Source organism: Lacerta agilis, chromosome 2 (assembly GCF_009819535.1).
Source record: "Lacerta agilis isolate rLacAgi1 chromosome 2, rLacAgi1.pri, whole genome shotgun sequence".
Classification (NCBI taxonomy): Eukaryota; Metazoa; Chordata; class Lepidosauria; order Squamata; family Lacertidae; genus Lacerta; species Lacerta agilis.
In genome coordinates, this window is record NC_046313.1 from 6,601,946 (window position 1) to 6,673,153 (window position 71,208).

A 71,208-nucleotide genomic window follows, 5' to 3' on the forward strand; every position below is an offset into this window, starting at 1 on the left:
TGAGAAGAAAGCTTGCAAGCAAAGCAAGTTTTTTTAATTTCACACCATTTCATATATGATAAGTGTTTGCTCTGGAGCAGAGGCTGCACTAAAAGGAACTTTTTCTGGCTGCTAGGCAAACCAAACCCATGCTGTTTCATTTAATTTTTTTGCACCCCATGCAGCTCTTGGGCCATATATAAGAGAGGAGCTCCTGATTTCATATCAAAGGGATTCTCTGCACCTCGTCCACTGCTCTTCCTTCGTCCCGTTGCTTCACTTATAGTACCAGCTTGCTTAACTTTTCAAAAAGCTACCATGAACATATGTGGTGGCCCTCGATATCTTGGTGGACGAAGGGGCTTCTCCTCTGTTTCTGTCACTGGTGGCCTGGGTGGTGGTCGAGGCAGCTGTGCTTCTATGTGCCAGCCAGTTGCAAGGACGCAGGGAGCTGGTGGCTACTCCAGCATGAGCCTCAATAACTTTGGTGGTGGAGGTCGAAGGATTGCTTGTGGTCAGGGCTATGGAGGACAAATCTATGGTGGTATTGGTGGTATGGGCATGGGTGGTCAAGGCATGGGCATGGGTGGTCAAGGCATGGTTATGGGTGGTCAGGGGATAGGTATGGGTGGTCAAGGCATGGGCATGGGTGGTCAAGGCATAGGTATGGGTGGTCAAGGCATGGGAATGGGTGGTCAAGGCATGGGCATGGGTGGCCAAGGCATGGGCATGGGTGGCCAAGGCATGGGCATGGGTGGCCAAGGGTGTCAGGGTGGCTTTGCAGGTTATGGTAGGATGGGAGGTTTGGGTGGTGGCGTGCCATGCAGAGGCGAAGGGATCCGAGGTGTCTCAATGGACGAACGCCTCTTGAAGCCACTTTCGGTTGGAGTTGATCCAGAGGAGCAGAAAGCACGGACACATGAGAAAGAGGAGATGAAGACCTTGAACAACCAGTTTGCCTGCTTCATCGATAAGGTAAGAGCTTGGCCATCCAATGGGTTTCCTCTCCAAGGCAATTTTTAAATGTAGAGAAAAGAGCCAGCGTGGTGTAGTGGTTAAGAGCGGTGGACTCGTAATCTGGTGAACCAGGTTCGCTTCCCCACTCCTACACATGCAGCTGCTGGGTGACCTTGGGCTAGTCACACTTCTCTGAAGTCTCTCACCCCACTCACCTCACAGAGTGTTTGTTGTGGGGGAGGAAGGGAAAGGAGATTGCTAGCCGCTTTGAGACTCCTTAGGGTGGTGATAAAGCGGGATATCAAATCCAAATTTCTCCTCCTCCTCCTCCTCCTCCTCCTCCTCCTCCTCCTCCTCTTCTCCTTCATGAGGACCTCAACCTCCTTTATTTGTAGTTCATTCCGCCTTTGCTCCTTTCCCTTTTCTCCTCTTTTGGGTTTCTGCCATGATGCTCCCTAGTCCTAGGAGTACCCTCCAATCACACCTGTTTTTTTATCATTTCCTACTCACCGGTTAAACTCCCACCATGAAACCTGTTTCTTAAAAGCCTTTCCTGAAACGTAACTATGCATTTAGCGCATATATAAACCACTTTAGGGTTAAAAGGACCCACTGCGTTTTTTCAGGAAACTTTACAACAGACTTGTTATAAAGATTATGCTCCTATTGCAGAAGTGGGGTTGGGGAGGGAGGCTAAGAGATGGTACCTTGTTCAGGGCTGCAAGCACATCATACATTTAAAGGGCATTCTCCCCACCCCTGGGGAGTCTCATGGGGTCTGTAGTTTATTCAGGGTGCTGGGAATTGTAACAATGTGATGGGTAAACTACAAATCCCAGGATTATTGGCGGTTTTTTGGGGGGGTCTTTAAATGCATGGTGTGTACAAAGCCTAAAAGACAACATTTGAGCCATGAGCTTCTTGGTTCAAAGTTCTCCTAACTCCCTAAAGGAGCCCTAACCAATGCTTTCCATTTGCTCTGTTTTCCTGACATGCTACTTTGTAGGTCAAATCCAACACAGATTTGGTTCCCTCCCTCCTGCGTTGTTTTGTCCATCTTACATCAGTTGTAAAAACCTCTTGTTCTTCGGGGAGCTTCTCATTCCAGTTTCAACTCATGGAGTAGTGAAAAGAAATGGCATTCTTTTTCCAGGAGAATGTATTTGGCCTCCTTTTGGACAAACTGGATAGCCTATATTTTCCTGTAAAAATGTTGCAAGTACAGTATCATAGAGGAAAGGCAACTGGTTATTATTATTTTTAAACACACACACACACAAATTGCCTTGGGCGAGACTGGAAGGTGGAGTGAAAATGCAAACGTAAGTTGCAAGACTTGTTTGGGAAAAAATATTACTTGCAACAAAATTCATTTCAGTTCTGTACTCACACGGTTACTAAGACTTCTGGGTAGTGGAAGAAACTTTGGATTGCATACAGTTAAAATGATATCCTGAATCACTGCAACCCAGTTTGTTGCAGGGTAGTTTAAGAGAACTTATATTCCATCCAGGAAATAAATGCGTAGTATTTAATAATGCAGACTGGTTGCATTAGATTCATGAGACTATTTCCAGCACAGAAGAATAAGAAATGGGAGATTATAAAGCTACTAGTTTCTCCTTCATCCTTCAGATTATTATTTTTTAGCTAACAACTCCCACCTCTTTTCTTTTTCTTGTCTGCTGGAAATTTCTCATACATTTAGTACAATCCATCTGCAAGGCATTAAATGATACATTCTTATTTTCTGCATGGAAAATAAGTTCCCTGAAAAACTAAACATTTGAATTCCAATTAATTTGTTGCTTGCGGATGAAAGGGTCCTTCATTCCAACAAGCACCAGGGAGCTTTGTATCAGGGGAATCAGCTTATGCTTTGTTTCTGAACTGTTGTATCTAACACCATGAGAACCTCTGGAAATGGTGGGAGTATCTTATCTTTGGTGCCCACCCCAACTGAATTAAGAGCATCAAAGAACCTTCTAGCACAGAGGTGTCATTGGACTCCAACTCCCATCAACCCCAGACAGCATGTTCAAAGAAGACCTTCCAAGTGTCCCTATATTCCAGGACATCCCTGATTTAGAGATGCCGTCCCGGTTTCTGATTTGATCCTGGAATGTCCCAATTTTCCTTAGGATGCCCCTATTTGCATTGGAGGAATGTTGGAGGGTATGGTAGGATGTTTCTATTTTCACTGGAGAAATGTTGAAGGTACGGAGTTATCCAACACCCGAGCTATCTGAAGGCAATCCTGTGTAGCGAAGTTTTTATTTAATGTTTAATGTTTTTATATACCGGTATGTTGGAAGCTGCTCAGAGTGGCTGGGGCAACCCAGAACGATATGTGGGGTATAAATAGTAAATTTATCTTTATGGAATGGGACGTCCCTATGGATAAATGGATAAATGTTGAAGGGTATGTCAAAGGTCAGGGAAGATGGGAGCTTTAGCCCACCAATATCTGGAGGGCCACAGGTTCCCCATGCCCGATTTCAACTTCTAACTTGAAAGACTCATTCATAGCTCAGTCAGTACAGCATTAGATTCTTTATCTCGGCATCTTGGGTTTGAGCCCCACATTGGACAAAAGATTCCTGCATTGCAGGGGGTTGGACTAGATGACCCCTGTGGTCCCTTCCAATTGTGCAATTCTTTCAATCTATGATTCTTTGATTCCCAGTAGGGAGTGGGTGACTATCTTGCTCAACACATAAGTTAACTGGCAAGAAAGGTTTGTTTGTACTTAGTTTTGAGGTCTATGACTAAACAGCACTGAAGTATTATTAAAAAAGGGTTTGTTTGGTTTTTATATATAAATAACATACCCATAAGATTTTAGGCCTTGCAATTTGATATGCATTGGGGTGAGATTTCATTTTGGATTGTTGCTGAAAAAGCATGAGCAAGAAAGTGTGGTCTTACCTCTGAGTTGTGCTCTGTAGGCCTTGTTGGGAGACCTGCCAGAGTGGGAAGTATAACTTGATGGTATGTTCCTTTCAGGTCCGATCCCTGGAGCAGCAGAATAAGGTGCTTGCCACCAAGTGGGAGCTTCTGCACCAATGTGTCCAACCTGCAAGGAAGAACCTTGAAGGCTACTATGAGAATTTCCTGGCCACACTTAAGAAGCAGCTAGAATGCCTCTTGAGTGAGAGACAGAAACTGCAACATGAACAGAAGAACATGCAGGAACTGGTAGAGGAATACAGGTCAAAGTAAGGAAACTCATTCACTAGATCAGTGGTTTGAGAACCACTGCACTAGATGAAAGTTTTGCAGCCTGCCTAACTCCCCACCCAGGACTAGAGGGGCCATTTTTAATTCATTTTTTTGGGGGGGGGGGGGGAGTTTCTATTCCAATTTCCCCTTTTATACATTGGGAGAAAGCCAACTAAGTCACACTCAGAGTAGCCCCACTGAAATCAATGGACTTAATTTATTTCATCTGCTTTATGCATGATTAAGATTTGCTATCAAACAAAAAAGTGTATAAATTGAGAAGATTGAATTTTTTTTTAAAAAAAACTCAGCTGGTTTCTGTTCACTACCATTGTTCTATCCTCTGTGCTGCTCAATTAGTGCTATTTTGTTCTTTGGAGAACTCCCCCCCCCCATTCGATCCCATGATCCCATCATTCTTTCATGGGACTAGGTAGCCAATCAGATTTGACTACACAATGACATCAGTGTGGATAAATGAAGCCAATTCAGAGTGAGGCCAATATATCTTTATATCTGTCATGTGGGTGATTCTAGGCAACTGGATGACTGAGTGGTAAACACTTTCATGCAATCTCTGGAAAATCAGCCAATGGGGGAATCTTCCAGAACTGCCCAAGTTGTTTAAGAAAATCACTCCCAGTTTTGTTTTTGCCTTAGTGCAGAAGTCAGCAACCTAAGGCCCATGGGCCGGAAGTGGCCTGCAGAAGTCGTTTGACTAGCCCACGAGCCGCCCCCGAACCAAGCCACCCGCCCGCTCACTGCGCTAAAACGGCGTAGCTTGGCACGGGGACTCGCTTCCGGGGCACTGAAAATTGCGTCTGCGCAGACGCCAATGCAAAAAATTGTATCTGCAATTGCACACACAATCCAGCCAACAGAGGGATCTCCTTGGGACCAATCTGGCCCAGGCAAGATAAGCCTTGCTGACTCCTTCCTTGGTGTAAACACTCCTTTCTTTGGCCCCACTGATGGTTCTTGCAAAGCAGGTTTTCTGTTAAATTCCTCCAACAGTAAGAGCAAACCCTATGTGTTTCCCCCTTCTCTCTCAAAACAGGTATGAAGAGGAAGTCAATAGGCGCACATCAGCAGAAAATGAATTTGTGGTGCTCAAAAAGGTAAGAAGTTGTGGCCTGGAAAATACTAATTACACACATACAGTCCAACTACCATGGAGCACCTGGAACTGTGCACATGATACTTTGCCCACAAAGGCTACCCTATATGCACCTCAGTTAAAGCAAATACTCTATACACACAAGCAGGAAATGATGCCTGGAGATGTTTCTGCTTTCTGGAATCATGAAAATGCAAATTCCAAGATAGAAAGAACAGAATTATTTTTAGCTTTATTAAATTCAATACTACCAGCCCTTCCTTCCTTCCTTCCTTCCTTCCTTCCTTCCTTCCTTCCTTCCTTCCTTTCATGTTTTCTTGTGTGTTCTCCTTCTCTCTCCAGGATGTTGACAGCGTATTCCTCACTAAGGAAGAGCTGGAATCCAAAGTTGATGTGTTGGCCCAAGAGTTGGAAGTCCTGAGATGCGTCTTTGCAGAGGTACAATTTAATGTGAACCATGTGGGAAGCTTGTCCCTAAAGAAATAGGAAATTATTACTTAGACATCTTATACAAAATAGGATTTAGGTATGCTTGGTCATCCCCCATAACTGCTACATAGGCTCACTGAAGGTGCCTGAGGCAAGCCACCATGTCAGACTCAGTTCAGTTTCCCCAACTGTAAAATGGGAGTCACAAAGTCCCACGCCATTATTCACCTCTGTGGAATCTCCTGTTTGGAGCTTTGTATGGAACAACAGAAAGGAAAAGGAAACTTGTTTATGTGAAGAGCTATATACTGTATGTATCGGAGCTTGAACCACTTTGCAGATAAGACGGCAGAAATGAAAACAAAAACAGGAAAAGGGGCATATTTATTTGGATCCAGGTTATTCCCACCATACTCAATGGGAATGTCTCCATTTGCCTAAATGTTTACATTTTAATATGGGTTAGAAGTTATTCCCTACAAATGTATATTTAAAGGCAGCTTGACAGCATCTGTTGTTATTGCGATCCAGCACATTTTTACAGGATTTGTTTTAATAAGAGCAATTTGAAAAGCCCATTAAGTAGTCCATCTCATTTGTTTGACCAAATTAGGAGCATGATGTTTAAAAGGGACAGGTTAGCTGTGTACAATCTTACAGTGAGACCGTATCATGTTCTGCAGGAGTTGGCTCAGTTCGACCACCAGATCGGTGACACCTCGGTGGTTCTGAAAATGGACAACACACGAGACTTGGACATGGACCTCATCCTTAAAAACGTAGAAGCCTGGTATCAGAATATTGCTCATACCAGCAAACAAGAAGCTGAAGCCTTTTACCACAACAAGGTGAGTCAGAATTAATCCCCATTTAGGGATCTCTGCAGATGATCAGTATTTAGCGCAACAAGAATACAGCTGCCCCTTTATTCATACTATAATGTACGGTCACAGTGACATTTCAGCCCAAGGAACCATTATGATGTTGGCGTGCAGCTTGGAATGTGGCTACACAAGTGCTTGACTTGAACTTCAGAACTCAGGCAGCAAAGCAGAGGCCCTTCTTTCATGTACCAGACTGCAGATTGTTCAGCAGCAATGATCTCTCCACCCTGCAGCAAACCTATTGACTCTGAAGCATATGTTGATTTTTTAAAAATAATTGATTATGGAGTTGATGGTGACTGAAACTATTGTGGAAGATTGTTTAGAGATCTATGTCAGGGGTCCCCAAACTAAGGCCCAGGGGCCGGATGCGGCTCAATTGCCTTCTAAATCTGGCCCGCGGACAGTCCAGGAATCAGCGTGATTTTACATGAGTAGAATGTGCCCTTTTATTTAAAATGCATCTCTGGCTTATTTGTGGGGCATGCCTGGTGTTTTTACATGAGTAGAATGTGTGCTTTTATTTAAAATGCATCTCTGGGTTATTTGTGGGGCATAGGAATTCGTTCATATTTTTTCCCCCAAAATATAGTCCAGCCCCCCACAAGGTCTGAGGGACGGTGGACAGGCCCCCTGCTGAAAAAGTTTGCTGACCCCTGATCTATGATGCACAATGTAGCACTGTGGAGCTCTAGATAGTGGTCCTTTGATCTGGGTCAAAACTAGAGGCATTTTGGCCACACACACACACACACACACACACACACATGCAAGTTGTAACATAATACAGCCTGGAACTAAAGTTTGATCCTAATAAAGCCCTTAAAGTTCAGTGCATCTTATTCCCTTAAAAATGGACTTTGGACTGTGCCTCAACTTTGGCTAAGTTATGTCATTATCATTTAAGAGTTATACTGCAAACATCATTATAGTAGACATCGTTCATAAATTCCTAATAACGGGCTGTGCCAATAGAATCCAGCATTTCAAATTCAAGACTTGCCGGCATGTACACAAAGTGCACAATTCAGATTTATTCGAGTGCTAACACCTGCACTCATATTTATCCCCTGGATTAAAGATAAAAGATGTGGGTGGTATCCAACAAAGTACTCTCTCTAGCACAAGGACCTTTGGCTGTGCAATGGAACTTCCCTCCATCTCCTCTCCCTGTGCCCCACTCCACACCACACTAAATCCGCTCTGGAGGTTCCCCCAGGCCTCCAGATCAGATTTTGGGAGAGTGCGAGGGCATGCAGGGAGAGAGACAGGAAGTTCAGTTGTACAAGCAGAAATTCTTGCACTGGTGGAAGTAATTGACTGGATACTCCATTGTGTATATATAAATAAAAATGTGCATGTTTCAGTAAGTGCACAGTTATCTGCCTTTTTTTCAGCAAATGCATTATAGGAGATAAAGCACAGGTTTCTTACCTTGACACTGCTATTCAAGTGGTAACGGTGGCGCCGATTCCCAGGAGTAACTGTGTTTTCCTTGCACTAGATTGCAGAAATGCAGAACCATCGGGGCAAATTCAACGAAGAGCTTAAATGCAACCAGCATGAGATCACAGAGCTGAACAGAGTGATCCAGAGGCTGCACAGCGATACTGACAATGCAAAGAAGCAGGTAGAGCAAGTCTTGTTTTAGCCGCTTGCCTCGGCAGATGAACTTGTCTTCCTGTAACGGCAACGGTGCTGATCACAAGCTACCCAAAGACAAAGGCCTAACATAATAGTTCCCCACAGGACTGGTGCTAGGCTTTCTTGCGCCCTAGGCGAGATCACCTTCTGGTGCCCCCCACCACCACCCCCAAAGCCTGCTTTAGCGGGAGGTGGGGGTGGTGGAGAGGCAAGCAGCAGTTTCTCCACTGTAGTGGAGAAGCTGCTGCTTGCCCGTCCTGCCCCCGCCCCCGCCAAAGCCTGCTTTAGCGGGAGCCAGGGGCTGGTGTAGGGGGCAAGCAGCACCTATCCGCTACAGCGAAGCTGCTGCTAGTCCGTCCCGCCCCCCTGCCCAAGCCTGGCCAGCGCCCTCTCCATTTTGGCACCCTAGGCAATTGCCTAGTTCGCCTTAATGGACGCGCCGGCCCTGGTTCCCCAACTGTGAGAATGGTTGGAGGGTATGTTGCAAGAAAGAACACAGATATAGCAACATTCTACCCTTCCTTCCTTCCTTCCAGTTGCCTCTGCTGGGAATGATTTTGCTGTGCCTCTGTATTGGATACAATAAGGTCATTTGATTACTACTGATGCAGAGGAGCAGCAGATTGACCAGCTCTCCAAAAAAAAGTTGTGTGGTGTGAGGCTGCATAGCAATAGTGGAGCATTTGCCTTGCTTGCAGCAGCTCCTAGGTTCAATCCCCTGCATATCCAGGCAGGGCTGAAAAATGTTCCTGCCTGCATTGCCACTGACCATCACAGTAGACCATACTGAGCTAGATGGAGCAATTGTCTGACTTGGTATAAGGCATGCCCAATGGACTCTTCTGATGGCTTTGATCTTTTGGTCATGTGGCTTCAGATACCGCCAATGACTAAATGCTTGTCACATCCATAGTCTCAAGGATAGCAGTTGCAGGAATATGCATGCATTCAACTTTTGCAGCAAAATCTCTGGTGTCATGTAAATAAGATTGTAATTGAATAACAGAAGGATTCAAAAAGGAATCTAAGAATTTTGAAAGGGGTTCCAAAATTGAGCCGGAACCTGATACTATTGGCCTACCAGGTGGTGGGGAACCTATTTTGTGAATTTTAGGCATTTACCTAAAATTCACAAAATAGGTTTCCCACCACCTGGTATTCAATTACAATCTTATTTACATGACACCAGAGATTTTATTGCAAAAGTTGAAGGCATGCATATTCCTGCAACTACTAAATGCTAGCACATGGCAACTATCAAAGATGGTTACATCTGAAATGCCCATTGCAAATGAACTACTAAATATTTAAACCCTGTCACATGTTAGCCATTCAGAAACTGTAAATTTTCAATGGCTGAAATCAAATCTCAAAGTTAAATCTCCAAGATATATAGTCGTACCTTGGATCTCGAACGGCTTAGTTGCCGAACGTTTTGGCTCCCAAACGATCAGAAACCGGAAGTGGGTGTTCCGGTTTTCGAACTTTTTTTTGGAAGCTGAACGTCCAGCAGGGCTTATGTAGCTTCTGGTTGGCGTCAGGAGCTTCCCGCAGCCAATCAGAAGCTGCGCTTTGGTTTCCAAACGTTTTGGAAGTCGAACAGACTTCCGGAACGGATTCCGTTCGACTTCTAATGTACGACTGTAAATCACATATCATTGGGTGTCATCATTACAGATTGTCTAATAATATGATATAGGAGTGTTCAGGGGATATTTGAAGAATATTTGCTGAGGAGAATTCAGAAAGCCATCTCAACCATATCCATGACTAACCATTGAAAAGGATGATGATAGGAGCGCTTGGGAATAATCACATGATAGCCATGTTCAAATATATAAAAGGATGTCATATAGAGGAGGGAGAAAGGTTGTTTTCTGCTGCTCCAGAGAAGCAGACACGGGGCAATGGATTCAAACTACAAGAAAGAAGATTCCACCTAAACATTAGGAAGAACTTCCTGACAATAAGAACTGTTCGACAGTGGAATTTGCTGCCAAGGAGTGTGGTGGAGTCTCCTTCTTTGGAGGTCTTTAAGTGGAGGTTTGACAGCCATCTGTCAGGAATGCTTTGATGGTGTTTCCTGCTTGGCAGGGGGTTGGACTGGATGGCCCTTGTGGTCTCTTCCACCTCTAGGATTCTATGATTCTACATAGCCCTTTTCTATTCTTTGCACTGGCAAGGTCCCTAAAAGACAAGTTGCAGCAGCAGAGAGGAAAGCCAGTGCTTGCTTTTACTACCCCAGGGGTAGGGAAACAGTGGCCCTCTTGATGTTGTTGGACTTGATGTTGTTGGACCACCCCTGACCATTGGCTATGCTGGCTGAGCCTGGTGGGATTTGGAGTCCAACAATGAAGGGCCGCAGGTTCCCTATCCTTGTCCAAACTCATCAGCACTGCAAGAAGCCATGGGGATCCCATTTCCTTCTGCTTTTAGCTTTATCTTGAGTATCTTCCCGACAAGCCATTTGTTTTTATTCTTTTTCCCCATTCCCAGGTTGCAAGCCTGCAGTCAGCTATCTGTGATGCTGAGCAGCGTGGTGACATTGCCCTAAAAGATGCACGGAGCAAGCATGTTGAACTGCAGAACGCCTACCAGCAAGCCAAAGATAAATTAGCTTGCCTGCTTCGTGATTATCAAGAGCTGCTAAACACCAAGCTGGCTTTGGATATTGAGATTGCTACTTATAAAGCAATGTTGGAAGGAGAGGAGAGCAGGTGGGGCGCTGTTTTGAACATATACATATAATTGAATGGATATAGTTTTTTGGCGCTGTGGGTTAAACCACAGAGCCTAGGGCTTGCTGATCAGAAGGTTGGCAGTTCGAATCCCTGCCCTGGGGTGAGCTCCCGTTGCTCGGTCCCAGCTCCTGCCCACCTAGCAGTTCGAAAGCACGTCAAAGTGCAAGTAGATAAATCGGGACCGCTCCAGCGGGAAGGTAAACGGTGTTTCTGGTTCGCCAGAAGCGGCTTTGTCATGCGGGCCACATGACCCAGAAGCTGTCTGCGGACAAACGCCGGCTCCCTCGGCCTATAGAGCGAGATGAGTGCTGCAACCCCAGAGTCGCACACGACTGGACCTGATGGTTGGGGGTCCCTTTACCTTTACCTTACCATTTGCCCCAGGCAGCATGGACAATGATTATGGAGGGTGGTAAGTTGCAGACCCACAGCATATGGAGGACCATAGGTAGGGATGTGGGGAAAGCTCGATTCAGGTCACGTTCAAAGTTGAATCTGCCATTTTTCCACTTTCCAAAACATAGTGTGTACGGAATCACAGCCCACCCTGCAAAATTCGCACTTCGCTGGCTTGCGTGGTGCAGTTTTCCAGCCAAGTAATGTGTGCAAAAATGCACATATTGGTGTAAAGTGTGCATGAAAAGGCATATAGACTGGGGGGGGGGAGGGCTTTGTTAGACTCCCACCCACACCAAGACTCCCCCTACCCCGTATCTTCTTTTTTCATCTTCAAGATATGGCGACCGTACAAAAAATGCCATATGTAAGCCACCTTCAGTTGTAGAATAATGAATGAATTTTGTTTCTCTGTTCCTAACAGGATATGCACAGGGAACCCTGTCAGCGTTGGTGAGTATATTCAACATTCACCTCATTAAAAAAAATATTAATATCAACAGGTTACTGGGGGGATTGTTTGCTTGCTTGTTTGTTTGGATTTGTAAAACTACCAGCAAAATGACGGAACTTGTTTCTTGGTCTTCCTTCACAGCTATGGTGAGTGGCGGCTTCCCAGTTGGCGAATGTGGACCTGGAGTGGGAGCTGGAATGGCCTATGGAGCTGCTGTAGGAAGAGGCGTAGAACATGGAGTTGGTGCCTACGGCGGCGTTGGGGACGGGTTCAGCTCTGGAAGTGCAGGATGCGTCCACACAATGGGCTCCCGAACTGCAGCTGGCTCAGTAGGCAGAGCGGCCGGTGTCGGTTACGGGATTGGACACGGCGCTGGAGTAGGAGGTGCAGGAGGGTTCAGTTCCAGAAGCGGAGGCTACGCTTCGAGCATTACTACCGCTAAGCACGAGGTGACCTCTGGGGGTGGGAGGCACAGCTCAGGCATTTCTACAGAAGGAAGCTGTGGGGGTGGGCACCACGGTGGGATTCACCATGCAGTAGGGGGAGCCGGAGGCATAAGCTCCTCTGGGAGTGGCGGCTACGGGGTTGCAATGCAGAACTTGGCTGCTGGAGGGGCTTATGGCTCCGGGTCTGGTGGAGGCATGCTATCAGCTATATATGGCGGTTCTCGAGGGGACTGCACCACCGGTGTTAGAAATGTGCATGTGACATCCGTCAGTTCCTCATCCAGAAAATGCATCCACTGAAGCCCAGCTGTTGGGAAGGAATGAAGCCCACCTGCAGACAGCTGCACAAATCATTCAATTTGTGGCCAGTGGCAGCCATGTGCTAAAGTAACAGCCCTGCCCAACATACGATCTCTAGCAGAGAAGTTTCTGGTTTCTTGTGGATTGCTGTAGCTTGAGTTCAATGGCTCAGCAGCTATCTTTGGGAATTATTTTGGCTATGCAAGCAATCTCCCTCCATGGTTTCTCCTTTCCCCCCTTTCCCACCCCCTGGGTTTTCTTGCACAGGCTAAATTCGGACTCACTACATCTGGATCCAGAAATCCCCCTCCCTCCTTGTTCTAGCAAAGCATTTCAGAAGTGGGAGCAATACCTTCACTGTCCTATATGAGATTGCAAAGTAGCATTTCTCTTTCCAATTGTGTTGCACAGTAATGACATTTAGCTATATACTTATTTTACTCAGTTGGTTTTTGTTGACCCTGCTTTGCATATATGCTCTCATCATACCAGAACACTCCCTTTGATATAAATTACAGTATTGTTGCAACTAGACCTGCAACAGATGTGGGTGCTTAGAGGTCAAATTAATCCAAAATTGTTAGAAGCCAAATTTGAGGGTGGGGGGGGGAGGAGTGAGGTTGTGTGGTGTGTTTACCTGCAGTTAACTTGTGCATCAGTACTCTGGTTTTGGTGACAAAAATTGCGTTTCAGCCTTCCTAAAAGCTGTTTATGAAATTCAAAGAATACATCAGGAAATCTTCAGAATTATTCTGTGAAATTCTGTTTCAGCTCTACTTGCAATAAAAATCAGTAACGATTAAGCACTTTTATTTGTTTTACCCACAGTTCAATGCATGCATTGCTATTTCACTTAAAGACTGGTTCAAAACATCTTGCGCTGTCTGTATCTACACAGTTGTAACATCACTGCCTACACTTTGCTTCTTGTCAAGAACTCCAAACCCTCTTCTGCATTTTAAATAAACTGCATGCATGCACCTGGCTTCTGTCTTACATACCGTATATACTTGAGTATAAGCCGACCAAATATAACCTGAAGCACCTAATTTCCCTACAAAAACCTGCGAAAGCTTATTGACTCGAGTATAAGCCGGTTCACCTTTGCCGCTGTGGAGGACGAGGAGGAACGAGCAACCCAAAAGCAGCCCTTTGGGCTGCTCCTTCCTCTTCCTCCTTTGCTGCTGTGGAGCTCACCCCATCGCGGGGTTTCGAACCGCCATTCTTCTGATCGGCAAGCCCTAGGGCTCTGTGGTTTAACCCACAGTGCAATGTTCCCTTGTGTTATACAGAGAAGGCTGGGATCCTGTCCTGTTTAAGCAGGAGCCAGGGAAAGTGAGCACCTGTGGGGTTTTAATACTTCCTTAACTGATAGGCTTTCTGCCTTCTGGGGTCTAAAGTTTGCATTTATATGAGCAGTTCAGGAATGGAACAAGCTGTCTGGGGAGAGTAAAGAACCGCCGTTCTTGTACACTTCTTAAGGAATGGTTGACTGGGGTGAGCGGGCGGCGGCGGTGGCACGAGCGGAGAGAAAGGGCTTCTTTCTCACCGCCCCCACCGCCCACCTCACTTGAGTATAAGCTGAAGGCAGCTTTTTCAGCACAAAAAATGTACTGAAAAACTAGGCTTATACTCAAGTATATACATAAGTGTTTTCCACTCCCCCCTCTCTCTGAGAAAACAACAACATGTAACTAAACTTATATATGCTAATACAGGCCCTCTCTTGGGGCAGGTATGTTGCTGCAATGTGCTTTGCAACACATCATTGATGCAATAACCGTGGATCATTGGTGGAATTATTCTGCTTCAATTAGTCTGTTTTGCAATGCTTCACCAATCCGATCACATAACTGCTATTTACAGGAGCTAAACTGCAACAAAATGGAGACAAAAAATAAACTGGAACAGGATTTCAGCAGGAAGTACAGCGGTACCAGTGTGGTGCAGTAGACTTGTAATCTGGGGAACCGGGTTCATGTCTCCACTCCTCCACATGCAGCTGCTGGGTGACCTTGGGCTAGTCCAGTGTTTTTCAACCACTGTTCCGTGGCACACTAGTGTGCCGCGAGATGTTGCCTGGTGTGCCGTGGGAAAAATTTGTTTATTTGATTCCTATTCAAGAGAATTACTTTATATATAGTCAATATAGGCACAGAGTTAAATTTTTTAACATTTTCTAATGGTGGTGTGCCTCGTGATTTTTTTCATGAAACAAGTGTGCCTTTGCCCAAAAAAGGTTGAAAAACACTGGGCTAGTCACACTTCTCTGAAGTCTCTCAGCCCCACTCACCTCACAGAGTGTTTGTTGTGGGGGAGGAAGGGAAAGGAGAATGTTCGCCGCTTTGAGACTCCTTCGGGTAGTGAAAAGCGGGATATCAAATCCAAAAAAAACCTCTTCTACCTGGGGTTACAGATGCTTCAGGTTACAGACGCTTCAGATTACGGACTCTGCTAACCCAGAAATAGTACCTCGGTTTAAGAACTTTGCTTCAAGGTGAGAACAGAAATCACGCGGCGGCAGCACAGCAGCAGTGGAAGGCCCCATTAGCTAAAGTGGTACCTCAGGTTAAGAACAGTTTCGGGTTAAGAACGGACCTCCAGAACGAATTAAGTTCTTAACCTGAGGTACGACTATAATGGGATATGCACACATTAGAAATGGAGTAATATGGCCACTCCAGAACTTTTGGAGCAGCAAGTAATATCAAAAGTGGGGTCACCCATGACCCCCCCATAGCATCATGAGCTCAAATAATCAAAAATGAACAATAAAAAGGGTTTCTGGAGGGGTCCATGGTTGCTTGGATGAGGCCTGGTCTACAGATACAGAAGAATTAGCTTGTCTTGAGATGGTAAAATCCTACCCGATAGCTTAGTGGGGTGGAGGCAAAGATCCTAAATTCTGAAGCTGCTTTGGGAGAAATACTGGGATAAAAAATTGAACACATACAGAAAAAAGAATTGTCAGTGGGTTTGCTGTTTGTCTGTGAAATATTATTAAACTTCATAACAAAAACCCAATAGGTGTAAAGCAGAAAATAGGGACATCTCATAAAATGGCCCAAAAGAAAATCCACCGGCAGCCACTTTCTTGGAGCTATGCCCTGAGATGAGGTATTCTTAGAAGGAAATCCTTTGCTTGATCTCCCGGCTTGGGTACTTGTACTTATCCCATGAAATTACAGAAGCCATTGATCATGATTAATAGAAACAACAACAACGAAATAGGTGGATGAACTTTCTCCCCCCCCCCGCCCCCCGGAAATTGCTTCACGTGAAAAAAATGAAGCATTTTTTAAAGAAGTATTTCTTTGAAGCACCCAGAAATGGATCCCAAAAGACCAGGTGGACTGGGTGGACTGTTACAATGCTGAAATGCTCTATAACTTATGGCAGGCAGATTTCCTTGCCAAGCTTTTAGATATGCAGTTGTAGTAGAAGAAACATCAGATATGCCAGCTGCAATGTGGCTAGCGATTGCACCTTTCTAATGAAACCATTATTAAAAAAACCATAATTAAAAAGGCCAGAGCAAGACTGGACAACAGTTGAAGCTGGACAATACCCACCTTCTCAACCCAAGCCTGTAAACCTTGTTCAAATCCAATTTATTATTATCATCACTATCGTGCTACTGAAGTTGGCTGGGGCAACTTGCCACTAGAACACTACTGATAACCCACCAAGCCAAATACACAGCACTTTAGCCATATTAAATTGCTTGACAACCCCTCTAGTTTTGCTGTCCAGAATAGCAAAAACAGACTTATAAAGTCCATGGGGTCTTCCCCACATTGCTGTTTGGCTTACATAGCCACTTACATAGGCCTCCTCTAATGGTTTAGGGCCATCACTCAGTGGCTGAACACGTTATTTGCACCCCAAGGTTCCAAATCCATTCCTTGTCATTTCCGCCTAAAGGACTAGGTAGAGGAAGTTGGCACGCTTTAAGACAGGGGTGATCAACATGGCGCCCTCCATATGTTTTGAACTACCGGTACATCTTCCACCATACCTGACCATTAGTTGTGACTCCATTGACAAAAATGTTACATCCAATTGGATTAAATGGCAGTGGATCAAACACAGGAACCAATTTCAGGGGGATGGGGGTGCTTGGGCACCCGCAATAATATAATCGTGGGGGCTGGGCACCCACAAAGTCAATGAGAAAAGCCAGCAGGCGCTGCCTCTAAGAGAGAAGAAGAAGAAGAAGAGGAAGAGGAAGAAGAAGAAGAAGAGTTTGGATTGGATACCCCGCTTTTCACTACCCAAAGGAGTTTCAAAGCGGTTAACATTCTCCTTTCCCTTCCTCCCCCACAACAAACAGTCTGTGAGGTGAGTGGGGCTGAGAGACTTCAGAGAAGTGTGACTAGCCCAAGGTCACCCAGCAGCTGCATGTGGAGGAGCGGAGACGTGAACCCGGTTCACCAGATTACGAGTCTACCGCTCTTAACCACTACACCACACTGGCTCTCCAGCTCTGCCCTCCACAGCCATCCAGCAAGGCAGGGGCTTGGGCACAGTGGCAGAGTCTCTCTGCCTCTGAGACTGAGCCTCTCCTCAGAGAAAAGGGTGCCTCACTGCCTGAGGAAAAGAGGAGGAAGAGGAGCCATTGCCACTGGCCGCCATGACACGAACGTGCGATATCACACGCACATGCCTGTACATAGTGCATGTGATGTCACACACACTATGTGTAGTTTTGTGTGTGTGTGATGTTGCACATCCGTGTTGTGGTGGCTGGTGTCAGTAGCTCCTTTTCCTCCTCCTTTCCGCAGCGGTGGGCACCCACAATCCTGAGGGTCAGATGGCACCCCGGGGTCAAATAAAGCTGAATGACGATATCAAGAAGAACAGCATCCAAACCTGAAGCGCATTGCTGAAAGCAGGGGGTTCTTTTCAACACAAACCAAAACGAACAGCATGAGCAGTTTCGACTCATCCCTAATTATAGCAATGGAAACAGCTCCCTGATTCACATTCTGAAATGGGGTGGTAATAACCACAATAGCATCAAACGAGAAAATTAGTGGGTGGGAAGGCGGAAGCTCCACAACAAATTATGTCACTTGCCCGACCTTCTAGGCATGAGAGTAGTATAGGGGGACCAATCAAACTCTAGGGATGGGGCATAAGCATTTGACAGGAAATAGTGTTGTTGTTCAGTCGTTCAGTCGTGTCCGACTCTTCGTGACCACATGGACCAGAGCACGCCAGGCACCCCTATCCTCCACTGCCTCCCGCAGTTTGGCCAAACTCATGTTAGTAGCTTCAAGAACAGTGTCCAACCATCTTGTCCTCTGTCATCCCTTCTCTTTGTGCCCTCCATCTTTCCCAACATCAGGGTCTTTTCTAGGGAGTCTTCTCTTCTCATGAGGTGGCCAAAATACTGGAGCCTCAACTTCAGGATCTGTCCTTCCAGTGAGCACTCAGGGCTGGTTTCTTTAAGGATGGATAAATTTGATCCTCTTGCAGTCCATGGGACTCTCAAGAGTCTCCTCCTGCACCATAATTCAAAAGCATCAATTCTTCGGTGATCAGTCTCCTTTACACTCATGAGTGTAGCAGAAAGATATCCCAACTGGTGCAATTAGTGTGAACATAACCCTCTCATGTGAAGAGAGAAAGGTTCATTTCCACAGAGACAAATTTCATACCATCGTAGAGTAAAGTGGGGGGGGGGGAACCCAACATTTTATGTTGAAAGAAGGAAAAAACCTTCCACTTCATGTCATTTATATTCACATGCATACATGTGCAGATGCAGATATTTATGAAAAGGCAAACCTAAGTAAACAATTGTCCTGTGGAAATGTCACTATACAGACTGGCTTTAAGACCTTCATAGCACAGCTTACCACTAAGATGAGGTACTAATGAAGGTTTGTAAAAATCTGTGGTGAAACATCCCTGGGGCCCAGCAGCACTTGCTATCCTATTATAATTACAGCTTAGCTTTCCATAAGTCTTCAGAAACACCTGCCGATTTTAAATCAGTTTCCCCCCCACCTGGTGCCCTCCAGATGTTTTGGACTGCAACTCCCATCAGTCCCAACCATGGGAATTGTAAAATGTTGTGTTATGAGGAAAGTTATCACACTCCTTGTTCCTTATGAGGATCTTCCCTCACCCTTTCTTAACCTGACGGGGAAGGAGGCACCATTTTGGGGTCTGCCTCAGGTGCCAAAATGTATTGGGCTGTCCCTGTCTAATGCCATGTACCCTATACTTAACACTAACTATTTGTTGTATGTGTTTGGAAAGGGATGGGCCAAAGTGTCCTGGAAGCTGCAAGTTCAGAAGGAATCCTTTGCACTGCTTAGTGTCCAGAAAAGTGTGTGTATGTGTAACAGAGAATGGCAGACAAGGTTAAAAAGATGGAGACTAATATCCACAAGTGAAAATGCTTTCCTTCAATTGAAGGAAAAGAGTTTTATTTTTAAATTTATTTTCTAAGCTCTTTTTATTATGCTTTTTCTGTAAAGCTTTCTTGGATTTTAAGTCTTCTCTGTATACCTTGATCTGTAAAAGCAGTTCTTAATTGGCATATTGTTACTCATAAAGTTGGCGGGACAGGAGGCCCCTGAGCCTTGGCTGGAGAAATAGACAGGACGCTTCCTTATCGCAATGGCCTTGCTAGAGGTGGCGAGAGAACAATGCAGCTAGTTTAATGAGTCAAAAATAGGCTGAAAGGTTTTGATTTCCCAGAAAACACGTGATTTCTTGTAAAACATGTGAGCTAATTATGAATAAGTTTCGAATTCCTATAGTCATGTATAAAAGGACGTGCACACCGCTTCCTAGATGTGCAGTTGGCGAGTTTATTGCCCTGCACCTTTTGCCCCGCATATGCAGTCCAAAATAAACCTGTTGTATCCTGCATGGCGTCTTGCCTCTTTGTGTTCATGATCCTGCGCTCAAGAGCCCAGAAAGGTCCTACACAATTGCTTTGGAAACCAAGCTGGCAGAAGTGACCTTTCATTGAAGGAAGTTGTACACATATACTCTACCACCCCTGAAGTAAGCCCTGAATGTGGGATTTGGCTCAGGAAGGCAAATTGTATGTACTTTCTTCCAGCGATGACTAACACACTTTGTTTATACTCTCCAGCTCAGGTACTTACATCAACCTGTAAATACAAATTAGGGAGAATAGCGTCTGAAACTATTAATTAGGTAGTTACAGTAGCTATTCTCCTGATATTATATTTACAAGTTGCCGGCGTGCGTTGAATTTGCACCTGAGACTGGAGTGTGTCTGTCAGATGTGCATCTGTCCAACTGAGAAATCAGATCAAATAATCAAATTCTAAAATTGCCCGTATTAAAAGTGCAAGATGCTGAGTGATGAAAAGGTGGGGTGGGGAATCCTAGCATTTAATGCTAAAATATTTGCAGGGACATTGTTCTGAAGCTCACAGTCATGATCCAAACGTGTGCAGTGCTCCAGTCTACACGTAGGAAGCTGCCTTTTACTGAGTCAGACCACTGGTCCATCTAACTCAGTATTGCCAGTGATGGCCAAACTTGGGCCTCCATCTGTTTTGGGACTACAACTCCCATCGTCCCTAGCTAACAGGACCAGTGGTCAGGGATGATGGGAACTGTAGTCCCAAAACAACTGGAGAGTCATGTTTGGCCATCACTGGTCTACACGGACTGGGAGCAACTCTCCAGGGGATCAGAGAGGAGTCCCACCTGGGGATCTTGGAGATTGAACCTGGCGGGCACCTCAGTGGTTGCCCACTGGGCAAATTGAGTCCTGTGAGCTCTGCTGTCTGTACAAAGCAGCCCGACACAGAATACAAAACCTTGCCCAGTATTTTGCTGCAATCTATGGATCACAGCGCCAACGGGCAAAGGCGTTTACTGGGCCCGGAACGAGGCTTTTTTTACAGAAGTATTTATTTTCCACCCTGACCTAAAATATGAGGGTGTCAGGGACTGGAATGAAGAGGAAGAAGAATGGTGGAGATCACCTCCCCCTTCTCCTGTAGCTGACAGGGAGGAGGGAGGCCAGTTTGAATTACTATGAGCGCGGGTGGCACAGTGGTCTAAACCACTGAACCTAGTGTTTGCCAATCAGAAGGTCGGCGGTTCGAATCCCCGCAACAGGGTGAGCGCCCGTTGCTCGCTCCCAGCTCCTGCCAACCTAGCAGTTCGAAAGCACGTCAAAGTGCAAATAGATAAATAGGTACCACTCAGGCGGGAAGGTAAACGGCGTTTCCGTGCGCTGCTCTGGTTCGCCAGAAGTGGCTTAGTCATGCTGGCCACATGACCCGGAAGCTGTACACCGGCTTCCTCGGCCAATAAAGCGAGATGAGCACTGGAACCCCAGAGTCATCTGCGACTGGACCTAATGGTCAGGGGTCCTTTTACCTTTACCTATGAGGGAGATAACAAGACAGAGACTGGCAAGCTGCCAAGTTACGAAGTGATAGAAGAAGCACCTGGGTAGATAGCCTAGGCAGCCGACAATTCATTAGACAGCATAGATGACCCGCTGTCTCCTAGAACACAACATTACTTAAGGGTGCAAGAGCAATGAACTCAGAGACATTTAACCACCGGGGGGGGGGGGGCTCCATAGGGTCAGGTGCTGCTAGGAAAGAGGGAAGTGGGGTGAGAGCCAGAGTGAGCAACTCCATTATGGAGGAATGGCCGGAATTTTTTGTCTTTTACAAGACAAAGACTGCTGTGGACATGCGCAGTCCACATAGACTCCCAAGCCGCTGCCCAGCACCCCTTCCATGTGGCAGCTGCTTATGTGGAAGGGCTGTTGGGCGGTGGCTTGGGAGTCGCACTCGTGGGGGGGGGGTGCAGAGTGTCACCCTCCCCAGGCTGGAACATGGGGCGGACCGCCCCCAACGCCCCGCCCTCGCTACACCACTGGGTGGGATATAAATTAGAGAGATTCACAGATGTTCTGCACACATAGCCGAGCATCCCCACCGCATACATCATGGAGTATCCTTCAACTCGTGGGGCAGACCTTGCATGCATAGTGCTTACTGGAGGCGCACCATGCAGAATGAAGCCCCTGGTGATCCAGCTTCATGCAAGCACCGTAGCAATTGCTGTGCGTGGGTAGCCCTGGCCTGATCGGCAATCATGCCAGTCAGCTCTTTGGGGTAGGGAAAATAGGAAAGGTGACCTGCACAACACTTCACCAGATTATCCGCCCTCTTGCTCATTATCTGAAAAGGGCTATGCATGCCTGGCCTTGGCAGCTGGACAACGTCAGGAACTGTTTGTATAGTGTTATTTCTCTTTAAGCAGCTATAACCACAGTGCAGAACAATAGTAGTTACTGTCTAATCTGACACCTGAAGGACCACTTTACAAATTACATTTTCTAGGTGTTCATCTTTCTTTAAGTATACGCCTAAAAATGTAAAGTGTGATCACAACAAATGCATGTTTGCAAGCATGAAGGCTGTACAGAAACACTGTCCATGGAGGTTCCACTGTCTGTCACTTCTTGTGGAGTATACAGTCCATGGAAAACCCAGGTTTGCCTTTGCATCAGGCAAGCGATGATCCTTAGTTGTGAACAGGTGGTTTGAAGGGGACCATTGCCTGAAAAGGAGGAGGGATGCGGCCAAGCTATTTGCACGAACATTTGTATGTCAGTGTCAAGTGTCAAGTTTCCTCCAAGCATTTTAATTAACATTCCTTGTTCCCCTGTTCCTTCAGCAGGGGGTAAATTACTTGTTTACAGTACTTCAAAGGGTCATTGCAAACATTAATTCATATTCGCTTCGTATATTGAAGGTGCTAAGTGTCAAAAGAAATATATTATTATACTAATTAACATGTGTCGCTTAAAAGTGGCATTTGCAGAGCATCAGTCACAGAGCACACATTCATTCATTCATCTTTCTCTCCACAGCTACTCCTTCATCTGTTTTATGAAAGTATCTAAAATCCTTGTCATTGTATTTAAATCACACGCACAAATACATATATAATTTGCTGCGGCGGAACTAAGTTTGCTAACGTTTATTTTTGAAGATCATTCCTTCAATGCAACTTAATTGCAATAGATGCAGCTGCGATTTCTTCACGATGTTCTGCCCCCCCCCACCCCTTCTACTATGGTTCCACGGGGCATGCTGGTGTGAATGACCAAAACTTCAGGTTGCCATCACCTGCACGACTGGCAGGTTTTGGGTCTGTAAGGTACAGTAGTTTTGTGTGCCAAGGCCCCGTGATCCAGTCGCGATGAAATAACCAGACATGACAGCAGAATATAGGTTTGGGGGTTCAATGAGGCTACAACTTTGTTGGACAGGCATTGGGTGAAGCCTCCCTGTCTGCTGGGAGTGTATCTTATTTAAATAATAATAATAATAATAATAATAATAATAATAATAATAATAATAATAATATATTTCTATTCATTTTGTCAACATAATAAAAACAAAACATAACAAATACAAATACATACAAACATAAGAATTTCTTATACAGGTGAAACTCGAAAAATTAGAATACCATGGAAAAGTCCATTTATGTAAGCAATTGTTTTCATTAGCTACTAGAGTTTAATATATGAGATAGACTCATGACATGCAAAGTGAGATATGTGAAGCCTTTATTTGTTATAATTGTGATGATTATGGTGTACAACTGATGAAAACCCCCAAGTTGAGATTGTTAATTTGGGGTTCTCATCAGCTGTACGCCATAATCATCACAATTAAAGCAAATAAAGGCTTGACATATCTCGCTTTGCATGTCATGAGTCTATCTCACATATTAATTTCACCTTTTAAGTTGAATTACTGAAAGAAATGAACCTTTCAATGATATTCTAATTTTTTGAGTTTCACCTGTACATTCTTTTCAGATTTCCTCTCACATTTTGAGGGTGACTTCCCTCGGTCTCTTCCTTCTGAAATGCAATGTCAATCTACATTGGCAATTTCTTATTTTCAAATACGTTTCTCATCACTTCTTTCTAACCTTCTATAATATAAAATTCATTCCCAACATCATTACTGATTACCTATAAGCACTTCCCTAAGGTATACAAAAATTAAATAAAACAATATTTTTTCAAATAACATTTAATTTTTTCCCCCATTCTTCCTACACCGATTCCTCTTCCTGGTCATTTAGTCTCGCTGTCAGTTTGGCAAGTTCCATAAAGTCCATCATCTTCATTTGCCATTCTTCAACCGTCAGTATCTCTTGAGTCGCTGGGAGTGTATCTAAAGGTAACCTGCAACATCAAATAGAGGTACCCCCCCAAGGGTTCCCCAATGGAGGAGTTCTATGGCCCTAGTCTCCATCTCGGCATCGGACAGAAGCAACTCCCCAAGGATCCCTTAACCAAGGAGGGGCAGGCAGAGGCTACAACCTCCCCTCCAGCCATGACTAAGGATTGTTGTTGTTCAGTCGTTCAGTCATGTCCGACTCTTCGTGACCCCATGGACCAGAGCATGGCAGGCACCCCTATCCTCCACTGCCTCCCGCAGTTTGGCCAAACTCATGCCAGTCGCTTCGAGAACACTGTCCAACCATCTCATCCTCTGTCGTCCCCTTCTCCTTGTGCCCTCCATCTTTCCCAACATCAGGGTCTTTTTCAGGGAGTCTTCTCTTCTCATGAGGTGGCCAAAATATTGGAGCCTCAACTTCAGGATCTGCCCTTCCAGTGAGCACTCAGGCCTGATTTCTTTAAGGATGGATAAGTATGATCTTCTTGCAGTCCATGGGACTCTCAAGAGTCTCCTCCAGCACCATAATTCAAAAGCATCAATTTTTCGGCGATCAGCCTTCTTTGGGATTTCCCGATGCCTAACCTCACAAACTTGTGATGATTGTTATGAGGTAGACCAGGGGTCAGCAAAGTTTTTGTGGCTTGGGCTGGTTCACGGTCCCGCAGACACCGCGGTGGGCCGGAGTGTGCTTGCCATTGTTTATACACAACTGAATAACACACACAACTAATGCTGAACATGTATAGTATGATGCATGAAACCCAAGTTCTCATTCATTAATGTGTCCAGATATTTGCCAACTGCTAAAATGTGCATCGGAATGGTTTACTTGTTTATGAAAAATTATACATGCAGAGGTTGTTCAGAAAAGTAAGGGAAATCTGGGGCACTTTGTGTGTTTTTCTATGGCTATCTAAAAATGAAAGGGAGAAAATAAAGTTCTATAGAAATAAAGGTGCTGTTTTCACACTGTTCTGTGCCTGATCCATATAATAGCACACAAAAACAGGTTTCAGTGCTTGAATCCTGTATGTATGATTCTCCCCCAAACCAGCTATCAGGGCTGTGTCTTTGCAGCCAGTGTGGCATAGGGGTCACCTTGTAAGGCTACGACCTGGGAGACCAGAGTTCAAATCCCCACTCAGCCATGAAGTTCACTGGGTGACTTTGGGCCACTCACTGTCTCTCAGCCTAACCAATCACACAGAGTTGCTGCAAGGGTAAAATGGTGATAGCACAGGCTGGAAGTTTCTGAAAGTGAGTGCTGGGTTCAATTCACCCTGTTGTTCCCTCTCTGCCAAAAAACTGATTGGCACTGGCACAAATACTACCTGTTGAACAAGATTTTGTTTGCATAGCCCTACCTGCTCTCCTTATGGATATAGAAATGGGACCACTGGAAATAATAATAATAATAATATAATTTATTTATACCCTGCCCATCTGGCTGGGTTTCCCCAGCCACTCTGGGCGGCTTCCAACAGAATATTAAAATGCAATAATCTATTAAACATTAAAAGATTCCCTAAACAGCTCTGCCTTCAGATGTCTTCTAAAAGTCTGGTAGTTGTTTTTCTCTTTGACATCTGGTGGGAGGGCATTCCACAGGGTGGGTGCCACCACCGAGAAGGCCCTCTGCCTGGTCCCCTGTATATTCTTCAGACTAATTAATACCTACAAAATATTCAATCAGGTGGAGTCTGTTTTGTGTATTGGCAGTAGATAGCTTCCACTTTGTATTTTCCAAATCTTCCAATGATGGAGTTCCACACCTCAGTGGTAGACCATTTGCTTTGAATGCAGAGGGTCCCAAGATCAATCCCTGGTGTCTTCAGGCAAGGATGGAGATGTTCCTTGTCTAAAACCCTTGAGAGCTGCTGCCAGTCAGTGTAGACAATGCTGAGCTAGATGGAACAATGGTCCGAAATAATTCACATGCTTAAGAAATCTAGTTTACTCGTATTGGGGAAGTGAGTTCATATACCTCTCCTCCATATCACACATGGGTCACATAGAAGTATGTGACCCATGGAGTTCCTGAACACAGAGGGACCCAATTTGTGCGCCTACACAGTGCTTTTGATGGTGTGAGTCATGCAAATCCAGTTTGCCCATGTGCAAGCTTTTGTGGAGAGTGCCCACATCACACAATGCACACATGGGCCGGTCCCCCCTCCTACATAAAGAGCATGTCAGCTGAGCATGTTCATCAACCCAATAGAGACAAATTAATGACTGGTGCAGGTGGCAGGGGTGCCAGCTTGAATAATATGGGGGGGCAGGTAAGCCCCGCCCCACATAATTGATCACACACACACACACCATTTGAATGCTAATGCCCATCAACTTGCGGGGGGGGGGGCACCTCCCTGAAATATTGTATGGGAGGCATAGGTGTTGGCTCCTATGGCAGTTGGCAATTGTCACAGTCCAGGTCACCCATTTAACAATGGCGAGCGCATTCCATCACAGATGGAAACTTGGAGATCGGCATTCAAAACCAAGGTAGGAAGAAGGAAGCATTTTAGATTCTTTCAGTGCCTTTGCCCCCAAGGAATTTCACTTGTATCGTGCTAATTCTGACAAAAGAGTAGCCAATCAGTTCATAAAGGAAAACATCTTCCAAATCAAAATTTGCCAACAGGCCATTTTAAAAAAGTGTTTCCTGTGCCACACTGTTTACTGTTTGTCTAGCACTTTTTAACTTCATCCTTTAGCCTGTGGAGGTCAATGTCTTGCTGCCAGGCAAGGCAAACCCCGTAATATCCTAAATTACCACTGCAAATTTCAGAAGGTCTGCCTGATTAATCTGCAGCATATAAGGAGTAGCTTGCAGCAAAGGAGCTCCTTCTCCTGCTCTCCTTCTTTGCACCCCCTAGTCCTTTGAGTCCTTCTCAGACGGAGCCAACATGATGAGCCAACAGTTCTTCACCTCTTCTCCTCGAAGATGTTTTACCTCTGCCTCCTCTGGTGGAGGCAGCGGGGGGATCAGAATCAGCGAGGCCTCCACCTGCCAACCTTTTGTCACCACCTGCTTGGCAGGTAGGGGAAACACCAGCAAAAGTTTCCATAACTTTGGTGGAAGACATCAGATTTCTTGCTCTGTGGGCCACGAGAGAATTAGCTATGGAAACGATATGGAAGCAGGGCAAGTGGTGGGCCACAGCATACTTGCAAGGGGCTTCGGACATAGAAGCACAACAAGTCCTGCCGCCAGCTGTAGAAGCGATAGGATCCGCGAGGTTTCCATTAACAAGCATCTCTTGGAACCTCTCTGCCTGGGGGTCGATCCGCATGACCATCAAGTAAAAGCACGGGAGAAGGAGCAAATAAAGGACCTCAACAATCAGTTTGCTTGCTTCATTGACAAGGTGAGATGATTCCATTAATGATGATGACTGAAGGGAGTGTACACATGTGGCTGAACATTCAGCTATTTGAAGCAGAGTTAGAGTTCAAATTAATTTTGCTGCCACATCAAGTGATATGTTTGCAGAGAGCAAATTTTGAATCATGCCTGGAGGCTTTGAAGGATAAGGCCTGATTCAGACCTGTACACTTGATAGCAGAAGGTGTGAATTGACTCAGTTGAAATGCGCTGTGTTTGTGGATGATCGCGTGCTAAACGTTCTGTCCATGGTGTTTACATCTCTCCATACAAGGCTTGTGCTGTTCCTTGCTAGACTGCAGCAAACCCAGCAGCCTTGAAATTTCGTTTCAAGGTTTCTCGGGACAGAGCTGTCCAGTGGTGTGTGTGTGTGTGTGTGTGTGTGTGTATAAAATGTAAGCACAATGTCATTTTTCAGCATAGCCACACTACAAACTCATATGGGATGGGGGTTATTGGTTTGTTTCTGATTTATTATGTATTTTATGTTCTCATTTTGTATTTTTATGATGTGAACCACCCTGTCATCTTTGAATGAAGGATGGTATGCAAATTTAACGCTAGTAGTAGTAGTTGTTGTAGTAGTAGTAGTAGTAGTACAACCTCTGTGACAGCCCGTTCACAGTTGGTTAGAACATGGTGTTCAGTCGGTTAGAACATGGTGCTGATAATGCCAAGGTTGCAGGTTTGATCCCCATGTGGGACAGTTGCATATTCCTCATCGCAAGGGGTTGGACTAGGTGACCCTCAGGGTCCCTTCCAACTGTACATTTCTAGGATTCTATGATCACATCCCAACATGAAGAGGATGGGTAGCTTTTTTAAGTCCACAGCTTTTCCCTTCGTGGCTAACTGTGGCTTGGGAGACCAATTTTGATCTGGCTTGAGGCTGCAATGCAAGCAGAAATGGGTAGACAGTATACTTTATTCAATATACAGTGGACACAGGATAATACAGGCCTTTTTGTGGTGGCTCCTCGCTTGCGGAACGCTCTTCACAGGGAGGCCTGCCTGGCACCTTTGTTACATTTACTTCGGTGCCAGGCAAAATAATTCCTCTTCTCCCAGGCTTTTGGCTAATTAAACAATCTATGGTCTTTTAAACGGTGGGGTAGGGGGTACTGTTTCTGTTTGTTACTACGTTGCACATTTTTTGTTTTCATATTTTAAATTTCCGTGTGATCCTCAGATGAAGGGCAGTATAGAAATTTTACAAAACACCATAGGTGGTGAGAAGGGTGTGGCTGAGGTGTTTTCATTATCAGCTATGGAAAATGGATTAGATTACACTTAGAACCATAATGTAAGATTTCGTGTATCCCATAGCAGCCTCATTCATGCATTTGCATGGACAGGTGGAGTCCCCCAACCCCCAGGTGACCCCTGAGCGGAATAATGACACTAGACAATGTGCTATGGGATTAAAATTGGCCACAACTTTATTAAGATTCAGATGTAGGGAGGCCCTGGCTCAGGTGTTGGGCGTTTATCTTTCCCAGACTCCAGCTGGGGATCTGGGAAACTTCAGGGTTATCCAGAATGTGTGGGGATTGGGGTAGCTCTGGAGAACATATGTTCAAGCAGATAGCCCCCCCCCCCCGCCCCCCGTTTGCCGCCACTGGTGGAGGAGAGCAATGACAACCTCTCAGCGTATGGTCAATGCGTCCCCCCAATACCCCTTTAACAGGAACCCTGGTATCGCCGCCGCACCACCCCACGCCCCCCCCCCATTTAGGAAGATGACTAAAGGATTCCGCCCAAGGTCTGAAACCGCCAAATTTGTGACGAATTGCTACGGGAAAGGCGAAACCTGCCAAAGCTGGGAAATTCCTTTCCGGCCCTTCAACAGCGGCCTTGACATAGCAGCGCCTGCGTACCTGTGGAGAAGAGGTTAACCTGCAAAATAAGCGTTAATTGAGGGAGTGGGGGGTGGGAGAAGCTTTGGAGCCCGACTGCTGCTTCCTGGCAAGCTACACCTTCTATTGTGTGGGCTAGGTAGTCCCTCCCCTTACCTGGCCCATCCCCTGGCAATGCCTCCCTCAGGCGAGATTGGGCACTTAGCTGGGGTAGGCAGAGACCCCAGGTATCCCTCCTGGAGGAAGGCGCAGCCAGTCCGAACTACCAGGTGTCACCTAGGAGCTCAAGGGGCTCCGCGCGACCACGCAAACTTCGCTCCCCCCCCCATTTGATGTGGGGAGAGATCATTATTTGCTATCAAAATTTGCAACAGCTTCACAGCAACTGGCCTTTTATTTTCTTGCTTGGATTTCAGGTCAGATCCTTGGAACAAAAGAACCAGTTGTTGGTCACCAAATGGAAGCTGCTGCAGAACCAGACAGTTCCCACCGTTCGGAAAGATCTCAAGCCTTTATGTGAAAATTTCCTCAGTAAGCTGAGGAAAAAACTGGACTGTTTGTTGTGCGAGAAGCAGAAGCTCGAAAACCAACATAAAACAACACAGAGCATGGTTGAGGAGAACCGATGCAAGTAAGTTAACCTTTCTGGGCAGAGCCCATGTGCACAGCCAGCTCCTTACACTTAGTGAGCCAAGAGTGGTGGCAGACCTTACATGGCCTGACCTCCGCAGAACTAGGAGTGCGGTGGGGGGGGGAATGCTTTCACTTTGCATTTTAAGGTAAACCTGTCTAATTTGTGCACCCCAAAACAACAGATGAACTGGGGAGAGGGGAGTTTAGACCCCCACTCAGCCATTAAGCTCGCTGGGCGGCCCTGGGCCAGTCACTTCCTTTCAGGGTTGTTAAGGCGATTAAACAACCTAGAAGCTCGAAAGCATGTCCAAGTGCAAGTAGGTAAATAGGTACCACTCCAGTGGGAAGGTAAACGGCGTTTCCGTGCGCTGCTCTGGTTTGCCAGAAGCGGCTTAGTCATGCTGGCCACATGACCCGGAAGCTGTCTACGGACAAACGCTGGCTCCTTCGGCCTATAGAGCGAGATGAGCGCGCAACCCCACAGTCGTCCGCGACTGGACCTAACGGTCAGGGGTACCTTTACCTTTACCTTTAAGGGGATTAAATGAGAAGAAGAACTTTGAGCTACTTGGAGAAATAGCAGGACATGAATGCAATAAAACAACGTAAGTAGAATTGTGCTTTCTGTCCATTCCTAGCCAGAACTAGATGTTATGGCTGAAAACAACAGCCCCGCATCTCTTACCTGTCTCTCTCCAGTCACATGAAATTAAACATGTGACATGAGGACCCTGTGATTACCTCCCACTTCCCATTCCAATGCAATGGCTGCTTCCTATGAACCGCCGGGAATTTGCCACATGATAACATCATGCTATTTCCCCCCAACATGGCATGGAATACCCATGTGAAGTGGGCTTCAAATATTGAAGGAACAGCGAGGCCATGCCGCTAGCTTAGTTTCTGGCTCTGTGGAAAACCTGCTTGTTGTTTGCTCTGATTCAGTGGTAAAATGTGGGGGTTTTCCTGGGAGGAAGCATTGGGACAAAGTCTGACACAAACCTGGAAAGCCCAGACCTGTGCCTAGAAACATGGCAAAAAAAGGGAAGTGATAAGGAAAATAGATTTAGAATAAGATTAGAGGTAATTGATGATTATATAATGTTAAGAACCTACTAACGATGTTAAACAGTGAACGCAGAAGGAGAGGGTGTGAGGAAGTCAACTAACAATGTTAAGGAATAGAATGATTATAGTTATTATAGGTGTTTTTGTTTTTGTTTTTTGTATTTGTGTATCTTTTTTGGGTTTTTTATATTGCGTATTTTTGTATAATTTTTGTTATTGTGATGTTTGTTTGGATTGTCTGTGTTTTAAGGTTTGAAAATTTAATAAAATTTATTGGGGGGGGGGGGGAGGTCTCAGAGCTGGAAAAGTGGCATAGCTCCTTCAACGGATGGCACTACCTTCATGTTGTTAACAGGTGAAGGTGGTTAAGCATTGCTGGAAAGTACGGGAGAGAATGGGATGTGGCATTTTCAGTTTGGGCAACAGCCCTTCGCCTGCCATTTAACATCTAAAGCATGTCAGAAGCCAGGCTGAAACCTACCATAGCTTCAACCTTCCCTCTCCATAGCGCCACCCAAGGCATTTGTACTTTTGCAAGGTAGTGCAATCCTCAAACCTATCATTGACCAAATAGTTCTGCTAGTCCTGCGGTGTTTTAACTAAACTTAAATGCATGTATGTTCTTTTCCCCTGAAACACTGACATTCAAAACCGGCAAGTACAATCTTGGAAAATGTGATATAATTTGTTCTGTTTCCATTTCCTTCTTCTTTTCATCCTGGTTTCTGCAGCACAGGATTAATGGTTCCTGTCACATTTTAATTATGTGTTGCATGAAAATGCATGTCATGAAGACTACGTGACTGGTTGTTAGGCTTTGTTTTGGTTTCAGGAGGGGGCAATTTTGACAGGAGGATTGACAGAAGAAGAGGTCAAAAGTGCTTAACCCCTTTCATGCCAGTCCAGCCACTAAAAATAACATCCCCAAGCTCCTCCTCCTCCCCCCCACCCCGTCCCGTGCAGAGTTACAGACATGTTTAATTGCTTCTGCAACACTGTGGGGTCCCTGCTGTTTCTTGGCTCAAAATCCCCCCATCCTGAACTGCTTTTCTTTACATCAAATGACCATTGGGGCTTTGTACATGTGGTTAAGTGTAATCCATGCTTGCTTATTGTGTTTGGATAAACCAATATCACTTATGAATCATACAGATGGGCTTTCTCTAGAGCCCGATTTGAGGCGATGCCTACAGCTGTATTGCACGGCAAATTCTTGCGGGTACCAATTCATGAGCGTCTTTGTCCATGCATGGCCAATAAGGTGGAATCTGTTACTCACATTCTTCCATTTTGTGAACTTTATAGTGAAGAGCGATCTCGTCTGATACTACCCCTTTAATCAAAACTTATACCCTTGAAATATTATTTGGAATTTTCTCCCGGAATTTTACGTAAATTCCTTATAGAAGACTCTTCGAGCTCAGTATCTTATGCTGTGGCCAAATTTTGCACCCTAGCTATTAGAAAACCTAAATCTCTTTATTGAATAATATACTATAAATTCTTTTAGTGCTATTTTTTCTCTGGCCTTTTGGATTTTGTCCTCCTGTGATGATGTTGCTCGTCTTTTGATTGGAGTTTTGTTGTTTTGTATTGCTGGCGCTTGCTGTAATAAAACTGAACTGAACTGAACTGTTTGGATAAATTGTTTCTCTTTCATCCTCTTTCTCTCTCTCTCCCATCTCAAATCCTGCAAGATATGAAGAAGAGCTGAACAGACGAACAAATACAGAAAACGAGTTTGTCTTGCTCAAGCAGGTGAGTGATTTAGGTAGGCCTGCACAGTAAAATACGCATGCCAGCACAAAATGAGGAATACAGCGGGGGTTTCTAGATTTACACATTTTAATTTTAATTTTAATTTAATTTAAAGGCAACTGGGGGCATTGATCATCAGCAAGGAACTGCAGTCAATCCCAGGTTGTGATGCACATCTCTCGGCTCAGTCACACTTACCTTTTGCTCCCTGCTTTCTAGGTACAGAGCTACAATTTCCTGATCCAAGTGCACTTTCCCCAGGAAAACCTGCTCTTCAATGTTGAATCAGAATAAAAAATGGCAATTTGAGTTTCCCACAAATTCCAGGGGGGAGGGAGAAGAAGCATTCAGACGTGGTCCAGAAAACCATAGACCTGTGCCTAGAAAGTGCAAAGGAAAATTAGTGTGGATGAGCCCTCTGTTACATTTTTTTACGTGTACACATTTAAAAGAACATTATTATCGGCATTTTAAAAACATAAATGTGGGAAGAGGTCCTAAGGAGCAATTCCTAAAGCCACTGCAGTCCTCCATTTTTTCTTGGACTTTAGCTTCCATCAGTTGCAGCCAGTCAATGGTCAGGGATTATGGAAACTGTAGTTCTACAGCTATAGTACACAGGTTCCCCACCCTGTACTATAGGGTGCTTTGGGGGGCAGTTGTTTCTTGTTCCAAATTGGTGGGAGAGGTAGTAGGAGAGATGGGGAAATTGCTCCACTAAAGGGAATGATGTGTTGTTGTTGTTGTTCAGTCGTTCAGTTGTGTCCGACTCTTCGTGACCCCATACACCAGAGCACGCCAGGCACCCCTATCCTCCACTGCCTCCTGCAGTTTGGCCAAACTCATGCTAGTCGCTTCGAGAACACTGTCCAACCACCTCATCCTCTGTCGTCCCCTTCTCCTTGCGCCCTCCATCTTTCCCAACATCAGGGTCTCTTCTCATGAGGTGGCCAAAGTACTGGAGCCACAACTTCAGGATCTGTCCTCCCAGTGAGCACTCAGGGCTGATTTCTTTAAGGATGGATAAATTTGATCTTTTTGCAGTCCATGGGACTCTCAAGAGTCTCCTCCAGCAGCATAATTCAAAGGGAATGATGTAGCCTGCCATAATTCAGCATGAACACAGTGCTGATCTGGAAGACCGAACATTCCTATTGAACTGCAAAAATGTATCAGCATGGAGAAATGGAGGGCCAAAACAATGTACATCACTTGATTTCTCATTGCCACTTGAAGCTGATGTCTTCAAGAGATGAAGATACATGTAACAAGCAGCCAGCCTCATTTCATTGGAAGAAAAGGCATTTGATAAACACAGATGTCCTAGTAAAGTACATACCTGGATAACCTCTTTCTGGGTGTATCAATGCATTAAGGAGCCATTATATGGAGATCCGTATAATCATGAATTGTATGGTCTTTTTGAAAAGCATGGTGAAAGGGCTCCATTTGGAACTCTGAAATTGCAGGGAACTCAGCCTAAGCATATACACTTGTATGGATGGATACATGTTACCAACATGTATTTCAGTGTGTGTGGGAAACTCTTAAATATTAAGTGGCGTATAAATGCTATAAAATAAATAAATAGTGTTGGCTTTGGAATGGCATAAGAATTAAATCTCAGGTTTTCTCCCCTAGAAAGTTGATGCTGCATATGAACATCAGAAGGAACTGGAAATGAAGAAGGAGCTGCTGAAAGAGACTGTAGAATTCCTGAGAGCTTTCTTTGCAGAGGTCTGTTAAGATAAATTGCAGCATAAAAAGCTGCTCTTACCCCTCAATTCAGATATTTTAATTGTGCATCTTCGGGAAATCAGGCACCCCTCAGCCCTAGGATGTGACGCCATTGCCATTATTTCCAGTGTCAGATAAAACAGACTTGATTCTTGTGTAGCAATGGAAAGCTGCCTTAAAAAATTGGACATGCTTATGGGTATTTTTCTCTTTTTTATGGTTTTGACAGATGGATATGGATATTGCAGTAATGGAAAATGTTAAGAGCTACTAGCCAAATTTTCGAGACCGGAGGGAGGGAAAGGGAGGGGGGAAAGGAAAATTTAGTTATATAAAATTTGTTTGAATATTGAAAATTTTAATAAAGGTCTTAGAAGAGTTCAGAGGTATTTAGAGGCCGAGGTTGAGCTAAAACTATAAGTAATTAAGTTTGATGAATAAATATGTTTAAAAGTGACAAGGAGGAAAGTTATAGTGTGTAAAAGTAGAATGGAGGATGAATTGGAAAACTGGGAATTAGGTTTGATTTTGAATTCAATGGGGGGGGATCAGAGGAAGTCAATTGACGATGAAATTAAGAAAAGTAAGAATGTCTGGCCCAGGAAAAGGGCCAGGCCTAAGCAATGATTTTTACAAGTTAATCGGTTAAATTTGAAAAGGCATTGTAAGTGCTCCTGTGAGAGGGGGGCTTGGATATTTGCTTCCCTTGGTGGGAGAGGGGGGAGCATGAAAAAATGTAACCATGTAATGTTTTGTGCTTTAAATTGTAAAAACCCTAAAAAAATTAATAATGAAAAAAGGAAAACTGCCTTATACTTAGCCAGACCCTTGGTCCACTTAGTGCAGCATGGATAGCTCAGTTGGTTAGAGCATGTTGCTGATAACGTCAAGGTTGCAGGTTCAATCCCTGTATGGGGCAGCTGTATATTCCTGCATTGCAGGGGGTTGGACTAGATGATCCTTAGGGTCCCTTCCAATTCTACAACTCTATTTGGCTCTGCATTGCCTACACTGACTGGCAGTAGCTCCTTTGGATAGTTTTTCCCAGCTTTACTTGGACAGATGCCAAGAATTGAACCATGGACCTTTTGCATGCCCAATAGCGGCCCTATCACTGAGCTATGGATCTCGATCCTTTCCTTCTATAGGAAATGCTATTCATTTCAACACAGGGGTCCTACTGGTTCTGCTGGATTTTTGTTCTAAGCTTTGGAACACAGTGTTTAGATCTGTGTGACTATCTTTTCAGATAGAATACTGGATGCGGGAGTTTACCCCCCACAGCTACAATTCCCAGCACCCTTAAAAAACTACAGTTTCCACAATTTTGGGGGGGAGGTGTTTTAAATGTGTGGTGCTCAACAAAATGATATGTGAATCTCATCAATTGCTGCAAACAAGACACATAAGTTAGCCTTGGTCCTGTACCTCGGGATAGTTTTACAATTTTTTAATGTGCTGTAAGCTGCCCAGAGTGGCTGGGGGATACCCAGCCAGATGGGTGGGGTATAAATTTATTATTATTATTATTATTATTATTATTATTATTATTATTATTATTATTATAGTTCGCTGTTGCTTTCTCTACTGCTGGGCACTAAGATGTCACTCAAATTCTGTGTTACCTGCAGGAACGCACTGTGCTGGACTGTCAACTTTATGATACATCTGTAGTTGTCAGCATGGACAACAGCAGAGGCCTGGACATGGATGCCCTGATCCAGCACATTGAAAGATGGTATCAGAGCATCGCACTAAGAAGCAAAGAAGAAGCTAACATCTTTTACAAGAGCCAGGTATGACCAAGAGACATGGAACGGGTTGAGATGGTGAAATAGATTCAGAATTCTGCTATTTCAGAATCCCAGCAGCACTCTTCTTCTTCTCCTTTTTTTTAAGGAATCTAGATACCGGTAATCAGAAAACAATGGAACCAGACCCTAGATTTTCAGCAATTCGATTTTCACATCCTTGCTTGCCGACTTCTAGCTCTCAGATTTCTCAATAAATAGAAAAAGCTCTGCTGTTCTATCCATTTGTTAAAATCAGTGCAATGAAATGACTGCCAAGTCCACATTTTGATCATCTTTTTAATTATCATATTTATTGATTTTTAAAAAACTAGACATACATAACAAGAAAACAACAACACATCACAACGATAATACAATACATAAAACAGAACGCTACACTAATCTAAGATTTATCTCAATTTCTCTCTCACATCTTTGTTGGGCTTCCTCCAACCACTCCCTCCTGGTTTCCCATATAAATCTTTCTTTTACACAATTTCACCTTCCTTTTTACTCTCTATTTCAATTACTTAAACCTCTAATTTTTACCTCTAATAACTTTATCCTATATCCTTACTATCCTTAACTTATTTTCATATACCATTATCCTCTATATCTCATTATTTTCTTTGCTCCCCAATTTTCCCAGGAACCCCTAATACTTCCTTAGAGTTTCAAAATTCATATATTACAATATTTCTTTAAATAAAATTTAAACTTGTTCCACTCTTCCTTCCTGCACCGCTTCTTCCTTCCAGTCCTGCAGTTTCGCTGTCAAATCGGCAAGTTCCATAAAGTCCACATTTTGATCATCTAAAGCCATATATTACTCTTCAGTTAATCATAGAATCATAGAATCCTAGAGTTGGAAGAGACCACAAGGGCCATCCAGTCCAACCCCCTGCCAAGCAGGAAACACCATCAAAGCATTCCTGACAGATGGCTGCCAAGCCTCTGCTTAAAGACCTCCAAAGAAGGAGACTCCACCACACTCCTTGGCAGCAAATTCCACAGATTTATTGTTTCACCAAGCAAGTCTTAGGAGCATAATAACATAATAAAATTAATAATAAATAAATATTATTTATACCCCCACCCTCCCTGGCCAAGACCTGGCTCAGGGTGGCTAACATCAGGTATAAAAGCAATTGATTAAAATACAACTTAAAAATAGGATTAAAATACAACTTAAAATGAAGCCTCATTTCAGTGGAAGCCCAGATCAAAAACTGTTTGGAGGGAGAAAACATCAAATCTTCACCAAGGCCAACTATCCAGACTGGTCCTACGTGGGCCAGAAAAAAGCCAGGGAAGTCCTCAAAAAGGGGTTCCATCACAGAAGGAAAAGGAAAGAGGTGGAAGGGGTCAGGCTGATTCCAAGCCAAAGGCCAGGCGGAACAACTCTTACAGGCCCTGCGGAAAGAAATTAGATCCTGCAGGGCCCTGGTCTCATGAGACAGAGCATTCCACCAGGCTGGAGCCAGTGTTGAAAAGGCCCTGGCTCTGGTTGAGGCTAATCTGACTTCCTTAGGGCCCGGGACCTCTAGAGTGTTGCTATTTATGGACTTAAGGTCCTCCACGGGGCATACCAGGAGAGGCGGTCCCGTAGGTACGAGGGTCCTACCAGTTTCTCCTTTGGAAGTCAGCTATTATAGTAGTTAGTGGGTTCTTTTACAAATCCACCACATTTGCTCCCAACAAACCTTCACTGTGTCGCTGCCACTTCCAGTGAGATTACTCCAAATATAACGCAACACAACTTGTACCACACAAAGACATTTCATCTTAAATTAGTCACCTTCCTGTTGGATATATGGCATCCATCCAGCTAAATATCTCAGGGGTTATTCACCATACATTGAGCTCCATAAATTCATGTGTGATGACCAGGGTGATTTAACAAACAGGAAAAAATCATAAAAATACAATGAACACCAACACTCAATTAAAAAAAAATTAAATTGTAGTCTAGATTTTCCTTGGATTTCCCACCACATATACAAGAAGTAGGGTTAAAACATGGATAGCTAACCTTTTTCAGCCCAAAGGTTGCGTTGACTGTCAGCCATACCTCCAAGGGTCTCGTGTCTTCAGTATGCATGGCCAATGGCAGAAACCAGACCCCTCAAAGAACTGTTTTGGCATAGCTTGCAAGCTTAGAACCAGAAAGGCCCAACAGAAAGTTATTTTGCCAGGTGAATTGATCTGGTGAATTGATAAGTGGAGGCACAGGATCTTGAAGTCTGAATCTCCACCAGGTTCCTTCTGAATAGTTTCTAATATGTCATTGGATAGCACGCAGGTGGCGCTGTGGGTTAAACCACAGAGCCTAGGGCTTGCCGAACAGAAGGTCGGCGGTTCGAATCCCCGCGACAGGGTGAGCTCCCGTTGCTCGGTCTCTGTTCCTGCCAACCTAGCAGTTCGAAAGCACGTCAAAGTGCAAGTAGATAAATAGATACCATTCTGGCGGGAAGGTAAACAGTGTTTCCGTGTGCTGCTCTGGTTCGCCAGAAGTGGCTTAGTCATGCTGGCCACATGACCTGGAAGCTGTACACCGGCTCCCTCGGCCAGTAAAGCGAGATGAGCGCCGCAACCCCAGAGTCAGACACGACTGGACCTAATGGTCAGGGGTCCCTTTACCTTTATGTCATTGGATATGAACAGCTTTTGCCTCAGATGAGGGGGGAGCCATCACTACCTCCCTCGCAATATTTAAGCATGAAGTTGTACCTCTGCTCTTCTGCCTTCTCTCTGAATATTAGATTGAGGATCTCCAGAACAAACGATGCAAGTTCCATGCAAACCTGGAAAAAAACAACAATGAAATTACTGAGCTAAAACGGGTGATACAGATAATGCAGTTGCAGACAGATAATGAGAAGAAGAAGGTAAGGAAGCTCTTGTGTTCCCTGGTCCAAGTCAGTCCTGGTTTGGTGGGAGTGTCAGACCTTAAGGCCTGCCTTCACAAACTGAAGGCCACAACTATGGTGCCACTAATGGTTCATAACCATATGCTATTTAAAGGTGTTTCTGAAATTCGCATTTCCTGGAAAAGAAACATGGAACACATTCATAACAGTCATTACAAATGTGAGAGATGTATTGTTCAGTCATTCAGTTGTGTCCAACTCTTCATGACCCCATTATTGGGAGTCACTTTCGCCCCCATGAAAAGAACTCACCTATCAGGTGGTTTTTGCATCACTTTGCATGACCTGAGGGTGCATCCTACCCAACACTCCTCTGTAGGGAGTTCAACAAAAGGGGCAGGCAGATTAACTTTCTGGGGAAGCTCTCCTCCCTTAGTGATCTTGCTATTGAAGAGCCTGTGATAAGACCCTAGGAAATTCCTGGTTGCCCAGAATTGCTGTTGGAGGCAGAAAGGGACTGACTCCAATATGGAGTGATATTGGTGTTACATTTGGACAATGTTCTCCCATGTTTTGCAGGTTGCTTCTCTGCAGGCAGCCATTGGTGACACTGAAAAACAAGGTGACCATTCTCTTAAAGATGCCCAAGATAAGCAACAAGAACTACAGAACCGCCTGCAGGATTCCAAGGACAAATTGGCTGGCCTCTTGAGGGATTATCATGAACTCATGAATATTAAACTGGCCCTTGATATTGAGATTGCCACATACAAGACATTACTGGAAGGAGAAGAAAACAGGTGAATGCAATATACGGCACCTCTAGATAGTAAGGATTCTGTTTGTATTTCCAAGTTTCCGAGCCTGGAATGGAGCAATTCACCTACACATGTCATACCCTCCAACATTTTCAAGCCAAAATCCAGGGCACTATATTCCTGGTTTTTATCGCAAGGCATGCAGAAATTTTGGTTGCCATGATATTGCATGCCCCCCAAAGCATTTTTTCCCAGGCATGGCACCCCAAAACATCCATTTTGGGGCACTGCACAAGACCACTGTCCAAAAAAAAAAAAAAAAGTGCTTTCTTGGGGGGAAATCGCATCATGAAATTGCACTGAATACTAAGTATATGGTATATAAATACCAATTTCTTTTATTAATAATTAACCTAGTAGCAAATAGTTACAGCTGTGAACAGCCCTGAGATCTACAGATAAAGGGTAGTATACAAATTTGCCAAAGGCAACAGATTTTCCTTTAAAAACTATGGGATTTCCCATCCCATAATAAACACTCTTCTGTTAGCACACTCAGTTTAATAAATAATTGTTGTTGTTGTACTGTCGTTCAGTCATATCCGACTCTTCGTGACCCCATAGACCAGAGCATGCCAGGCACGCCTATCCTTCACTGCCTCCCGCAGTTTGGCCAAACTCATGTTAGTAGCTTCGAGAACACTGTCCAACCATCTCATCCTCTGTCGTCCCCTTCTCCTTGTGCCCTCCATCTTTCCCAACATCAGGGTCTTTTCTAGGGAGTCTTCTCTTCTCATGAGGTGGCCAAAGTACTTGGAGCCTCAACTTCAGGATCTGTCCTTCTAGTGAGCACTCAGGGCTGATTTCAGTAAGGATGGATAAGTTTGATCTTCTTGCAGTCCATGGGACTCTCAAGAGTCTCCTCCAGCACCATAATTCAAAAGCATCAATTCTTCGGCATTCAGCCTTCTTTATGGTCCAGCTCTCACTTCCATATATCACTACTGGGAAAACCATAGCTTTAACTATACAGACCGTTGTTGGCAAGGTGATGTCTCTGCTTTTTAAGATGCTGTCTAGGTTTGTCATTGCTTTCCTCCCAAGAAGCAGGCATCTTTTAATTTCGTGACTGCTGTCACCATCTGCAGTGATCATGGAGCCCAAGAAAGTAAAATCTCTCACTGCCTCTATTTCTTCCCCTCTATTTGCCAGGAGGTGGTGGGACCAGTGGCCATGATCTTTGTTTTTTTGATGTTGAGCTTCAGACCATATTTTGCACTCTCCTCTTTCACCCTCATTAAGAGGTTCTTTAATTCCTCCTCACTTTCTGCCATCAAGGTGTATACAAATTTACCAAAGGCAACAGATTTTCCTTTAAAAACTATGGGATTTCCCATGCCATAATAAACACTCTTCTGTTAGCACGCTCAGTTTAATAAATAATAACCAACCTGTATTCTTTTTCTTCCCCTGCCGCCCGGCCCGTCTCTAAAAGAATATGTTCTGGAGCACCTGTGAGTTTGGGTAAGGACCTCAAGGATTCTTATTTTCTTCTGTACATTAACAGCCTCTGATGTCTGTGACATGTTGTAAGACTTATTCACTGAATATATCATTCCCTTGCAGCTGTGGTGAACACTTCTTGTGCAGTCCACAACACAGTCCACGGTGTGAAACAGTAGACTGAAATGGAAGCAAACATTGGATCCGCTTAGGGCATTTTAGTGTGCTGTTGTTTGCAGGATTGACGATGAAACTTCAAAAGAAAAATCTACATATAACCTACGTGATTTCTAGGGATGATTTGTCTTTCAACAGTATGTGTGCAGATTAAAGCAGAGATGAATTGGATTTTTGCCATAAAATTAATCACAGGAGATAATGGCTGTGTGATAAACCATGATGAAAACAAGTCTAGCCTAGCCTTTACTTCTCTTGCTATTAACTGTGGATTAATTGTATCATCCAAACCCAACAAAGTGTGTGTGATCTTACCTAAAGTTTGTTTGAAACAAGTTGATGTCAAGCCATAGTTTATGAAACCAGCTTGTTTTCACTAACTAGTTGAGATTTACCACACTTTTAAGTTTGGGCCTGTGGTGAATTGAAAATTATGACTATGATGATGATCAATAAAAATTGAATTTATATCCTGACTGTCCACCCCAAGGAGCTCAGAGTGGCAGATTTAAAACGTAAAAGCGAAAACAACATTATAAAACAAATTGAAACAGTCTGAAAACAATTTAAATTAATTAAAAGCAGTTGTAGTTGAAATCATTGTAAAAACAATTACTATTAAAACAACAACAACAGGGAGATTCCCAAAGCTGTAGTCACAGTGGGGTCACATGTAGAAATGAAGATATATAAATGTGGCAGGAGGCTGATTTAGCGACTTCTGAATTTTTGATGCCTGCTTCCTCTCTATAATAGACAAAGTGACTCTAAGCTCCTTTTCACATATTCAGCTGGAGTGGTTGCAGGCACTGCAAAATAGCATTGCTGGGGAAAGACACACACAGGTAGCCTTCATTGTGAGCTGGGCTCTCCAGATGACCAGCCAGCCACGCATGGGCTGGTTTAGGTGATTTGCATGTCGATATGCCGACCCCTCCCGTGAATAAAGACACAAGACACCGTAGATAAGGTTAAAGTGGAGAATAAAAAGGCCACAACTTTATTGGTTCCGGATGTTGAGCGGTATTGGCTTTAGGCATTGGATCTAACTAGACTATATCCGACTCCAGTACGACGTGCTGGCAGTCCAGGAAGGGATAACCACTGTTGGGGTGAGCCCTTGCTGCTGCACATCAGCTAAGGACTCACCCTGTGATCACCGATTTGGGGCGTGCCTTAGGCCCTCACCACCCACGGCTCCGGACACGGACACGCCCCCCGGACTCCTTTACGAAGTACCCTTCAGCACTTGGGGGGAGGTGTTGGCCCGTCCTCCCCCCCCCCACCTCCTACCTTCCTGACCTTATCCAATGCCTAACCGCCAAACCAAAGTTGTGACGAGTTGCTACGAGGTAGGCGAAAAACCACAAGGTGGAGCCAATTTGCCAGGTGGAAAAATTCCTACCAGGCCCCTCAACGGCGACCAACCGTGGTCCATAGCAAGGTCAAGGAAAACCTAACCTAGAGGGAGGGTGGGAAGGGAAAGCTGTAACGATCAGGAGCCCAGGGAAGAGAGGGCGAGCTCTGGCTGCGGACCCACTTAAGTGCAGTGGGCACGCCCTAGCCGGCTGCGCCGGTTGGCCAGCCGGCTGGGCACCGCACCCAGAGCTCCCCCAATAGCGCCAGGGGATGCAAGCATCCCCTGTGCACGTGGAGGGCTCGTGCTCCACTGCAACCCCCCCTCCTTTCTAAGGGCGGAAGGGGCTTTCTGGCTTTCAAATATGTGGAGGAAAGACTCATGCAGACATTTTCAGGATACTGTACATACAAATGCACCCATTTCCACAATCACATTAGCATGCCTGGCATCTGTATCTTAGATCTGCTTATGCAGATTAAACAAATTAAGGAAGAGATATAAACCGCAATGCATCTCATTCTGGTCTGGCAGAGGTTGTATACATGCCAAGCTCTTCTGTCCTCCGATGACTTACATGTTGTTTAATTCCCAAAAGCAAAAATGAAATCTTGGCTTTGTTTAAATGAATGCAAGTTTCCCACTGGCTAAGCGGGGGCGGGGGCAGGGGCGGGAATGGAATTGGGGGAGGGGGGATTGGAAAAGAATTTATTGCACCGTAATATATGCAAGTTAATTAGAGTAATGTGGACTTAAGAATATGCTGTAGAGTTGTCCGAGTTAAATATAATCCTCTCTTTTAAAATCATGTGTCTCCGTGTGTCAGTTTGCCTCCATTATGAAGGGGCTAGCTACTCTCTTCTCCCAACTCAGGGATGCGGATCCTGTCCCCCCTCCCCCAAATGGTTTTCACCTCCAACTTCCATCAACCCCTATCAGCATGGCCAGCAACATCTGGAAGACCATAGATTTCCCAGTGCCAGATTACCAAATAGGCAGTGTAGGCACCAACCTTTTAGGGGCCCCGGAACAGCGGATCAATATAATATTGTGTAATCAAATTTGCTTATTGAAATTGTTGGTTGGTAAAATCAAAAACTTATTAGGAGATAATTTCTGAGGGGCTCCCCGAGATTTTGACTGCCTAGGGGCCTCCATCCCTAGGGTTTAATCTAGAAGAAGAAGAAGAAGAAGAAGAAGAAGAAGAAGAAGAAGAAGAAGAGGAGGAGGAGGAGGAGTTTGGATTTGATATCCCGCTTTTCACTACCCGAAGGAGTCTCAAAGTGGCTAACATTCTCCTTTCCCTTCCTCCCCCACCACAGGTAGGTAGCTGTGTTGGTCTGCCATAGTCAAAACAAAATAAAATAAAAAATTCCTTCCAGTAGCACCTTAGAGACCAACTAAGTTTGTTCTTGGTATGGAAGTTAAATTGTAGTAATAATAGAGAGTTGGGACTTTAAATTTGGAGTAAAACAAGTGCTCCCAGAGGTGCCTGGATAAATAGAATCAGAGATCTATAGACATTAAGAAACGTGTTAACATTGGCAAAATAGTATTAAGGGGAAGAAAGGGTAGAGATGGCCCACAAAGCAATAAAAACAGCAACACCAAGTGAGAGAAGACCCTCCAAGGCTGATATAGAGAATGAGGGGGACATGGCAAAAATATTGACAGAACTGAGAGAGATGAGGAGGGAAATGAAAGAAAATGACTTAAATATTAGAGAAAAATTGACAGAAATTGTTACAGAATTCACAGGACAAATGAAAGAACTGAATACCAAATTACATACAGTTGAAGAACAGACTAAGAAAGCCCAAAAGGAAATGAGAGAGTATAAAAAGGAGGGAGAGAAATTGAGAGGTAAAATGGTTGAATTTGAAAAACTACAGGAGTCGACATTAGATAATTTAGCACTGTTGGATATGAACCAAAAAGCTCAAAATGTTAAAATTAGAGGAATAATAGAAGAGGAAGGAGAAGATTTAAGAGGGAAAATTAGCAAGGAAATCGCAAATCTGTTGAGTTGTAAAGTAGAGGCTGTGGAGGAGCAGATAATAAATGTCTTCAGAATCAGGGCCAATCCACCTCAAGGCAAGATTAAAAAATATCCAGGAGACTGTCTGGTAACACTGAATTCGGTAGTGATGAGAAATGAAATATTGAGGAAAAGTAGGGAGACAAAATGGACTATTAATGGCAAACAAATAGTAACCTTTAGAGACATCCCGAAAAGACTACTGCTTAAAAGGAATGCTTACAAAGGATTAACAAAGGTCTTGGAGGCAAACAAGATAAGATTTAGATGGGAATACCCGCAAGGCATATCATTTTACTATAAAGACAAAAAACACAAAATTGACACAGTTCAAGAAATGGGTAAATTTGGAAGAAGATATAAGGAGTTAGGCAAAATAGAAGGGGTCGAGGAAGAACAATCTGAGGATGAAGGGGGTATTCAAGAACACGAGATTAAGGAGATTGATAATTAATATCTTCCAGCTGTATAATAAAATATTTAAATAAGCAAACAAGATGAATATTAAAATAATTTCGTGGAATTCAAACGGTTTGAACGATAAAAATAAGAGGAACCGGGTGGGACATATTTTGGTAAAAGAAAAAGCTGATATAATATGTTTACAGGAAACACATGTGATAAGAAGGCATCATAGAGTATTAAAAAATAAGAAGCTGGGGAATGAGTTTATTTCCTCAGATATACAAAAGAAGAGGGGGGTGGTCATTTATATCAAAAATAAATATGAAGCAAAACAAAGATTTAAAGACAATGAAGGTAGAATCCTGGGAGTGCAAATCCAAATTGAGGGTGAAAAAGTGATTCTAGTAGGGGTTTATGCGCCAAATGACAATAAGACCGAATTTTATGAGAGATTAGGGGAAATTCTGAATGACTATATGGACTATAAAATTATCTTGATGGGGGACTTCAATGGAGTGACCTCCTTAGAAAAAGACAGATCTGAAAAAATAAGGAATAAATCATATCAGGGGAAACTACCAACATCATTTGAAGCACTAAGAGAAAACCATGGACTAATAGATATCTGGAGGTGGAAAAACCCGACAGCAAAAGAATTTTCATTCTATTCTGAGCCTAATAAAAGCTGGAGCAGGATAGATCAAATTTGGCTAACAAAAGAATTATCTATTAATGTAACAAAATGTGAAATACTACCAAAAACCCTATCAGATCACAGGGCGATTCAGATGGAGTGGAAAATAAAAGAACATAAAGGGTTTAGATGGAGGTTGAATGAGTCCCTGCTAGATGATGACAGAATTACCCAGAAAGCAAAAGAGCAATTGAACAACTACTTCGCAGACAATTTAAATAAAGGGACAGATATTAATACGGTATGGGACGCTGGGAAAGCGGTAATGAGGGGGTTTCTGATCCAACAAGGCTCCAGAAAGAAAAGAGAGAGGGAAAGAGTCAAGGAAAGCATTATGGAGAAAATAAAAGCAGTAGAGAAACAATTGGCAGAAAAACCTGAAGATCAGGAAATAAAACAGAAATATAAGCTGCTGCAAACACAATTAGAGGGGGTCATAAGTCATGAAGTGGAATGGAAGATTAACCTATTGAAGTTAAAAAATTTTGAATCTGCTAATAAACCCGGAAAATGGTTGGCGTGGCAGCTGAAAAAAAGGAAAAACGCGAATGTAATAAACAAAATTATATACAAGGGAAAAACACTAGACAATCAGGATAAAATAATGGAAGCTTTCCTAGAATTCTACAGAGATCTATATAGAGCATTAAAGGAGGACAAGAAGAAGATTGAAGAATATTTGGAGGAACACAAATTAAAAGTCATTACACGAGACCAAAAAGAGGTGTTAGAAAAGTCTATAACAGAAGAAGAAATAATGAATGCAATTAAAAAGGGGAAAAATGGGAAGGCTCCGGGCCCAGATGGGTTACCCATAAAGTATTATAAAATTCTGTACCAACAATTGATGGTTCCCTTTAAAGATGTAATGAATAATATAATGAGGACGGGCCAAATTCCCAAAACATGGGAAGAGGCACAAATTACATTAATTCACAAGCAAGGATCTGATCCAACAGACGTTAAAAATTACAGACCGATATCGTTATTAAATAACGATTATAAGATCTTTGCAAATATATTAGCACAAAGACTCAAATGGGTATTAACATCCCTAATTCATCCTGATCAGAAAGGCTTCCTTCCAGGAAGACAATTAAGGGAGAATATGCGCAATATCCTGAATATAATAGAATATTTGGAAATTAAAATTAACAAGAATGCCGCCTTAATCTTCATCGACGCCGAAAAAGCGTTCGATAACGTTTCGTGGCATTTTATGAGAAAAAATCTTGAAATGATGGGTATAGGGGAAAATTTTCAGAAATGCGTGGAGGCAATTTACAAGGACCAGAATGCAGAAATCATCATAAATAATGAGCTCACACAGAAGGTCAGAATACAAAAAGGGACTAGACAGGGTTGCCCTCTGTCACCCCTATTGTTCATTGCGACATTGGAAGTTTTATTGCAAGTGATAAGAAGAACAGTTAATGTGGCAGGGATAAAACAGGGGTCCAGAGAACATAAAGTCAAGGCCTTCGCGGATGATGTGGTATTGACTCTGCAAGACCCGCAGACATCAACAATAGAAGCCTTAAAGATTATTGAGCAATTTGGAGAACTGGCAGGCCTAAAAATAAACAGGAAGAAGACTAAAATGCTGGTAAAAAATTTAAGTATGGAGCAAAAGATTAAGCTGGAGCAGGACACAGGGATAGGAATATCAAATCGAGTTAAATACTTGGGTATTTGGCTTACGTCAAAAAATTCTGATCTGTACAAAAATAATTATACAACAACATGGAAAGAGATTAAACAGAGCCTGGAAGATTGGGATAAACTACAGTTGTCATGGTGGGGGAGAATGGCCACAATAAAAATGATGGTGTTGCCCAAGATGCTCTTCCTCTTCCAGACCATTCCAATTGTGATGGGACAAAGCCAATTTAAAGAATGGCAGAGGGCAATATCCAGATTTATTTGGCAAAAAAAGAAGCCTAGAATTAAATTTAAGATCCTAACGGATAAAAAAGAAAGAGGAGGCTTTAGTGTACCGGACCTCAAGATATACTATGAGTCGGCCTGTCTGGTATGGCTAAGAGAGTGGTTTAAAATTGACAATCCAGAATTGTTGGATCTTGAGGGTTATATGAACAGATATGGCTGGCACGCATACTTATGGTATGGAAAGGTCAAGGTGCACAGAGCCTTCCTAGATCATGTAATAAGGAAACCACTTTATCTGGTTTGGACTAAATATAAAGATTGGCTTGAAAAAAGAACACCAGGATGGTTATCCCCACAAGAAGCGCTCTCTGTCAAAAAATCAAACTCAGCAGAACGATGGCTTTCCTATAGAGACATTCTAGTGGAAAAAAATAACGAATTGGTCATGAAATCCTATGAAGAGATTAGAGAGAGAACGCAAGGATGGCTGGAGTATCGCCAAATCCATAGTTTATATACAAAGGATAAAAAAGAGAAAGGGTTTGAACAAACTAAATCAATATTAGAGAAAACAGTCATAAGTAACAACACTAAAAACTTATCAAAAATTTATGATTTTCTACTAGAATGGACAACCAAGGACGAGGAAATTAAGAGCTCGATGATTAAGTGGGCCATGGACTTCGGGTACAACATTGATTATATTAAATGGCATAAACTGTGGAATGTGACAATAAAATTTACAGCATGTGTCCAATTAAAGGAAAATATATATAAAATGATCTACAGGTGGTACCTCACACCAATGAAACTGTTCAAAATGTATAAATCAGGTGACAAAAAGTGCTGGAAATGTGGAGTTAAAGAAGGAAGCTTTATACACATGTGGTGGCACTGTGAGAAAGTTAAAAAATATTGGGACCAAGTCTACAATGAATTAAAAAAAATCTTCAAATATAATTTCAAAAAGGTACCTGAAGCCTTTCTACTAGGAATGGTTGGGGAAGATATTGAAAAAAACGATGTAAGGTTATTCCTTTATGCGACGACAGGAGCTAGGATCCTGCTGGCCCAATTCTGGAGACAGCAAAGGATCCCTACTTTAGAAGAGTGGTGTCAAAAGATGGTTGAACATATGGGGATAGCAAATCAGTTGTAGTTGAAATCATTGTAAAAACAATTACTATTAAAACAACAACAACAGGGAGATTCCCAAAGCTGTAGTCACAGTGGGGTCACATGTAGAAATGAAGATATATAAATGTGGCAGGAGGCTGATTTAGCGACTTCTGAATTTTTGATGCCTGCTTCCTCTCTATAATAGACAAAGTGACTCTAAGCTCCTTTTCACATATTCAGCTGGAGTGGTTGCAGGCACTGCAAAATAGCATTGCTGGGGAAAGACACACACAGGTAGCCTTCATTGTGAGCTGGGCTCTCCAGATGACCAGCCAGCCACGCATGGGCTGGTTTAGGTGATTTGCATGTCGATATGCCGACCCCTCCCGTGAATAAAGACACAAGACACCGTAGATAAGGTTAAAGTGGAGAATAAAAAGGCCACAACTTTATTGGTTCCGGATGTTGAGCGGTATTGGCTTTAGGCATTGGATCTAACTAGACTATATCCGACTCCAGTACGACGTGCTGGCAGTCCAGGAAGGGATAACCACTGTTGGGGTGAGCCCTTGCTGCTGCACATCAGCTAAGGACTCACCCTGTGATCACCGATTTGGGGCGTGCCTTAGGCCCTCACCACCCACGGCTCCGGACACGGACACGCCCCCCGGACTCCTTTACGAAGTACCCTTCAGCACTTGGGGGGAGGTGTTGGCCCGTCCTCCCCCCCCCCACCTCCTACCTTCCTGACCTTATCCAATGCCTAACCGCCAAACCAAAGTTGTGACGAGTTGCTACGAGGTAGGCGAAAAACCACAAGGTGGAGCCAATTTGCCAGGTGGAAAAATTCCTACCAGGCCCCTCAACGGCGACCAACCGTGGTCCATAGCAAGGTCAAGGAAAACCTAACCTAGAGGGAGGGTGGGAAGGGAAAGCTGTAACGATCAGGAGCCCAGGGAAGAGAGGGCGAGCTCTGGCTGCGGACCCACTTAAGTGCAGTGGGCACGCCCTAGCCGGCTGCGCCGGTTGGCCAGCCGGCTGGGCACCGCACCCAGAGCTCCCCCAATAGCGCCAGGGGATGCAAGCATCCCCTGTGCACGTGGAGGGCTCGTGCTCCACTGCAACCCCCCCTCCTTTCTAAGGGCGGAAGGGGCTTTCTGGCTTTCAAATATGTGGAGGAAAGACTCATGCAGACATTTTCAGGATACTGTACATACAAATGCACCCATTTCCACAATCACATTAGCATGCCTGGCATCTGTATCTTAGATCTGCTTATGCAGATTAAACAAATTAAGGAAGAGATATAAACCGCAATGCATCTCATTCTGGTCTGGCAGAGGTTGTATACATGCCAAGCTCTTCTGTCCTCCGATGACTTACATGTTGTTTAATTCCCAAAAGCAAAAATGAAATCTTGGCTTTGTTTAAATGAATGCAAGTTTCCCACTGGCTAAGCGGGGGCGGGGGCAGGGGCGGGAATGGAATTGGGGGAGGGGGGATTGGAAAAGAATTTATTGCACCGTAATATATGCAAGTTAATTAGAGTAATGTGGACTTAAGAATATGCTGTAGAGTTGTCCGAGTTAAATATAATCCTCTCTTTTAAAATCATGTGTCTCCGTGTGTCAGTTTGCCTCCATTATGAAGGGGCTAGCTACTCTCTTCTCCCAACTCAGGGATGCGGATCCTGTGCCCCCCCCCCCAAATGGTTTTCACCTCCAACTTCCATCAACCCCTATCAGCATGGCCAGCAACATCTGGAAGACCATAGATTTCCCAGTGCCAGATTACCAAATAGGCAGTGTAGGCACCAACCTTTTAGGGGCCCCGGAACAGCGGATCAATATAATATTGTGTAATCAAATTTGCTTATTGAAATTGTTGGTTGGTAAAATCAAAAACTTATTAGGAGATAATTTCTGAGGGGCTCCCCGAGATTTTGACTGCCTAGGGGCCTCCATCCCTAGGGTTTAATCTAGAAGAAGAAGAAGAAGAAGAAGAAGAAGAAGAAGAAGAAGAAGAGGAGGAGGAGGAGGAGTTTGGATTTGATATCCCGCTTTTCACTACCCGAAGGAGTCTCAAAGTGGCTAACATTCTCCTTTCCCTTCCTCCCCCACCACAGGTAGGTAGCTGTGTTGGTCTGCCATAGTCAAAACAAAATAAAATAAAAAATTCCTTCCAGTAGCACCTTAGAGACCAACTAAGTTTGTTCTTGGTATGAGCTTTCGTGTGCATGCACACTTCTTCAGATACAAGCAGACTTCTTCAGGTGTCTGCAGAAGTGTGCATGCACACGAAAGCTCAAACCAAGAACAAACTTAGTTGGTCTCTAAGGTGCTACTGGAAGGAATTTTTTATTTTATTTTGTTCCCCCACAACAAACACTCTGTGAGGTGAGTGGGGCTGAGAGACTTTAAAGAAGTGTGACTAGCCCAAGGTCACCCAGCAGCTGCATGTGGAGGAGCGGAGACGCGAACCCGGTTCACCAGATTACGAGTATACCACTCTTAACCACTACACCACACTGGCTCTAGCACACTGGCTCTAGCACTGATGTTTCCCATCTCTGCCCTAACAGCTGGTTTATGATACTCCAGGCACTCGAGTTTTCCCTGCTGAATACAGCCAAGGCTATTGTAATAATAATAAAAAAAGTAAATAAAATCTTCTGTCAGGAGATGGCAAAATCTGAAATCACTAAGTTGCATTCAATGCCAAGGAAGCAGTGAGGGTCTCTGAGTTCTAGTCCAGGAACAGCTGCTTCTTGCAGCCTGTCCCTTGTAAATAAAAAATAATAGATGCCTGCAATTGCCCAAATGGTATCAGTATCCTGATCTGTTACCAGGGCTAGATTTAGGTTTGACGAGGCCCTAAGCTACTGAAGTTAATGGTACCCTTTATATGACCAGCTGTCCTTAGTCAACAACAGAATGTCGCTTTTGTGTGTGTTAAATATGTGCTATGTGGTAATTTATGGGCCTAATAGGTATCTAAAGCCATTTGTCCATGCTGCCATGCAACCAGTCCATGCAGAATGTAGGCACCCTATATACAGAAATGAGCAAACCAGTGATATTTCAGGGAGCAGGCTAGCAGGCGGGGCCCATTACTCAGGTCATAGGTGCCTACCATAGCTGTCAACCCTCCCCTTTTTTGCCTTCCCTTCTGGGGAGGCTGTCAACCTTCCCTATTTCCAGCTATGGCTGGAATAAGGGAATTTCCCGCAAAAAAGGGAAAAGGTTGACAGCTATGGTGCCTACCCAACATAATACATTGTTGCTGTATGTATGCTTTATTTTGTTTTTTTTATCTTACATTTTAGAAATGTACAGCCAGGTTTTTTTTCCTTTAAAACACCCCCCCCCCCCGAGAGTGGGGCCCTAAGCTATAGCTTGTTTAGCTTATATGTAAATCCGGCAGTATCTGTTACACTTCCTGGACATTTGGAAATGCTAGTCCTTATTGAGTGTGGGGTCTTTTAGTTGATGGCCATGATCACTGGAACTGGAAACACATGTGCACTGGCAGAGGAAGAGGGAGGCAGGGGGGGCACCGCCCCTGTCACGACGATCCCGGTGGGGTGCCATCACGGCTGCCCCCCCCCGCACTGGGTGCCATGCCCCCAGGATGTGCGCCAGCCACACCCCCGCCTGCTCTCAGCCCCCGGTGCATGAAGCTCTGCCACTGCACACGTGTTTTGGCACTGGTCCAAACGTCAACAAATGAACAAAGCAAAGGATGGCACAGTGGCCACGATGCCCTAAAGGTAATGTCATTTTGCTGTTGCGTGCAGAATCTTTTGGTGCTGGAGGAGACTCTTGAGAGTCCCATGGACTGCAAGAAGATCAAACCTATCCATTCTCAAAGAAATCAGCCCTGAGTGCTCACTAGAAGGACAGATCCTGAAGCTGAGGCTCCAGTACTTTGGCCACCTCATGAGAAGAGAAGACTCCCTAGAAAAGACCCTGATGTTGGGAAAGATGGAGGGCACAAGGAGAAGGGGACGACAGAGGATGAGATGGTTGGACAGTGTTCATGAAGCTACTAACATGAGTTTGTCCAAACTGCGAGAGGCAGTGAAGGATAGGCGTGCCTGGCGTGCTCTGGTCCATGGGGTCACGAAGAGTCAGACACGACTGAACGACTGAACAACAACAGCAGAATCTTTTCACAGCAGAGTAATGGTGCAAATCTGCATCCTTACCCCAAACTCGCCACCAAAATGAATGAAGTCTTCAGCAACTCCCACTGGGTCTAAGGGCCAATTCATATACACAGCATAAGTGCATACATGATCCGTGTGGTTATGGAGTGCAGGAAGGAGACGCCTTCCCCACCACAAGCATAACCTGCAATGAGAAGCAGGGTGGATGCGCATTTGGGCTCTGGTGCTCCTGACAGGTTATATTATGTGGGATAATATGGCTGGGATTAATGATGTGGCTAAGACAGGAAGAAGAGAGAAGCAGCTGCCAAGTGGGAACTCATGTCAAAGCAGCAGCAAAATTGAGGATGGGGGTGATGACTTGGAAACTGGAGGGGAAATGTGAATACTTGTACAATTATAGTATGTAAAAACATGTACAGCTAGAACATTTTTGAGTGATGGGAGGAAATCCCACTGGCGGATCTGGAAACTCTGCCAGTGTGCCCACCAATCGGAAGTAGTGCTGGTGACAACAATGAATTCACAACAAGAGGGACATGCACCTCTATGGCTACATACCCAACCAGAGTGGCCCCAATCCATCAGCCCCGGTGGCACAGCCACCACTGTCAGTCTCCAGGCATTCCTATAGCCAGCAGTTCAATACCCCTTCTGTTACTCACAAGTACCATTTTGGAGCAACGCACACAAAGAGAAGCCCCATCGGGGAAAGCACTGCATGGACCAAACAGACCTTTTGTTCCACCGACTCTTCTGGCAACTCCTGTGACCAACTCTTGCTATTTTGTCCTATAGACAGTCCTGCCAAGAAGTATCTCAGCATTACCCCTCACAGGACACATTCACACATTTAAATCCCTATGATACCACTCTGAGCAGTCATGAGAGCTGTAGTTTGTTAAGGATGAGACCCCTAGATGCCTCTCACAAAGTTACAATTCGCAGAGTTCCCCGAGAAGAAAAGTTGCTTGTTAAAGCCCCCTCTAGAAACTGTAGCTCACTTTCCCTATCCTGGTTTGCTATATCCCAGGCTTCCTCAACCTCGGCCCTCCAGATGTTTTTGGCCTACAATTCCCATGATCCCTAGCTAGCAGAACGAGTGGTCAGGGATGCTGGGAAGTGTAGTCTCAAAACATCTGAAGGGCTGAGGTTGAGGGAGCCTGCTATATCCACTATTGCTGATAGTTGGACCAGTTTAGGATTCAGCATAGCTCTTTGACCAGACTAGCTTTGTCCCTTCCCAGCTCCAGATTAGGAGAGTGGATTGCTCTGTTAGTCCAATGCAGCTAAATAACCAAAACTCTTGTGGAACCTTACCGACCATCAGATGACCATCAAATGCTAATATGCCATAAACTTCCACGGGTCATGAAATATACTCGGAGTCAAGTGTGAATTTCATGCTCTTTATTCAGCTCATAGTAGTGAGGAATGCAGTTCCCCCAAAACGTTAACTTTATATACACTATTTACACAATGGGCCCCACGTGATTGGCTAATTCCGGGATACTCCTGTATGCCAATCGGGTTGCGGATTCACTTCCACCTGGAGCTGGATTGGGTAGCTCCTGCGGACCAATCAGACTGCTGCAATCTCAATCCTATTGTTCTAGGACCAATCAGACTGCTGCAATCTCAATCCTATTGTTCTAGGACCAATCAGGCTGCTGCATTTTGGATCCTATTCAACTCAGTACATAACAGGTCACATTCACACAATACATTTAAGCACTTAATGGCTTCCCTTCAAGAGTCTTGGGAACTGTAGGTTGTTAAGTGTGCTGAGAGCTGTTTTCTTCTTCATAGGGGATTGCAGTTCTGGAAGGGGAATAGGGAGCATTGGGCTGGTTCTGCCTTTGCATATCCATGTGACAGGACAAAAATCCATCTATATGATGAAGGAAAAGGTGTGTGGCTGGCTGCGAAATTGACTAGATCCAGGGTATGGTGCCCTACAGAAAGTTTCGGACCACAACCCTCATCATACCTGGTCATGAGCCATGCTAGCAGTGGCTGATGGGAGCTGGAGTCAAACAAAATATGGAGGGCACCATATTGCTCAGCCCTGAAATAGACTTTTGCCTCTCTCACACACAGTTCCAGGCCTCAAAGTAACACCCAATGGAACTGCTCAGCAGCTGATCTGGTACTGATGAAAGAATTATAATTAGCATATAAAATGTAACGACTTTCCCTTCACAATGAAGTATAATTAACATAAAGAATTCATCATCAGAGTTTGTTGGTAATTACCATGAGCTTAGATGTCTCACTCCATGGTTTATTATAGTTCTAAGAAGTAACATAAAAACGTAACTGGCATAATTGACAGTAGATCAATACAACATATAAGATCAAAGGGCATAATAAAACAGCAGGTAACAATAGCCAGTTATAAAAAGTCAAATTAAATCGAGTCATTATTTACCTGACAGGTGGATCCAATAACATCTGACATACTTCTGAGTAATCATGCACACTGGATTATGCAACACACCTTCAGTTTCTCTCTATAGAAAAAAATGTTTGTGATGGTAAGCAGTGTGCAACAAATTCTACACATTAGGAGGAGCACAGAATCACCCCCCCCCCAATGAAGTTGCTGAATTATACAATGGCAGACCTTGGGATCTCAAATTTCAGTGGTACCCTGTGTAACGCCAAAATCAGGTTAAGAACAGACCTCCAGAACGAATTAAGTTCTTAACCTGAGGTAACACTGTACCAGGAATTAAAGCAGTAGCCACAACACATAATACTGTTCTTCCACCAAACTGCAGATGATCCCATGGCCATCTTCATTAGTCGTATTGGTTGGGCCAGTGACTTCTGCCCGGGCCCAAATCAGAAGCAATCCAAAACCATATCTGATTCTTGACACTAAGATAATTATTATTTTGACACGGAACTATGCTTTGCCCTATTTTTGTCCTTGTATTCCTTTGAATACAACTCTCCAGCACTTTTGATATAACAGTAATATATACAAAGGTGTTCTCTCCCATAATAAAGTAAAAAGAGCCAGAGGTATTGATGTCAGACAGACCATGAAGATGCCTTTTGGGATAACGTTTTTAACAAAACTGTAATTAGAGTTAGGAGGCAGATTAATTAAACAATATCCTCTCATGACAATCTTGCAAGCCATGCATTTGTTTTGTTTTGTATTTTATTTTATTTTTGAGTTCTCTTCTGTGCCTAGCGCTGTGTTTTGCCGGCGGGCATACCAACCACATGAGTCCTGATGTTACCCATGCAACCAAGCCCAGTTCCTCCAACATATAAAAGAGAGGCCAGCTCCAAGGTCTTCCATCACAGCTGCTGGGTCTCCATCTCTACGTCCTCCTCTGCAGTCGCGTCCGCAACAATAAGGCAACATGAGCCGTCAGCTCTTAGTAGGCAGACAACGTGCCAGGAGCCCCTTCGCCAAACTCTCCACAAGTAACTCAGCCTCCCAGTTTCATCCTGGCAGCTACAGAAGCAGAAGTATGTCTAGGATTAGTGGAAGAACAACATTCCTGTGTGGAGGCTACAAGAGTGGCACCTGTGGAGCTGATGGTCCAAGTGTGCATAGAAGATACAGCATCCATGGGGTACATGTGGACCCGCATCTGCTGGAGCCTTTCCATGTGGACATCTGCCCTGAGATCCAGAAAGTGAGACAACAGGAGATGGAGCAGATGAAGAACCTTAACAGCCAATTTGCTGATTTCATTGATAAGGTGAGATCCGAATGGGAGGCTTTTGTTTCACCACCAGACTATTGCCATAGCCAGTGCTGCTGGGAATCATTCAAGTAATGTCTAGCCTGGTCCTGGTATCTGCAATAGGGGCAGCTGTTGGGTTAAGACTCCTTGTCCTTGTACAATGGTGAAACTGGTGCCATACTCCTTATTTCTGGAACAAATCTCAGGCCCAACCCTAGCAATGCAGCACCACCACTGCTTCAACACAGATGGTTGCCCTCTCCTGTCAATATGGTGACCACTGAGGTGCGCTGCTGGAGTCCATGAGTTGCAGGATCTGTTCCAGCCTTGTGCTGTAGCATCTATAGGTGGGATGGATCATTGCTAGACCTCTTCTTCCTTACCCTCCTCAAAGCATACTAGTAAAAGATCTATCATCTGAATCGAGTAGCAATTATTTCCATGTGAAAGTTTTACCAAAGTTGACCAAAAAGTGATTAATTAGCCGAGTACATTTGTTATGAGCTAGTAACTTGGGTGGACTTATTTGCAAGGTCGATTTAAAGCCTTGGAAAACAGTTGGCATATGTTTGCCTTAATCTTTTCTATGCACTAAGCAAACCTTTTTTTAATATATAGATTAATCCTTGTTTTGATCTCTTTGCTTCCGATATTCTCACAAAGGCCTTTATTTTCTTATCTAGTTGCACCAATCCATTTTGCGCCTTTGCTAAACCACTAAATTTGCAGCCATGTTGTAATATAGATGTACCCTGTGAAACAGTATGAGCTGTAAGCATTGCTAGGTAATATCTCAAAATCTTCTTCATATCTATTCATTTGCTTTATGTTGGATTTCAGGTGCAGTGCTTGGAACAAGAGAACCAGCTGCTTGCAACCAAATGGTCCTTCCTACAGAAACAAGCCAAACCACCCACAAAATGTCTGAAATCTCTTTTCGAGCAGTTCATTTGCAACCTGAAGAAGCAGCTGGATCATTTGCTGTGTGAGAAGGGAAAACTGGAGACGGATTGTGAGTGTTCAAAAGAGGAGGCTGAGGACTGCAAGTGCAGGTGAGTTGACATGTTCATGGAATCAGCTGTTCTGGAATTGTGCAGAGAAAGGAAATGATGGCTCTAAGAATGTAAAGGGTTTTTCCATCTTTTCTCCATAAAATGGCTTTTGTCCTTCATAAATGGAGACTTAACAGAATTGTGCTTATCTCCTGGGTAGTGATAAAACAGGATATCAAATCCAAACTCCTCCTCTTCTTCTTTGTCTTCTTCTTCATCATCGTCTTCTTCATCATCGTCTTCTTCTTCTTCTTCTTCTTCTTCTTTGTCTTCTTCTTCTTCTTCTTCTTCGTCTTCTCATATCTTACTTGTGGGAGTCCAGAGACATGGAGTCTACTTGTGGAGTCCATGCTGTGGGAACTGGATGCTGGACTCACTGGGCCTTCGCCCTAATTCAGATGGGCTCTTAATATGTTCTTCTGTTCTTAGTAGTGAATGAAATACTGAACTGATCACCACCCCTTTGTAGTTTCATTTTAATTCCTACCTTACAGGTATGAAGAGAAAGTGAACCAACGCTGTGCTGCAGAGAACAAATTCGCAGAACTCAAGAAGGTAAGAGGAAGAAGCCATTGGTATAAAATATAATAATAATAATAATAATAATAATAATAATAATAATAATAATAATAATTTGTTTATACCCCACCCATCTGGCTGGTTTTCCCCAGCCACTCTGGGCAGCTTCCAATAAAAAATTAAAAATACAATAAAACAGGTATAGCCTGCTGAAACATTTCAATTTAAAATAATGAGGTTTTCTCCTCATTTCAGAAATACTGTAACTATGTTTTAAAAATGAGGAATCTCCCCATGGTTTATGGATTATTGGGACCCAGTCAGGCATCATTTTTATTATGCATTCATGATGATTTGTAGTCGTGATACTATTGGGACAGTCATCTGTGATTGTGTTTGCAAAATACTCTTTATACCTGCAAGGGTTTTGGGGTAGACAAACTGTTTCATTTCCGATCAGTGCATACCCTGAAATCACTTGGCAAAATCCTATAACTTTTTAGAAAGTAAACATTCTCCTTTAATTCCATCTTTTATTACTTTGTAACCACTTTGGACATTACCCGGAAGCTGTCTGTGGACAAATGCCGGCTCCCTCGGCCAATAAAGCGAGATGAGCGCTGCAACCCCAGAGTCTATATTTTGAAAAAAAATATGAACGAATTCCTATGCCCCACAGTTAACACAGAGATGCATTTTAAATAAAAGGACACATTCTACTCATATAAAAACAAGCTGATTCCTGGACGTCCGCGGGCCGGATTTAGAAGGTGATTGGGCCACATCTGGCCCCCAGGCCTTAGTTTTGGGACCCCTGCTCTACATCATGTTTAGGCACACTAAGGCCTGGGGGCCGGATCTGGCCCAATCGCCTTGTAAATCCAGCCCACAGATAGTCCAGGAATCAGCGTGTTTTTAGAGTAGAATGTGCCCTTTTATTTAAAATGCATCTCTGGGTTATTTGTGGGGTATAGGAATTCATTCATTCCCCCCCCCCCAAAAAAAATACAGTCCAGGCCCCCCACAAGGTCTGAGGGACAGTGGACTGGCCCCCTGCTGAAAAAGTTTTCTGACCCCTGCTCTAGGTGTTTTTGCCCCCTTTCCTTTGAAACCATATCTAAACAGTAGAATATATGGTAAATAACAGGCAAATGTCATCCTTGCAGGATAGAGACTGTGCCGCTTTGACCAATGCAGAGCTGGAGAAACAAGTCAGTCTCCTCTCCCAAGAGATCGAGTACCTGAGATGCATATATCTGAAGGTAAGTAAGGAGACACCCCATGCAGAGACACTCCATATTATCTCCACTTACCGGTAGCCTATACAGTCATACCTCGTGTTGCGTTCCACTCTTGTTACGGACTTTCAGCTTACAAACGTGGCAAACCCGGAAGTGTTTACTTCCGGGTTCGCCACCCGCACATGCACAGAAGATGCGCTCTAGTTGCAGACTTTTCAGGGTGCGAACGGTGCCCCAAAACGTATTAAGTCCGCAATTAGAGGTACCACCATACATCTCAAGGTGCCGTTCCAATCCTAGTAAGTACAGAAGAATAAATGGACAAGCCGGGAAGAAGAGTTTGGATTTGATATCCTGCTTTATCACTACCCGAAGGAGTCTCAAAGCGGCTAACATTCTCCTTTCCCTTCCTCCCTCACAACAAACATTCTGTGAGGTGAGTGGGGCTGAGAGACTTCAGAGAAGTGTGACTAGCCCAAGGTCACCCAGCAGTGCATGTGGAAGAGAGGAGACGCGAACCCGGTTCACCAGATTACGAGTCTACCGCTCTTAACCACTACACCACACCACACTTCAGGAAGGCTTCCTGAAGCTGATTAGCAAATTCCTAAAGCCGGTCTGAATGGAGCAGAGCTGCAAACAGTGGTCCCCACCCTCATAAGAAAAGGTGAATGGTATCCAGGTCTACTCAAGTTATCGTTGAACTTAAGGCAAAAAATAAAACAAAACCCTTGAGTACCTCTCTCCCTCCGTGGCAGTGAGTCATCATCATTTAGATCACTAATAACGTATTGCCATAATGACACCCAAAATTATCTGCCTGAGGTTGCTGCCTCATTTTGCCTAATGATAGGGCCGGCTCTGTAAATTCCAGTGGTTGTTTGCCATTTAGTGGGCATTTTTTGTCTACCTAGCCTGGATTTGCAAGTGAATTAGGCCTACTTTCAGGTTACAATGAAGGTTTCTGAGCAGTGTCATTATGAGATATTAAAATTGTTAAGTCTCTCGCTATGCAAAAAAAATAAAAATGACTCCAAGTGACTTACGGCATATTCAAAAGCTTAAGGCTAGATAAATGCACATTGTAATATAAACACATTCACACAAAAACACATGCAATCCATAGCAACCACAAAGCAACCACACCCAGTGCTTCCCCCCCTTACAAAAATAGGTGCCAGTACTCACCATGAAGTTGTTACAGGAAGTGCCATACTTTTTAACAACAATAAAAAGAGGTGCTGGTACTGCATACCCTTGAAGGGACCTTGGTCCCCTAGGAGTTGACTCCTATGGAATAATAATAATAATAATAATAATAATAATAATAATAATAATAATAATTTTTTATTCCCCAGTCACTCTGGGCGCTTCCAACAAAATATTAAAATACAAGCTTCCCTAAACAGGGCTGCCTTCAAATGTCTTCTAAAAGTCTGGTAGCAAACAAAACGAAACAAAACCTGAGAAATTTTATCTTTGGCGATTTGCTTCTCAAATTCTTTGGATGTATCACTCAAGCTGTATCCCCACTCCCCCAGCCCCCCACCCCGAGACATCATTTGGTTTCAATTGCAAGGACCACCAGCTCTCACAGGAACCTGTCTGTCAAAAGTCCTTCTCAGGGAGCCTTAATCATGAAAGGTGCGGTGCATGGCAACTTGGAAAAGGGACTTTCCTGTGTTGGCACCCCAACTCAAAAATGCTTCTACTTTATTTGCTGAGTTTAATAATAATAATAATAATAATAATAATAATAATAATAATAATAATAATAATTTATTTGTACCCCGCCCATCTGGCTGGGTCTCCCCAGCCACTCTGGGCGGCTTCCATCATATATTAAAATACATTTAAAATATCACGGATTAAAAACTTCCCTAAACAGGGCTGCCTTCAGGTTTTTTCTGAATGTCAGGTAGTTGTTTATTCCCTTGACCTCTGACGGGAGGGCATTCCACAGGGCGGGTGCCACTACCGAGAAGACCCTCTGCCTGGTTCCCTGTAACTTGGCTTCTCGCAGCGAGGGAACCGCCAGAAGGCCCTCGGCGCTGGACCTCTGTGTCCGGGTAGAATGATGGGGGGGGGGTGGAGACGCTCCTTCAGGTATAACAAAATAGGAAATTCTTTCCAGTAGCACCTTAGAGACCAACTGAGTTTGTTCTTGGTATGAGCTTTCGTGTGCATGCACACTTCTTCAGATACCTTCAGGTATACTTAGTCCAGGCTTCCTCAACCTCGGCCCTCCAGATGTTTTGAGACTACAATTCCCATCATCCCTGATCACTGGTCCTGCTAGCTAGGGATCATGGGAACTGTAGGCCAAAAACATCCGGCGGGCCGAGGTTGAGGAAGCCTGCATTAGTCTATCTAGCTCAATATTGCCTACATTGACTGACAGCAGCAATCCAGTTTTTAAGATGGGGGTGGTCCTAGTTCTACCTGGAGATGCCAGGGACTCAGCAAAGCAGATGATCTAGCACTTTGTTCCAGTGCTTCCTTTAACAGGGTCTCATTAGTTCCAGTCCAACAAAAGATAGTTGCACATAAGTCAACAGGTTAAAGCAGTTGCTATTGACTTAAGCCTGATTGGCCTCAGCAGCATCTAAGGGCGATTAACTTTATTTATTTCTTTAATGAGTTTATATGGTGCTCTTTCCCAGAGTGGCTACCAACATTTAAAAACACATGAACTACTGATACAAATTATAAAACAAAACAAAACAGTAGCAGCAGAGATTTTAAGAAAAGAAAGAAGAAGAAAAACCCAGATGATACTGTATAAAAATTTTAAAAAATAATAATTAAAAGAAGACTTTGGGCCATTCAGTTAGATTTTTAAAAACAAAAACAAACTATCAATGAATGTTAAAAACTGCCTTATACCAAGTCCATCAATGTCAGTGTTTATACCAAGCAATAGCAGCTATCCGGGATTTCAGAGAGGGGACTTTTCCAACCCTACCTAATGATGCCAAGGATTGCAAAGCCACATGCAAAGCCACATGTACAAACCTTGGACCTTCCAAGCAGCTCTTCCCCACACCCACACCCACACCCACACCCCAAGTAGCACTTGAAAGCTTTGGCTACATACCAGCAGCAAAATAATGCCATTATAGTTCATCAAAAGCTGGGAGGAGGGCATGGAGGGAAGTTTTACCTGGCACTGAAATGATACCTCACTGGTAAGTGTGTTCCCTGAAAAGGGAGCCACCACTACAAAGGCCCTGTCCCTTATCATCTTCCTCAAAGCCTCCCTCAGATAAAGATCTTTCCCCCATATATTTTCTCCTCTAGAAAGCTGTGCTTGGGCCCAATGCTCACCTGCATGCTCATTGCTCAGTGCCTACAGCACCACGCATGTGTGAATGAGTAACTACAGATTAATCAACCCAAGCTCCAACTCAAAGGCAATGCTTTGCACTGAGGCCAATTCACATGTTCAGCTAAGAGTCACCAGAGAGAGCTGAGCAAGGAAGTAATGATAGCTCAAGCAATGTGTTTGTCCATGCGAAACAGCTGTTAGCATTTACAGATTTGCCTCATTACAACTCTAGCAAAGTTAGCAGAGAGAAGAAGTATTTGAGATAAGGGGTAAAGAACAAACGATGATGCGTTTGGGTCAATATCCTTAGGAGGAAGCTCAACTGGACCATCACACCGGAGATTTGGATGTGGTTGTGAAAATGGACAACAACAGATGTTTAGACATGGACAGCATTATTGCCATCCTCAGGGAAGAGTACAAAGAAATTGTCCAGAGGAGCAAAGCTGAGGCTGATGCCTTTTACCAAAACAAGGTAGGTGCTGAAACAAGGTGGGCGTTGAAGCTTAAACAAAATGTCACAAATTCAAAAAGTGGTCTATTAAAGGGGAAAAAAGTCTTAATGGCACAAGTACTACGCAATCATGATAGGGGGTACTCATTTGCTGAAATGTTTCAGGTTGACCCTCATCCTTCTTCACAAATATTTCTCTGGCTGCTTTTGATATCTTCTCAGTTTGTAGCATTGTAAGACTTTGTCCATTGACTTGTAGCTGTATAAATATGCCAGGACACCAGTTCAGGTGGATGAGTGGGGCTGGGGTGGGGCGTGGGCTCAGAAGGAAGGGTGTGGGGGGACTATCATTGCCACCCTCCCAGAATCTGCTGCATGAGATGGCTGTCTGTCTCACTCTGCCTGACCTGGTCCTATGCTCTTTGCATCTGAACTCTCTCGTTATAGCTGTCCTTGCTAAATAGCCATCATGTTTATACCCTTAGTATGAAGAGGCTCAAAGCAAGAGATGCTGCTACAAGAGAGACCTGAAGAAATACAAGCAGCAGATTTCGGAACTTACAAGGAGGATCGAGAAGCTTCAGTGTGAAATTCAGAGTGTGCAAAAGGAGGTAAGTTTGGCGGTGGACAGGTCAGGCAACCGGATTTCTAAAATCCAAATTCTGCAACAACAAAAAATCTACAGAAGACTAGTGCTTCCCCCCCCCAAAAAAATATTTAGGGGTACTCTCATTTTCCTACTCTCATTGAAATACTTCCCTCATTGACGCCAAACTTAGAGTCACAAAATGTTTAGGAGCATGCATACCCCTGCGTCACCCCAGAAAAGACTACTGCATAAGACTACACATGCAATACAATTTTGTATAAAGTAGTTTATTATTTCTTAATTGTTTCTGTTGCACAATCTGAATTTATGGACAAGGATGCTGCTAGTTTTGAGTAGTATGGTGAATATAGGCAAGACTTAGAGTTAGACCAAGCAGAGATCACAACAAGAACACTTCCAACAACTGAAATATTTTTCTCTTTGAGCAAACAGCCATAAATTATAGTTTGGAACATGCATGATTCCATTGTTGTTGTGGCATGATTCCATTTCATTTGTATGGAAACGAGAATGTTTTGGAACATGCCTATGATATTGTAACATGTAATAGCCAAAAATACAGGTGAAACTCGAAAAATTAGAATATCGTGGAAAGGTTCGTTTCTTTCAGTAATTCAACTTAAAAGGTGAAACTAATATATGAGATAGACTCATGACATGCAAAGCGAGATATGTCAAGCCTTCGTTTTTTATAATTGTGATGATTATGGCGTACAGCTGATGAGAACCCCAAATTAACAATTCCAACTTTGGGGTTTTCATCAGCTGCATGCCATAATCACCACAATTATAACAAGCAAAGGCTTGACATATCTCGCTTTGCATGTCATGAGTCTATCTCATATATTAAACTCCAGTAGCTAATGAAAACAATTGCTTACATAAATGGACTTTTCCACAATATTCTAATTTTTCGGGTTTTGACTATGATCACGTGATGCAGAGAAATGAAGGCTAGCCTGACCAGACCCTGCAGGTTTTAATCTCTTCAATTATAAAGAATTCTGAACCCTCAGATTACACTCCAAGGCAGGATATGTAATCTGGTTTCTGTAGGGGAAAAGCCCAAGGGGGAAGAGGAAAAAGGCCCATCTAGTGACCTAGTATAAATAATACAGTTGATTATGTTTTATGCATCCTTATGTGGGTCCAATTGGCAGAATGATGTAGCCTGTGCAACTAAAAACATAGCTGGCATGAATGCAGTCTTCTACTATTCTGGTGTTGCTCTAGAAGCAGTTAAAATTAGCCCTCCGGAGTGTGCAAAGAAAAAAAGTGATTTAGTGACTCCTGGGTACAAAATGTAGAAAACCAGAGAAGTACAAGATCCATGTGATACAAGTTAGCAACAATCAAAGGGTCTGAAGAATTGTAAAAGAATGAAATTCCCCCTACAGGTATTTTTTAAATGGTGCAGGAACGAGGAATGGATAAAACAAAATAAAAAAATAAAAATAAATCCTTCCAGTAGCACCTTAGAGACCAACTAAGTTTGTTCTTGGTGTGAGCTTTCGTGTGCATGCACACTTCTTCAGATACACTGAAACTGAGGTCACCAGACCCTTAAATATAGTGAGGGAGTGGAGAGTGGTATTACTCAGAGGGGTGGTGGGAATGGGTGATTGGCTAATGGGTGTGGGAAACCTGTTGACGACGGTTAATGTCTGCAATTGGTCTTACAGGAAAAGGCAAGGGGTGAGATGGCTAAAGATAGCTTTGTCATGTATAATGACATAAGAATCCATTGTCTTTGTAAAGACCAGGTCTCTCCGCGGTTTTAAGTTTGGTAATTAGTTGCAATTCAGCAACTTCTCTTTCTAGTCTATTTCTGGAATTCCTTTGTAGTGAGACAGCTACTTTGAGATCTTGTATAGAATGTCCTGGGAGACGGAAGTGTTCTCCTACTGGTTTCTCTTTTCTTGTGATTCCTGATATATCAGATTTATGTCCATTTGGATAAATCAGTGAGTTGTGGTTGATCTTGTTTTCTCATTTGTCCAACCATAAATTCAGTTTGCCACATTTCTGCATCAATTTGCAATTTTAAAGAAGAAAATCCTCTTGAAAATTTGTCAGCATTTAGTTTGCATTTCTTCTTATAGACACATTTTTTGCATGCAGTTTTGACTAATATAATACACTTCTCTCTGTTATTTCCACTAACGTGTGCTCTTTTATCTGCACCTCCCCTGAATATACACATTTTTGCACACGTTTTTGGCATCTCAAAATTCAAAGAAGTGTGATCTTTGAAGAATGGCTGCGTTTCAGCCTGCATATTTTTTTTCAGGAAGTGTCCATTGGGTAGGTTCGCCTTCAAATGAGAAATGAATCAAATTTCTCCACCATCCCAAGCGGGGACTAGTCCAAATTTCTGATGGAGAAATTGAGCCAGTGCAAAACCACCCAAAATCTGTACACCGAAGGGTTTTGGTGATCTGGTTATCTGGCACAAGGAAATGGAGGCTAACCTGACCAACTTCTGTAATCTCTGCAGAATGATGAGCTGCAGAAGGCCATCTGTGATGGGACGGAAGATGGCGACTGTGCCCTGAAAGATGCTCAGGAGAAATATGCTGAGTTGGTGGAGGCCCTTCGGAATGGCAAGGACGAACTGGCATGCCTGGTGTGTGACTACCAGGAGCTACTGAACACAAAGCTTGCCCTAGATATTGAGATTGCAGCCTACAAGAGCCTGCTGGAAGGGGAAGAGAAGAGGTGAGCCTGCAAACTGTTGGGAGAGCAATAGCAGTGGAATCACAATGAAATGTTATGTTAACAGAAAGTTAACCAAGGGTTAACGCGGGTGACGCTGTGGTCTAAACCACAGAGCCTAGGGCTTGCCGATCGGAAGGTCAGCTGTTTGAATCCCCGCAATGGGGTGAGCTCTCGTTGCTCGGTCCCAGCTCCTGCCAACCTAGCAGCTCAAAAGCACGTCAGAGTGCAAGTAGATAAACAGGTACCGCTCCAGCGGGAAGGTAAATGCCGTTTCTATGCGCTGCTCTGGTTTCACCAGAAGCAGCTTAGTCATGCTGGCCATATGACCTGGACGCTCTCTGTATACAAATGCCGGCTCCTTCGGCCAGTAAAGCGAGATGAGTGCCGCAACCCGAGAGTCGTCCGTGACTGCACCTAACGGTCAGGGGTCCCTTTACCTTAACCTTTAACTAAGGGTTAATTTTCCTGCCCACCTAGCAGTTCAAAAGCACGTTAAAGTGCAAGTAGATAAATAGGTACCGCTCCAGCGGGAAGGTAAATGGCATTTCTGTGCGCTGCTCCGGTTTGCCAGAAGCGGCTTAGTCATGCTGGCCACATGACCTGGAAACTGTACGCCGGCTCCCTCGGCCAGTAACGCGAGATGAGCGCCGCAACCCTAGAGTCGGACACAACTGGACCTAATGGTCAGGGGTCCCTTTACCTTTACCTTTAAGGGTTAATATGCACTTAGGGATCTCAAAGCAGTAAATGGGTGTAATATTTGGAGTCATTCAGAGTACAGAATTTTGGTTGCATCCAGAGAATCCTGGATGCAAATGGAGTTCATGAAATGAGTGCCCTCAAACTGGTTCTCAGGACTCTCCCTAGGACATGCCCATTGCCCACTCCTACAGGACTCACCCTCTCTGAGTGCTGGGATGTGTCCTTGAAGCATGATAATGCCTCTTCCTTACCTGGATGGAGGTGTGTGTGTGTGTGTGTGTGTGTGTGTGTGTGTGTACAGAAGTCTCTGGCTTCTGCATGGCTGCAATGTAACTTACTTTACTGAATTCAGAGTCACACCCATTGCTCTGCCAACTTTTCCATCTGGCACAACCCACCACTGATATACACCCCACCTCCAGAAGTTGCCAAAGAGGGAATGCACCCTTTGGACTACTACTACTACTACTACTAATAATAATAATAATAATAATAAATAAATAAATAAATAAATAATAATTTTATTCCTCATACCCTGCCCATCTGGCCGGGCCTCCTCAGCCGTTCTGGGCGGCTTCCAACAGGATATTAAAAACACCACAAAACACCAGACATTAAAAACTTCCCTAAACAGGGCTGCCTTCAGATGTCTTCTAAAAACCAGATAGTTGTTTATTTCCTTGACATCTGGTGGGAGGGTGTTTCACAGGGCGGGTGCCACTACCGAGAAGGCCCTTTGCCTGGTTCCCTGTAACCTCACTTCTCGCAGGGAAGGAACCGCCAGGAAGCCCTCAGAGCTGGACTTCAGTGTCTAGGCTGGACAATGGGAGTGGAGATGCTTCTTCAGGTATACTGGGCCGAGGCCGTTTAGGCCTTTAAAAGTCAGCACCAAGACTTTGAATTTGTGCTTGGTCCCTCAGACTTGATCTAGGTAATAAACATCTGAAGAAGGGATTGGGGGATTATGTGACCGTAATCGGAAGAGAACGTACTATATTCTTTTATCCTTGCCCACACAGGATGTCCAAAGATTGTGCAAAGTCAGTCAGCGTATGTAAGTAGCCTTCCCTGTTCTTTGCAGATCAGAATCCATGTTTGGTGCCCCAAAAGAAGTTTTGGCAATAACCACTGCATGTGTTTCTTTTCCAGCTGTAGCCAACGCCCCATGCTCTTCCCAAAGTGTTGCAAAACCAGGAGGTGAATGCTGTCCCAAGGAGGTTGATGCTTGTGGATCCGAAAGCTTAAGAGTTGCAGTGTCTGCTTTCAGATGCAACCAGAACAGACGTCAAAGGGGAAGGCACTTCACTGGCTACCAAAAGTCAAGCAGACCTAAGGCTAAGTAAGACTTCACCAAGAATATGGTCAGGTTTAACGTCAATGATTCCATCCGCCATTTCTCAAATAGCAGAAAGGGGAAGCTTACATATCTAGGTTCTGGGTGATGTGGGTTGAGCTGGCTAAAGCTAAAAGGGTTGGGCTACAGACACTCGGGGACACTGTGCACATTATGCAGCAACAAGAAGGGGAAGCTACTGGATTCCAAGAAAACACAGAATTTGGCCGTTCTGCCTCTGACAGAGGAAGTCACATCATAGTGGGGGCTCACCGGCATGAACCAGAACCAGAACAGTCTGTCACATTTAAGGTATAGGGGAGAATTTTGGTTCAGCTCTTATTTATGGCCGAATCTATTAAATTCGGATTTCCCAAAATAATATGAGAACTGAAACCTAGCCATCCTTCGAAACTCCCACTTATCTGAATTTTGCAATGCAGTTCTCCAACCAATGTACAAAAATGCATATATCAGGGGTTGAAAAACTGTGCATAAAAACATATCAGTAACAGTTACATACAAAAATGCAATGTGTTAGAAGGAACTGCTTGCAAAAATGTAACTGTTGGTCAAAGCTACATACAAAAGTGTGTGTGTGTGTGTGTGTGTGTGTGTGTGCAGAGAGAGAGAGAGAGAGAGAGAGAGAGAAATTCACCATAAAATCCTGTGAAATTTTGGAGATGATTAAAACATTCACAAATTGCTGCAGAAATGTGGAGAACTGAACTCAAGACTGTAAAAATGTGAAAATGACAGAACTAAAATTGGTAGATTCTTCTTTCCCTAGTCACATGTCTGAAAGGTCCCAGGCATGCAATGAACCTAACTGTGCATGCACAGAGACCTCCTCTGCTAATGAGGGCATCACGCCATCCATGTGCTAAGGTTGGTAGCAATGTGGCCCGATTCCTGCACATGAGCAGTGAGACCCACTGCTTCCCCATTAGCAGAGAATTAGGATCAAAATGGCTCATCTTGCCCCCAGGATTGTGTCCTCTGATTTACTCCACCCCTGGGCATCCACACAGAGAGCCTGGATAGCTGCATGAGGGAATCTTCATGTATACAGCTGTAGCCATGAAGACTCTCTTTATACAGATATCTGGAATAGGTGTGAGGATGCCATGTTGAGGACAGAGCTTGTCGGTGCAGCCCTACTCCCCAGTTCATACATGGGTAGAAAATTTAATTGTTTCCCCTGAACAGAACTACGGAAAGTGAACGGTGGACAGTGGACATTCATCCACTGAAACTGGGTTTGTAGAGTCCCAGAGAGATTCTGGAACATTATGTTGTGGGGGTGGGGAGAGATAAATGCATCCCCAGAATTTTCTCCAGAGCAGAACAATGTACTATTGCCTGTTTTGTTTTCAAGTTAATGTGTTTATCCTCAGAGTGTAATAGAAAGGAGGGTGCTTTTGCTGATAAGGTGTGGGGAAACCTATCATGGCTGCTAAACAGGTACAACCCAGATTAAGTTTGCTGCATTAAAATAAACCAACAGAACAATTAATACCTCATGAAAACCAAATCCTCCAAGCCACAATATCTGGACCAGCTTTGTAGAGGAGGAATACATGCCACTACCTCATAACAGTAGCTTTTTTAGGGCATTGTGATATAGCACATCAGGCATAGGCAACCTTCGGCCCTCCAGATGTTTTGGGACTACAACTCCCATGATCCCTAGCTAACAGGACCAGTGGTCAGGGATGATGGGAATTGTAGTCCAAAACATCTGGAGGACCGAAGGTTACCTATGCCTGTAGTACACAGTTACCCTGGTCCAGGTAGCAGCTGGATAGGGAATCGCATGCACTAGAGACGGGGCTGCACACAGATAGCCCAGGAATCAAAGATAGAATCTCGCCAATCAGGTGTTGAAAGGTGGAGCAGGAGAGCCTGGATTCAGTTCTCCAACAGACACCTGGTTAGTGAGATGACAGCTTTGTTTAGCAGACTGTGTGCGCACAGCTCTGTTTTCTCTCTGTGTGTGAGTGTTGTCTGTTGGGGGCTAAGTCAGTGTGCCTAATACAGGCTCCACTAGATGCTTTGAACTACAACTCCCACACCAGGCCCATCTGCGCTGATGGGAGCCATAGTTCCAAACTTCTGGGTGGCACCAAGTTGACGAAGGCTGGTGTAATAGAATGTTGAATGTGTGTAATTTGAAAGGAAACAATGGATTATTGGAAAGTTCAAGCACCGGTACTGTTTTCTGTAAAAGATCCTGTGTATGTACCTGTATGCTTTCTTGCTTTGCTCATTGCTGTAGTTTTCTGTATTATAGATAATAAACTGTCCCGGGGGGAAAGCACATTTTGTAGTACTTTATTTTTTATTTATTTTTTAATGAATTTTTTTAATTTTCTAATATGACAATACAAAAAACAAAAACAAATACAAGACAACAACACAATACAAACAATAAACCAACAACATCAAAACATTATCATAAAATCCATTACATCTTTTTTTTTTTACATTGTCTTAATGACCTCCTCACACCCTCTCCTTCCACGTACA

At 43.9% G+C, this 71,208-nt stretch overlaps 4 protein-coding genes and 1 long non-coding RNA gene across 5 annotated transcripts; all 5 read left to right on the top strand.

Moving 5' to 3' along the window:
• Positions 1-256: 256 nt before the first annotated feature.
• LOC117040582 (keratin, type II cytoskeletal cochleal-like) lies at positions 257-12,848 on the top strand. Its single transcript, XM_033138430.1, has 9 exons — positions 257-954; positions 3,943-4,154; positions 5,216-5,276; positions 5,618-5,713; positions 6,388-6,552; positions 8,093-8,218; positions 10,729-10,949; positions 11,794-11,822; positions 11,965-12,848. Exons 1-9 carry the CDS (start codon positions 298-300, stop codon positions 12,567-12,569), a joined length of 2,172 nt encoding a protein of 723 aa, XP_032994321.1. The 5' UTR covers positions 257-297; the 3' UTR covers positions 12,570-12,848.
• A 12,980-nt stretch (positions 12,849-25,828) lies between these two features.
• Positions 25,829-29,679, top strand: LOC117043013 (keratin, type II cytoskeletal 5-like). Its single transcript, XM_033142636.1, has 3 exons — positions 25,829-25,885; positions 26,680-27,171; positions 29,461-29,679. The coding sequence occupies exons 1-3, from the start codon at positions 25,829-25,831 to the stop codon at positions 29,677-29,679; spliced, it is 768 nt and encodes a 255-aa protein (XP_032998527.1).
• Positions 29,680-29,980: 301 nt separating this feature from the next.
• Positions 29,981-39,707, top strand: LOC117043014 (keratin, type II cytoskeletal cochleal-like). The gene is made up of 6 exons (XM_033142637.1): positions 29,981-29,994; positions 32,443-32,503; positions 34,145-34,240; positions 35,872-36,036; positions 38,796-38,921; positions 39,483-39,707. Exons 1-6 carry the CDS (start codon positions 29,981-29,983, stop codon positions 39,705-39,707), a joined length of 687 nt encoding a protein of 228 aa, XP_032998528.1.
• Positions 39,708-56,392: 16,685 nt separating this feature from the next.
• LOC117043015 (keratin, type II cytoskeletal 75-like) lies at positions 56,393-59,402 on the top strand. The gene is made up of 4 exons (XM_033142639.1): positions 56,393-56,737; positions 57,563-57,774; positions 58,269-58,329; positions 59,379-59,402. Exons 1-4 carry the CDS (start codon positions 56,393-56,395, stop codon positions 59,400-59,402), a joined length of 642 nt encoding a protein of 213 aa, XP_032998530.1.
• A 71-nt stretch (positions 59,403-59,473) lies between these two features.
• Positions 59,474-63,908, top strand: LOC117040584. The gene is made up of 3 exons (XR_004425877.1): positions 59,474-59,555; positions 63,173-63,337; positions 63,802-63,908. It is a non-coding gene; the product is annotated as an uncharacterized LOC117040584 (long non-coding RNA).
• Positions 63,909-71,208: the final 7,300 nt, after the last annotated feature.

Coding starts and splice junctions, on each gene's coding strand:
- LOC117040582 (XM_033138430.1), top strand. CDS start 298: ATGAACATATGTGGTGGCCCTCGATATCTTGGTGGACGAAGGGGCTTC. Junction 955..3,942: donor TTGCCTGCTTCATCGATAAG/GTAAGAGCTTGG, acceptor TGTTCCTTTCAG/GTCCGATCCCTGGAGCAGCA. Junction 8,219..10,728: donor CTGACAATGCAAAGAAGCAG/GTAGAGCAAGTC, acceptor CCCCATTCCCAG/GTTGCAAGCCTGCAGTCAGC.
- LOC117043013 (XM_033142636.1), top strand. CDS start 25,829: ATGGAGTTCCTGAACACAGAGGGACCCAATTTGTGCGCCTACACAGTG. Junction 25,886..26,679: donor CCTACACAGTGCTTTTGATG/GTGTGAGTCATG, acceptor TGCACCCCCTAG/TCCTTTGAGTCCTTCTCAGA. Junction 27,172..29,460: donor TTGCTTGCTTCATTGACAAG/GTGAGATGATTC, acceptor CTTGGATTTCAG/GTCAGATCCTTGGAACAAAA.
- LOC117043014 (XM_033142637.1), top strand. Junction 32,504..34,144: donor AGTTTGTCTTGCTCAAGCAG/GTGAGTGATTTA, acceptor TTTCTCCCCTAG/AAAGTTGATGCTGCATATGA. Junction 38,922..39,482: donor CAGATAATGAGAAGAAGAAG/GTAAGGAAGCTC, acceptor CATGTTTTGCAG/GTTGCTTCTCTGCAGGCAGC.
- LOC117043015 (XM_033142639.1), top strand. CDS start 56,393: ATGAGCCGTCAGCTCTTAGTAGGCAGACAACGTGCCAGGAGCCCCTTC. Junction 56,738..57,562: donor TTGCTGATTTCATTGATAAG/GTGAGATCCGAA, acceptor GTTGGATTTCAG/GTGCAGTGCTTGGAACAAGA. Junction 58,330..59,378: donor AATTCGCAGAACTCAAGAAG/GTAAGAGGAAGA, acceptor CCCCTGCTCTAG/GTGTTTTTGCCCCCTTTCCT.